The following is a 66,048-nucleotide window of genomic DNA, read 5'->3' on the forward strand; positions in this document are numbered from 1 at the left end:
AATTTATCCATATGATCGGTCTGTTTATCAGACAAACGTACAGTATATCACAATACTGTAATACAATACAGGATATTAAACGTCCATCTTATGTAAACCTGAGTGTCTGTGTATTTAAAGCTGCAGTATGTAATTCTAATATTATTATTATTATTATTATTATTATTTAGTACTCATACAAATAACTTGGAATATTGAACCGGAGAAAAAAAGGCAATGTGTCGTAATATCAGAGGGGAAACAGTGGGGCACACAATCTGAAGAGATGCATCAAGGCATATCATAATAATCATCCAGTTTTACAGCCTCTTTGTTGTAATTACTGTATATTACCACATGTTAGCATAATTACCTTGTGATGTATTTTATTTTATTTTATAGTTAAACTGTTGCCAAACACATTAATCTAACAAATTAGCCATTGATTGTGACCCATGGGAGCTACAGTATCTCTACAAGTGTGTGAATTCATATAAAAAAAGTTTCGCACTGCTCCTATTGTTGTGTTGTTTAAGAAATACGGACATGCAGCAGTTGTTGAAATGTTAAAAATGAAAATAATATTTTTTTGAAAACGTCAGATTAAAAGATACATTTTACTTGACATTTTAAAATGTTAAGAAAATTATTTTGTGAAAACCCTTAAAAGTTAATTAATAATAATCTTATTGATAAAATGTAACTTTTTATTGACTAAAACCAGACTAAAATACCCAGACTTTTAGTCGACCAAAAACGCGACTAAACAAAAAATAGGATAAGATCGACTAAATATGATAAAAACTAACAGGGACGTTTATACTGTTTATAGTTTCATTTGTTTTATTTTTACTTTACAGCAGTGATTCTGTTAGTATGCGCTCACATCTGTGTCATTAGCGATGTTCCTTGCTAATTTTTCCAATAAAACAGTCTTTTTGTTAATTTGTGTGTGTGTGTGTGTGTGTGTGTGTGTATGTGTGTGTGTAAAACTTAAATAGGAGAGGAGGGAGGGTTACTGTGTAAGATGAGGAGGGGGAGGGGAGGGACTGAATCCTCCTCCTCTCCTACTTTAGCTTCACACACTTCACAGAAACGGAAACACTTATCTGTCGCGATTTATTTGTACTTTTTAAGGTAAAGTGCAGGTTAATTTGTTTTATTATTATCTTATATTTAGTGTTAATTAGTTTTCTGTATTTATTTTTTTGGGCCGTGGAATGAATAATTTAAGTTTCCATTATTTCTTATGGGAATAAGAAATTCGCTTTGATTTACGAGTGTTTTGGAACACAAGCCTGCTTCCGGAACGAATTATGCTCGTAATCCGAGGTTCCAATGTATACATTTTTTAAAAATAAAATAATAATTGTACAAATAACATGAAAAAATATAGGACGAGATTAAAAATAAAGTGTTAATCCACAGCATCCACACAAGTGCATTACATGCCTGAAAAAAGAGAAATTAACCTTGTAGTTTAAAAGCTTGTTGTTGTTTGGATAAGCATCCTGTCAGTCATTTTATAGACACGCCCACGTAACACCACATGTCTAGTCAGAGTGCTAACTGCAATTTAATAAAAAAAAAAAGAAATGAAATAAAGAAAAGTTTTTTTTTGTTTTTTTTAAGTGAACCTGCAGAGGCTTGGTGGCCTTCCAGACGTGGCTATTTGGTGTGAACAGCGTTGTTATTACTAGTCAGCATGGGTGGAAAATTACTGACCTCAGGAGGATTCAATAGTGAAAATCCATCTTGTCTCTTTCTTAGCTTGATAAAGCTTGAGAAAACGACTCCAATCAGCACACACCATTGTGTAGCCGGGCGATTCTCACTGCATCTTACCACCACGTGTCCTGAAGGGCTTTTATACTGTGCGTGTGTGTGTGCGCACATGCCGTACTCAACTCTGATTGGTCAGAAGGCGCGGATTCATTTTATATTGTAGTTATTCTATTGTAGTCTACTCTGTGGTGTAAAACATCTGGAGACGTGACCCAGTCAAAAGAGGAAACCCAAATGGCTTTCACATGGTTGAACAAGGAAGAGACAGTTCACGACATCAGCAACTAAGGAAAGAAACAGTTACACTTTTCCAACTCAGGTGGTGCAAATTTGCAAAGCAACTTCCTGGAACAAGAGAGAAGCAGTTTCACAGCTTCACTCAAATGGTGTAGATCAACTTACACGTGACGGATCTAACCACAGGTTAAATGTATGCATAAAAAGGAGGAACCATGTGGGCGTGGCTACGCCCACAACCACCTCTGATTGGGACGAACGGCTGGGGGACAGACCTGCGCCGTGAGATTAAAAACCCAAAGTCGGAGCAGAACTCAAGAGACACAAATTCTACAACTGAGATTCGTTATGGGCATCTGAAGATAACCAGCAAGCTCAACCTTCTGCCCTTGTGGATGCTCCGCTGCCTCTGGGGGCATCATCCACTCTTAAAGAACTCTTAACAAGACTTTGTGCCAGAACTCCAAAGTCCTGCAACAAAGAAACACACGTTCCAGAGCGCCGCAATCGGTAACCAGGCAACCAACGCCTCACCGAAATATATCATTTCAACAACTAAGCGCCAGCCAATCAGCAATGCCTTGATTCCCTTCACTGGAGGCGAACCACCAGATGAGAACGAAACTTAACACAAGTAAACAAACAAAGCTGCATACCTTGCTGAAAATTGGTGCTCGATTCATAACTGAACCGTAAGATTAAACCCAAGACTCTGCTCTTGTGACTTTCATCGATCTAGTTAACAGTAGTAGAATAACTTAATTAACTTTCATCTTGCAAACTGTTTGTGTGTATGTGTGTGTGTTTAAGTAGCATAGTTTCATGTATCGTAGATTAGTCAAATAAATTCTTGTTTCTTTATAAAGAACTGTTGTCTTGGTCATTTATTTTAAAGTTTAAACATTTGCCCAGATCATAAGTTACCTTGCTCATAATTGCTAAATACTATATTTTGTGTTATCATTGGTGGCCACGTGATAAGCAGAACTGGTAAAATACACTAAATTGTGCTAAATGCTGGACACGTAGTCGATAAAGTGTACACGATAAATTTTACTTTAGTTAATCAAATTATCCTGAATCATTAAACATTCGATTCACACTAATTTGGTGCATTTGTTCTACATGCCCATGAATTAATCAATCAGTGGTTTCCAGGGGATTTTTTTTCCTTTCCCGTTGCATTATTATTATTTATTTTTTTTATTATAATTTTTTTTACTCAGTAATTAATATAATTAAAATGTAGAGAGGTACAATAACAATATAAACTTATATAAACTATTATATAAATATAAACTTTTACTTAAGTACAAATAAAATTACAGATTTAAAAAAATACTTAAAAAAGTAGAAGTACACAAAAAATTACTCAATTACAGTAACATGAATTAACGTAATTTGTTACTTTCCACCTTTGGTCACAATGTTATAATAAACAATACACGTGAACACGGATGTTGACTATATAAGCGACGCACATACACTGAGACTGAGACCATAGGAGACGATGACCCACAATCCCACAGCGCAAGAGAGAAAGAGAAGAACCACTGGAGTTGATATATTGTGACACTTGGCTGACAAAGTGCATGCGTACTACAGTATATCAAAGTGCCATATATTACGTTTATTAAGGCCTCACTCGTTTATCAAGTTTAAATGTTTTGCTCATCTTGCAAAACACTCAAAAGTTACTCACAATCCAAGGTTTTTCTGTTGTATTTTATTCTAACAGACCTAAGAAGCATCATCACCCTCACTGCACGTGAAAAAATTATTTCTCAACTGAGAAAATGCATGTGAGCGCCAGTCGGAACGCTCTGATGATACAAATCCAACTAATCTTTGTAGTAACAGGAGAGTCTATGTTGTTTTCATGTTCTGACTGAAATGAAAGCATTCGCGTAGTAATTACATGCAGTAATTACACTCACTCAGACAGCAGCCGGTAGCGTTAGCTCGCTAAGTCAAACGTTTTTAACAGTTGCGTGTAAAGCGTGAAACACGTCAACCCTAATGAAACATCTGAGAACGCGTGGGATGAAGTTAAAAGCAGTGTTTAACAGCTTGGAGACATTAGCTGGCAGTTTGTATGTGTGTCAACCCCAGTTACACTAGCAAAGATAAGAGAGGGGTCATGTTTTGCCAGATATGGAAAAAATGGTCCTATTTGTGCAAAAGATATCATATTTGTAGCGTCCCAAGTATATCAATTACTTTGCTGTTATTGGTGTTAAATTATTGTAGTTGGGTTTAGGTAGGATGTAGATCAGTTTTACATGCTACTAAAATATGTTTTATATGTACTTATATTTATAAGTATTGCATTTTGTATTTGTCTTTTTGTATAGTACTCATTTTTTTGTAAATATATAGTGTAAATCTGTTTCGTCTCAGGGTCTTATTTAGCTAGTTAGTTTTTCTTCATTTATGTCGTTAATTTGTGCTTTTTGCTTGGTCCAGGAGGAACGCTGTTTCATGTCACTGTGTAGTTCAATTCAATTCAATTCAATTCAATTTTATTTGTATATCGCTTTTATAATGTATAATATGAATGAATATTTAGTGTAGAGTGCAAGCAGAGGCTCTGGCAGGACTAACTATAACAGCATAACTAAAAGGGAGAGCCAGAAGAAAACACAGACATGAGGGCTCGCTGAGATGTAAAGCAACCAATCACCTCACCGTCAGCAAACCTGAGTGATCAATGAGAGTGGGGAAGACAGCATCCAAACATACCAGTTCACCAATACTCTACGTTCATGAGTCCCCCAGATCTGCTCCTTTACCCAAGACAAATCTATTTATTAAAATGCTTGATTAAATAAATAGGTTTTTAGCCTGGACTTTAACACTGAGACTGTGTCTGAGTCCCAAACACTATTTGGAAGACTATCCCATAACTTTGGGGCTTTGTAAGAAAAAGCTCCGCCCCCAGCTGTAGTTTTCATAATACGTGGTACTGACAAGCAGCCTGCATCCTTTGATTGAAGTAGGCGTGGCGGATTGTAAGACACTAGCAGTTCACTCAGATACTGCAGTGCGAGACCGTTTAATGCTTTATATGTCAAGAGTAGTATTTTAAAATCAATGCGAAATTTCACGGGAAGCCAATAAAGTGAAGATAAGATAGGTGTGATGTGCTCATATCTTCTGGTTCTAGTGAGGACTTTTGCTGCTGCATTCTGGACTAGCTGAAGCTTGTTTATGCACCTAGTTGAACAACCAGACAGTAAGGCGTTAACAATGGTCCAACCTAGAGGTGATAAAAGCATGAACTAGTTTATCTGCATCGTTTAGTGACAGTATATTTCTTATCTTGGCAATATTTCTGAGGTGAAAGAATGCTATCCTGGTAATATTATTTGCATGAGCTTTAAATGAAAGGCTGGAATCTATAATCACACCGAGGTCTTTTACTGTTGCACTTGATGAACCAGAAGTGCCATCTAAAGTTGCAGTGTGATCTAAAATCTTACTTCCAGCTAAATGCGGTCCTATGAGTAGAATTTCTGTCTTATCAGGATTAAGCAGAAGGAAGTTAATTAGCATCTAATCTTTTATATTCTGCACACATTGCTCAACTTTAGTAACCTGGTTTTTCTCATCTGGTTTTGCTGAGACATATAACTGTGTATCGTCAGCATAACAATGAAAACTAATACCATGCTTATGGATTATGTTGTCCAGAGGAAGCATGTAAAGGGAAAAAAGCAGTGGGCCTAAAACTGAACCTTGTGGAACACCAAACTCTACTAGGGAACATGCAGAATAATCACCATTTAAGTCTACATACTGATAACGATCGGTCAGATAGGATCTGAGCCAGGAAAGGGCTGTACCCTTAATTCCTACTACATTTTCTAATCTGTGAAGAAGAATACTATGACCAATGGTGTCAAAAGCTGCACTGAGGTCGAGTAATACAAGCATAGTTACACAACCCTGATCTGAGGCCAATAGGATGTCATTTACTACTTTAACGAGTTCAGTTTCTGTACTGTGGTGAGGCCTAAATCCTGACTGATACAGTTCATGTATGCCATTTCTATGTAGCTGCTCCGCTACCATCTTTTCAAGAATATAAGAGATGAAGGGGAGGTTTGATATTGGCCTGTATTGGACAGCTGACAGGGGTCGAGGTCAGGTTACCTAATAATCAGTTTAATAACTGCTTATTTAAAGGATTTAATCAAATACAGGAACTTGACAAGTTACCGGTCAAAAACAAGAAATTAACAAAGCCATGGTAACCAAACCACACATGAATAATTAATAAATAAAGATAAGATATTAGGGGGAGAGATAATATAAGAGGAAACTGTGAGCTGTCACTCAACAAGGCCGAACAAATCATAATACAGTAGATTTAATAATTAACTAATGAATATTGATAGAAATTTTTCAGGTATTTAAACTTATGCTGGAAAAAGGGAAATAGCTTTTCTACTGGGGCTTTTTCTTCACGAGCGCTTCAGTTTCTTCAGAGCTTTCTAGAGGGCTCTTTAGAGGGCTTTCTTCACTGGCTTTTCTTTGTGGGCTCTTTAAAGCTGCATCCGTTGCATCCTAACGTTGTAAAGGAGATGCCCGCATGATTGAGTCAGTCCAGCAACGTGAGGTTAGGAGGACGTTCAGTTGTCCTTGTTTACGCCGAGGTGACACATGATGGGACCTGAGAGTGGACCATCTCCAGCAGCCACAATGAATCTCTGAGCGCCGAGCAGAGACATGTCTTGTCTGAGAGAAGAAAGGGAGCAAAAGAAAGTTAATAAGTCAAGGAAAGATTAGGTGCAGTTTGCAGAAGGTTTCCAGCTTTCCCTTGTAAAAGGAGATCTTCCGAGCTGTCACGTTGGATTACAGCTTGGACAAGGAAGAGGAGATTGGTATCGATTTGTGATTTCCTCCACAGAACAGGTGAAGAAAGAAAAGTGTCAGTGGATCATTAAAGTGCTGGAGAGGAAAAGGACTCCGGGTTTGGAGTCTACAGAGGAGGAAGTGATGAAGTGATAGAGTTTTCTGTAAGCAGATGAGAGGCGTGAATACTAGGATAGTAAAGGTGAAGAATAGAACTGAACATCTGTATTCAGATTTTAATCCTGGGCTATAGGGTGGTGTCAAAAGTATTCACATTCATTACTTGAGTAGAGGTATAGATTCTAGGGTTTAAAAAGACTTCTTTAGATGTTGAAGTATCAACACAAGCTTTTTACTCAAGTAAAAGTGTAAAAGTACTGGTTTTAAAACTACTTAAAGTATAAAAGTAAAAGTAACGTGAGGGGGAAAAGCATTAAGGATAAAAGCTTAGGCTGTGCCACGGGCCTATATACTGCACTAACACCTCAAAAAAAAAACGAAAAATGTGTTGTTTTTTTGTGGTATTTTTTAACGGCCATAGTGATTTAAGATTCTGTATATGGCAATTAAAAAAGAATGCATTTTAGTACTATGCAAATACATTAAAGAACCATATATGTGTACTACTGAGCATTAACATGTTTTATAGAGAAGAAGATATGATAACTAGTTGCCTATAAGTATTTTAATGGTGCAAAAAGTCAAACTTCAGAGGCGTGTCATCAACCTTTATAGGAATATAAATGTACATCCAAGGTTAGCTGCAGGAATCTGTGAGGGCAACATACAAGAAAATTAGTGCACCCAGGGCAGGCTTAGTAACAATTACCCTTGTATGGTTGTCTACAATAAACATTAGTGCTGTCAGAATGAATAATTAATCCAAGTGATTCATCAAAAAGAAAAAATTATATACAGTATATAATCATTCCTGTTACCTTGCTGGTGCTGTTCCCTTCAAGATTTCGCTCGAATCTTGAGTCTCTATCACGGACATCTTTGTCTACTTATCACAACCTTATCAACCGAAAATGCTATTTTATTACGTCCTTGCTGGAGTGTGTGACGTGACATCATGTGCAGTTGCAATGGATTGCAGTGAACCAACCAATAGGGTGTCGGAATGGTATGTTTATACTTCTCATCCAACCACAATCAAATTCACTCCATCCGGATGGCGCGATTTATCCTCCTGAAATTAATCCTCCTGAGTAACGAGGTTATTTTTAAAATGTAAGGAGTAGAAAGTACAGATAATTGCGTAAAAATGTAAGGAGTAGAAGTAAAAAGTCGGCTGAAAAATAATTAATCCAGTAAAGTATAGATACCCAAAATTTCTACTTAAGTAAGGTAATGAAGTATTTGTACTTCGTTACTTGACACCTCTGTAGGCTAATTATCAATATTCTAATAATAATAAATATATAACGGTACCTCAGCTTACAATTTTAATCCATTTTCGAGGGAGAGTTTATAAGGTGTATCTTGTATTGTGAAACGCATTGTCCCATAGGAAACAATGCAAATGTAGATAATCTGTTCTAGTCACGCAAAAATATTACCAATATTAGCAATTTCAAGCACTATAAAAACATAAAACAATCAAAACATTTAGAAAAGAGATGTAAAAGAAGCAAAATATGAAATAGACAATAAAAAAACGCCTATTTGGCGTTTCCAAATTGCCCGTAGTGTGTAAATGAGTGTGTGAGTGTGTGTATGTGTGTAGATTGGAAACCTGTTCAGAATGTACCCTGTCTCGCGCCCTAAGACTCCTGGGATAGACTCCAGTTCCCGCGCAACCCTGAATACATGATAAAGTGGTATAGAAGATGAGTTGTGCTTCACTGTAAGTTACTTGCTTGTAATAAAAGGTTAAAGGTGTAGAAGCAGAGCTGGTTGGTTGCAGACAGTGTAGAAAACGGCACGTTTAGGTTATCAGCAAGCAGGAGAAAGAGAAAGAGAGAGAGAGAGAGAGAGAGAGAGAGATTTTACTGTTGCCTACATTAGGCTAAAACAAGACCCGTCCTTTTGATACTTAAGTAAATATGAAGGTGAGTACTTTTGTACTTTTCCTCAAGGACATCAGAAAAATGGAGGACTTTTACTTTTCCTTGAGCTATATTTATTCCTGGGAATCTCTACTTGTACAGGTCACACGTAAAGGACTTTTTGTACATCATTCACCACTTTACTTACAAATATTGTCTTTTTGATAAACTGTAAGTTCCTTCTGGACATGAAAAAGAAAAAAATGAAACTCAGTAAGCCAGATTAATGTCAGCAATACCGGACGTTAAGTTGCGGAGTGCACCTCGCCACGCCTGTCTGTGACATTGTGCCAGACATTGTACTCAACAAAAGTTAGGGTGAAACAGAACCATTTACTTGGATTGATTAACACCACTGGACAGTTAATAAAAAACTGTCATTTGCAAACTGAATTGTGCTTTAGCATCAACCTCGGTTAGAACCACAGTTGGCTATGAGGAGACACTGACTAGTCTCTCACTCTCTCTCTCTCTCTCTTTCATTCAGGGTTTAGTTATGTAGTGAAATGGAAGCTTTAAAAAATGACAACCACAGTACACTAAGGCTTTGTTCATTTGAGGGTTTAGTGCTCGAGCCATGCTGTGCAGCATCACAGTTTTGTAAAGCACAGTGTTACAATAAAAACAGTGTCGTGTCGTTACTAGGCAACAACAGCATTCATGCTTGCGAGTGTGTGCAGACATACAGAAGTGATTATGTTAGAAATGCCCGGGCTGTTGCTTAAACAGAAGTTTATCATGTACAGATTTACAGTTTTAATAAAATAAATACTGTATATATAAGAATATAAGAATTGTAAATGCATATTGATATATATATATATATATATATATATATATATATATATATATTCAATAAATATTGTTTATTTAAACCCCATTCTGTTCTGATTTGGTCTATTTATTCACTGAGAGATGAAACAAGCTATTTTACAGGAGAAGCGATTGTACTGGGACCTGTTAACAAGCTTTCGTATTCTCTCATTTACAGTGTTTAAGGCTGAGCTGCACAACGTTTGCACCGATGTCTTTACTTCTTCATCAGAAGTGAATCTCCGTCCTTGTAGGGCTGCTTTCAGGGGACCATAGTCAGATGGAATGAGATCAGGACTATAGGGAAGACGCTTTAATCGACAGTGAGGACGTGCATCGTCATGTGAGATCACGATGTCCTCGGAAAGCGGTCCTCTGTGTTTATTCTGAAGTTTTGTCTTCAGCTCTTTAATGAGCGTCTCACTGTAACGAGCACTGTTGATTGTCGAACCTTTTTCCTGATTATGATACTTCCAATACTTCTGGCCCTTGAGAATCCTAGAAAACTGTAAGCGTTGATGAATTTTCCAGCCGATGGTCGACTTTTGAGCTTTTTCTTGGTCTGTGATTGAGGATGTTTTACGTTCTATACTCTGCCCTTTACTCTCAGTGATGAATCCGTGTCTTGTCAGCGGTAATGATTCTCTTCAAAAAAACTTTCATATTCTTAAAAATATCGCACCATATTTTTTCTGCAGATATCCAAACACTCCTGTTTTACTCTCGCCTTGAAGTAAGTTGTTTCGGCATCGGGTACACCCTCAAACCACTGAAAGAAAAAACACGAATCACTGCACGTTGCTCTTCTTTCGGGTTAATCACAAGCGAGTCGTCTACTGTATGTTTGCTCGCACCGCAGGTACAAATGAACTGATGTAACATGTTGACACCTCCACAGAAGTGACTGGGGAGACAGGAACGGAAAGCGCTGATAAGACAGAAGTTTTAATATACGCAGAGTGTGGATAATTTTCGACTCACCCTTGTTGATGGCAATGTGTAAGAGTTTTTGATATAAAATAAGTTAATTGTACTCTCTTTCTCTTGGATCTGATATGAATGTGCACATTTTTCCCTTATTCTCTCTCTCTCTGTCTCTCTCTCTCTACATCTCCTGGAGGAACTTCTCAACAACGTCCACTTTTTGTTCTTCGGGATTTCACCAGGAAATGTTAAAATAGTTTGTGTTCTTTGTAGAAACAGCTGAAACAAACCTAGAGACATTTGTGACGGACAGCATCAGTGAGCTAATTGAAGCACAGCGGACAGACCAAGTGACTGGTTTATTCGTCTATGAAAGTGGTAAAGTGCTCGTCCTATCATGCCGAGATCGCGAGTTCTATTCCCAGGTGATGCTGTAACCTCTTACAGCCAGAGGTCTAGAGAGAGCTGATTGGCTGAGGGTGAGAGGTACTTAGTGCTCCCACATTAATACCGGCTCAACAGCCAATCAGGGCGTCTGTCAGCTCACGCAAGTGGAAGGAGTGTATAGCGCTGTCCTCCGAGTGTGTTACGCCGCTCACAACGATGCGTGAGCGAGCATTAGCTTTGAAGATGTGGTCGGCTAACATCATTTGGCCCGTGATAGTTTTTAGCCCTCCCAACTGAGTGGTATACCACTACTATAGTAGTAGCCTTAATATGGGAGTCCCCTATGTACTTTGCCCACTTGTGACCTAAGTCAAGTTCTTTGTCTTGTTTGGAAATTAAGATCTTGTGTTTCTCTCCATAAGGTTCATTTTGGCATGATGGAACCTGACCTTTCCTGGAAACTGTTTGACTTCACATGGACTGACCGGATGATCTGAGACGTGAAGCAGGGCAACAATGATGTCCACACTTGGGGAGGACAGGTCCAGGATATTTCTTACAGTGTGAGGAGAAAGTTAAGTAAAAGAGTAACAGATGCAGAGAGAACAACACAGCTGGAAGATGTTTGTGGTGGGATGTCCTGAGGGTACTGAGGAAGTTCAGAACTTCTTCAAAGAAGATCCCCCGGGGATAACGAGGGTGATATATAAGTCAAAAGAAGGTTGACCAGGGAGGAAGAGTCAGTGTGGAATTTAAAGGATGTGATGTAGGGGTGAGTGCAGAGGGCTATTTAAAATTTATAGCAGGAGTCTCCAGTGTGAAAGTCTAAAGGATAAATGGATACAAAAAGGACGTCATTCTTTAAAACGAGTTCAAGTCAAAGCTGGACTTTTTAACAGAAGAACAGAACACAATTTAAAGAATAAAACTCCCTTTATTTTCTCTATATAATCCCCTGCTACACTAATGCTCTGATCCCAGTGTTTCACTAGAGCTTGAACACCATCAGGGTAGAAAGTTTTCTCAGTACACCAGAGCCAGGATCAGACCGCCTGCTTAGATCAGATAAAGATGAGGTTTTGTCTTAAAATGTCTTTTATCTTAATTTCACTTTTACTCAACTTTTTTATTTCATTTATGATGGAGGTTTACCTTCAGACAGATAACTAAGTACTGTCTAAGTTCCATTCCATTCTGTTCAGACACTTTTGCGTGATGTTGCAAGAAAATCTGGCTGGATAGACATATAGACAGACAGAAACTTTTCTGAGACTGGTTTTAGGTTCTCCACTGTATAAAGCATAAAGATATTAAAGTTAATCCTATATCCTGTATGGTGTAAATCGCTGACTGTGTGTATTAAGAGAAACCAAACCTAATTGTGACAGCTGAAGAGACAGACAGACAAAGGAAGGAGAACACTCGGTTAGAAAAGGAGAAGACTCAGAGGAAGAAGCCGCCGCTGCTGCGCTCCCTTTTTGCTCTTTGTATCTTAAAGTCAAATGGATTTCTAATGTTTCTCCACATCTGCAACCTTTTAAACTCTTTTCTTTCTCCTCTCACTGATTTCCACCACATTTACACACAATTACCTCAGCTTCATGTTGCACGGCTTGATTTGCACATTACCTCATGCCAGGATAGCCAGACTGTGCCCCCTATATAATTTTACATTGAAAAACATTATTTTATATTTTTCCTTTCGCACATTGTATCCTTGCTGTAAGTTTTACTTTAAGTATGCATATATTTTTCAGTGTCATTTTATCTTTAGTGAATGTTTTATTGTTGCATGAAACTAATCAGTGATGAGGTGAAGCTGAGGCACACTTACCTCCCTGAAGTTAAAGTTGATCCCCTGACTGTTTTACAGTAACAGCATGCTATTAATAACTATCTCAAGTAATTAATTATTATGCCTGTAGTTAAAGGGAACAGCTGAAAGACAAATAATAATAATAATAATAATAATGTCATTACACAAAACTACTTGCACATTATAATACATTTAAATGTTGATGATGATAATAATGATTTGCTAGTTTACATATTTTTTAACTACATTTTGTTTCATTATTGCAGGGTCACACAGCAAACCACTGTACAATTTTGAATGCTGCTGATGATCATTATTTGCCAATTTTATTGAGATTTTGAGTTTTGGAGCTTTTGTTTAATTATTTTACTTTACAGTGTACAAATAATATGAAAACTAATTCATAATAATTATAATGTATTATTATTATTATTGTTGTACATTATTGTATATTATTATATGTCTTTTGTATATGTCAAAGAAGCTAATAATAATAATAATAATAATTATTATTATTATTATTATTACTGTTAGGTTGATTCATACTACTATAATAATAATAATATAAATATTGTTGTTTTTGTTTAAACATGCACTATTTTTATGGTTTAAAATTTTAACTTAAGTTAATATCTCGGCTGCTTTTCTACATGCATTTTATAGTACTATCATCATACAGTACATTGCTATCTATACTTTCTTTTGATTTTTTTTTTACAATACAAATACAAATTACATTATTATTATTATTGTTGTTGTTATTGTTATTGTTGCTGCCGCTGTTGTCTGCTTTTGTTGTAATTATAAAAAACATCAGAAACAACCACTATAATAATGATAACAACAATAATATTAATAATAATAATAATAATAATAATAATTTACTGGAACTACTTATTCTACTTTTTAATATTTTGAAACTAGTTTTTATTATTTATTATTTTATTCACACTGTAAAACAGCTGCAATTTGACTTTTTAAAATGTAATGTTGAACTGCTACTTCTACTAATTACATATATATATAAACACTAATATAGTTCATATTGTTAAATCTTGTGCAGTGACCGTAAATTATCTATTTATTGTAATACTTCTACTACCACAAATTATTATTATTATTAGGGGTTGTTTATTCAGGGAGTCTGCGATCTCGCGAGTCACGTGACGAAGGGGGCGGAGCCCGCGAGACCCATCTGCCAATCGGATCCCGCGGTCTCGCGGTCGCTCCGAGTCTCTTTAGGAAAACAGAATTAAGAGAATAAAGACGCCGCTGTTCCTCTGTAACACTATGCGCGTGTTTCTGCACCGCTCGCGGGATTTAGGCCGTAAACAGCGAGGAGAAGGAGGACAAGAGAAGCCGTGAAGCTCACACACACACACACCGCCGGGCTGCATAACGGTGCAGTGCCGAGCACACACAATGGCCTGGATCTGTAAGGTGAGCGGGGGGCGGGGGATGGGGGGGGGCACTTATTTATGCTCATTTGTATGTGTATATAACACACACAGAGACATTGCGGTTTATAAACATGCGTCCTGTAATGGAAGCGACTGATCCCCTGTATAACGGTGTGTGTGTGTGTGTGTGTGTGATGATATGGACACTGCGGCTCTCCTTACTGCCTCCATGCCCTTAGGGCTTTCATCATCATCATCATCATCACCTAGAACAGGGTTTAGTGGAAATAAACAAACATAAGACCTGCTTTTAATCCCGGCCTCCTCAAATCCTTATTATTATTATTATTATTATTAATATTATTATTAATATTATTATTATTATAAGGTAATAATAACAGTAACAGTAACAGTATCCCTCATATCCCAACCCACATTTACAGGATTATAAACACAATAATTTAACCACATACAGCTTGTGTGTGTATTAGTAATGGGAATCCACATTATAATGTCACCACATTATCACGATACTTCGGTGCCAATTCGATTAATACTGTGACTCTATAAGTATAAAAAAAATTTTTGTTGCAATTTTCATTTGTTAACGCTTAAAAAACAACTAAAAAGACCAACGGCCAAAACATGGTATCCGTGCTAAAAAGTGTCTCACTTAGAGTGAAAAACTTAATTTTTAGATCTAATCATATACTGTAACACTATTTCTCTTGATACTTAACGCTTCTTATCTCCCAATCCATGTTACTTAAATTTTTATTAATATGCAACACATTTATATTTTAATTAGATAAAAAACATATTTGCTTAATACATTTTCTTGCACTTTTATGTCTGTAGTGTATGTTAATAAAAAAAATAAAAAAAACATTTAACAGCGTTTAGATGAAACTTGGCCCGTTTTAAATTTAGCATGAAAAGACATAAAACTGAAAAGGTGTATTATTCTAAGAGGCTAAATTGTTAAGATTTTGCAACATGAATCTGACATGGTTACGGACACTACAGGTTTTTTGTTTTTTAAGCTTTCACAAAAAAACTATTTAAGCAACAATTTTTACAGGTTGTGTGCTGCAAATAAAAATTTACACAGTAAGATATGCAGTAAAATGCTTACACGAGTGCCTGTGACCTCAAAAAGAAAAAACAAGAAATAAAAACGAGAAATAGAAAAGGGGCAATAAATAAATAAATATCTTAACTATAAGAAAGTAAAACAAAATATACAAGTTTTCAAAATATATAGGAAATATAAACCCGTATATATACCCGTATTGTTTGTGCAAATGTGCAATGTGTGTGCAAATGTGCTATGTCCATAATTGTCCGGTCTACAGTGCGTTGGGGTGTGTGCACAGATGAATAATCTGAGTAGAAGCTTACACTGATTTTTCTCAATACTTATGAAATGTAAGCAACATTTTTTTAAAAACTTTAAGGAAGGCAAGCTTGATCACTTTTAAACTTCAGAAGTTGCTTCTTTGGCACAGACATTTTTTTTAGGGTATGTATAACATTAAATACAGTCTTAGATAAATTTATCACCAATACCGTATACAAATATGACACAGAAAATTAATACAATCAAAAGTATTTGCAAAGGTTATAAATATATAAAGAAAATAAATAAACAAATAAAGGGGGAAAGGACCAGTAAAGAAGTAAACACGCATTACTATACAGAGTAAAAAAAATCTAAGATTGTATTTATTAAAATATGTATTAAAGTATATAACAAAATACAATAAAATTAATAAATCAGCAGTCAGTATCATGATTTAATAAGTATCCTGATTCTATATAAAATTTTTCCCAGATTTTTTTTACAATTATATAACATTAGTTTTCTCACTTAAAAAACAAGCACAGCATTTAAACATGAGCAGCGCGTATCACTGTTATCATCATAATTATTATTTCTAAACAAACTTTTTCACTCCTACCACACGATGAAAATGTGTAACTAGTTCAGGTTGCGCCACCTGCAGGATTATAAAGAAACAGTGAAGTTTTACCTCTTCGAACACATTCAAAGGCTTAAGACTCAACTCGACAGTGAGCGTGCGGGTTGTATAGCTGCGTGTGTGGCTTCTAACGCACAGGATTTCCACTAATTAGCGCTCGTAGTCTTGTGAGACTGCTGTAAGTGTGTGTAATGTGTGTAAAACTAATTTGCTCACAGAGTTTGGAGAAAAAGGCAGATTGTAGGCTTTTAATGCACACCATTTTTGATAATGTAATCTATAAAAATGCATTTCTGTTGTGCAACTTAGAAGCTTCTGCACTCGGAACAAAAAGGAATTCAGTTCCTCAAGTTCATGTAGGGTACACCAAAGGTTTGAGGAACCTAGGGACTTTTACCAGAAGTTTTAAACCTTACAGCAGGTTTTACCGGAGGAATTCTGAAGGAACATTCAGAGAGCATGATCATTTTCTTCAAGGGTAGAAATAAATCTAAATCTATGGCAAAGCCATAGACAGTTCCATGCTTACTGGTCACACCGGTCACGCCTCAGTGCCTGCAGCAATAATACTACAACACAGTGCACCACGAATGCTGGTTTACAGAAACCCAGGATCTTTTTCTAAATCTCCTTTTTTTCAGGAGTCTAGCCACTTTTTCAGGAATTCAGAACTTTTGTTCCATCTGTACTGAAACAAACCTGGGGAAATGCCTAGATAAATACATTTTTAACAGTCTTAAATAAAATCCCTAGGAAGCAACTCACCTAAAAGCAAAACCTTCTCTATATTTTCACAAGTAATGGTTGCTGTTACTGGTTGCCATGGTTACCTCTACATCCATCACTTGTAAACATCCAGGGATTTAGTAATGTTAGTTTTGTCTTCACCAAAAAAACCTTTTCAAGCTCCCAGGAACTTTTCCAGGAATTTTGTAACTAGGCTCATGCACAGTAGTGATGGGAAGTTTGGATTATTTTAGTGACATAAATAAAATAAAATGTTACATTTCAATAAACAGACCCTCAACATGTCTACATACACATATTTTGGCTGTAGTTCCAGTAATAAAAATATTACAGTATAGCTAAAAAGACATATTATAATAAACAGAATGAGGAGCTCACCTCCCCTATCTTCTGGTCTGAACAGAAGGGGTGAAATATTTATGCAAGCAGCAATAATGAATACTGGATAAAACCCTTCCAGGAATTCAGAAACTCTTAGGCTCATTTCCATCAGAGCAATCTTTTTATCTCCAGAAATTCCGTAATTTTGCAGGTGTTTCTATTGGAGGAACCTTTTTGGGAATTCAGCCATCTTTTTTGAGCTTTGTAGGACATTTGCATTGGAACAAATCCTGCAGAAGTTCTCCCTGGGTTCCCTAATGGTGAATCAAAACAGAAACGTACTAAGGGTGCTTAGAGTTTAATTGCTGCTTGCCATTGTTACAGTCTAGAAGATTGAAAATAAAAATAGTTCTGCTACTGAGAACATCACTTATTCTGGTGTAAAGGAGCTCAGGAACGTTTCCAGAAACCTGTTAGCTTTATGCTATCCACTGGCTAATTCTGTTTGGGAACCCAGTTAGTTTTCTGGGACTACTAACCTTTTTAGGAACATGTATAGTTGAAATTGAAAGTTTACATACACTTTAGTTGAAGTCTTAAAACTTTCTTTTTTTAACCATTCCACATATTTCATGTTAACAAACTATAGCTTTGAAGAGTCGGTAAGTCTACTTTATGCATGATTTTTCCAACAATTGTCTACAGATAGATTGTTACACTTTCCTTTCACTATAATCAAAATTCCAGGTTGGGAGGTTAACATACACTAAGTTGACTGTGCCTTTAAACAGCTTGGAAGAATCCAGAAAATTAAGTCATGTCTTTAGAAAATCTTCTGACTGACATCATTTAATTGACCTTCAAACTCACTGCCCCTTTGTGTGACCTCATGGAGAAAAAATTCAACCAAGACCTCAGAAAAAATAGGAAAAATCCCCCCCCAAAAAGTCTGGTTTATCCTTGGGATCAGTTTCCAAATGTCTGAAGATACCACGTTCATCTGTACAAACAACAATATTACGCAAATATGAATACCACTGGACCACACAAACATTATACTGCATAGGAAGGAGACTGTCCAATTGTTTGATACAAAAAGTACAAATCAATCTCAGAACAAGAGCAACGGACCATGTGAAGACATTGGAGGAAACAGGTACAAAAATATCTACAGTAAACAAGACTAAAACTCAATCCTAAAACCTAAAAGGCTCTCAGGAAGGAAGAAGCCATTGCTCCATTGCTACGCTTTGCAGCTGCACATGGGGACAAAGATCTTGCTTTTTCGAGAAATATTTTTTGGTCTGATAAATTGAAATCAAAGTGTTTGGTCATAATGACCATTGTTGTGTCTGGAGGAAAAGGTGGGAGGCTTGTGAGCTGAAAAGCACCATCCTGACTGTGGCATGGAATGCTTTGCTCTTCGAGGGACTGGTGCCCTTTACCAAATAGATGGCAGCATGAGGAAGGAAGATTAGAGCTTGTTCACAAATAGGTCATCCAAATGGACAATGACACAAAGTTAACTTCCAAAATGGCTTAAGGACAATACAGGGAGTCCTGGACTTACGAACATTCAGATGATTTGCAGACACGAACGGACCGCGTAATAGACACTGCAGTGCACCAGATACCAATATTTAAAATTATATACAATATTTTTATTGTGTAAGTGAGTGTATAAAATGTACAAAGTCTTGTATATTGAGTGCGGAAAAAGTGATTTGGCCTCACTGGTTTCAGTGAATCAGTCCATGAGCACAATGATAGAAAATGGCCGTCCTGTAAAGCTGTCCTAATTGTGAATAATCCAAATTTCGGAAAATTATCAACAAAACAGTGTTAACATAGTTAAACAGTTTAATACAGTTAAACTTGGATTGCGGGTGTTTTGCAAGATGAGCCAAAAATTTTAATCAATTATAACTTGATAAGCGAGTGAGGTTTTGTACTACGAGCAGTAGGAATGCGCTTTGTCTGCCGAGCGACACATGATCACAACTGAGCCAATGGTTTTCTCTCTTGCGCTGCTGGAGTGTTGATAACCGTCTCTCACACTCGGTCTAAGTGTGCATGCCTCACTCGTATAGTCAACATCTGTACACGTGTACTATTTACTGAAGCATTGTAACCATGTGTGTGTGCATATAGCATTTAAAAAAATTACAAGACAATGCAATGTCATTGCAAGTACCGTTACAGAGGAACTACCGGAATAGACCTTTCTGTACTAATATAGACATTTTAGACAGCTAATCATGACAGCCTGGCTGTACAGTATATAAAATGTGTAAGGATTATAAATCTATGGCGATGGTGGTAAACTGGATCAGGTTGTACAGACTCTAGATGGAGCAGTGTCTACTACGAGTTCCTCGCACACGTGTCTTAAAGTGGAGGCTGGAAGCGTCCATCACACAATAGCTAACAATTTAGGTTTAAAGTATTTATCATTTTAAACAAACCTGTATTTTTAATGCTTTGAAGACAAATATAAACCAGTCAGTGTGAAAGAATCTGGTGCAGGAAGGAATTGATAAAAAAAGAATAAAAACCCAGACAGATATTAGATCATTTGGACAGGATGATGAAGAGCAGCGTATTTAAAACATGCCCATGCTCGCGTCCTTCCACATGGCCACGCAGGTGTCTCAGGCTTGGTTTACATAGATTAATGAGGATGAATATTTCTCTTCTCAGCAATAACAGTAACCTACAGAAGAGAGCCTGTGATTCCTGAGACTCTAGTAAAGAAGATCTCCAGCGAGCAGTAAAGAAAATGATTTTCTGATTACGGTGAATCAGATGCCGTCTAAGCCATCGTCCTGTCTGTAGTGAAGTGGCTTTTTAATCAGGATTAACTGATCCATGGGACGAGCTGCGCTGATGCAGATGCATTTATCAGTCTTAACCAAGCCGCTGATTACTGACCATTAAACAGCCACAGTTAGCCTGCTGCTCATTCTGGAGCGCACGAGGGTCAGCGTTTTGTAACTTCTAACACGATGCCGCCGCCACCATGCTTTACAGCCGGGAAGGGCTTTTAACTTCTCCCACACTGATTTCCATCGTGTCTTTGTGCAGGGTTAAGTTTCCAAAAAGACACTCTTCTGTGTATTTATATTATGATTACAATATTTATATGATATTCTTGACTGTTTTGTGTACATTTATAACCTTTAAGTCCAGTTCATAGCATTAAGAATTAATGCAAGATTTTGAACCAAAACATTTAAACATTAGGAAGAAGAAGAAGGCTTGTTCTGTAAAGGAAAATCCAAATAATCGACCTGCTCGCTCCAGAGTTATTATTAGCTCAGATAGACGGAGACGACATAAATGGTCTGTCCGAATAAATACACCGTTAGACGTGGAGCTCTTGTCAGCTTCCCTGGTTATTTCAGGACAGATTTATCGAGCAAACCGGCAATCAGCGCAGGACAAACGCACATTAGCTCCTGAACACTAAAATTTGTGTGCCTGGTCACGTTAACGAGCTCACTAATCAGTGTTCAGTGTTTATTGCTTTTTTTTTTTTTTTTACTCCAGCAAATACACTGACAAAAACAAAATCTTGTTTTTTAAAATAAACGTGTAAAACAATCTTTTTTTTTTAAATTGAATTAAAATTTTATTTGTCACATACACTATGAGCTATCATACACTATGATATGTAGGGAAATGTTTTAACAACTGTCCATGACTTTGGAAATTGGAAGAATTAAAAAGAAAAATAGAGTATTTTAAACAAAGAATATAATAAATAAGAATATAATAATAAAAAGAAAAATAGATTATGAAAAGTAAATATGCAAATTAGGAATATAAAATATGAAATAAGGAAAATATAGGAAACTTTTGGCTGTAACATTTATATTATGTACAAGTTAAAATAGAACTAAAATGTAATTTAAAATAAAGATGTCCAGTAATGAGCATAGCAGCATAACAGTGTGCAAATGAGCTGAGTGGTACAGTACAGTATATACAGTAAGTAGGAGCAGAGTGTTTAGTCCTGTGTGGTCGTATATAAATACAGTCCTTGTATAAAACTCCGGGTCACTTATACACTTCCAGCTCATTTATACTAACACTAATCCTAACCCTTCTTGCTCCAGGTTTTGAACCAATCACAGAGTAGATCAAATTCTTTTAACCAATCATAATGCAGAAAGTGGAATTGCTTAATCTTATTAAATCTTATTATTTTTAATATTATATTTAAATAACTTAATTATACATAAATGTGGTTTATGTGAGAAATAGTACATGAATTGAGAACATGGGCTCAGTACTAGTTTGTGCGCTTACAGAAATCAGTTATGATAGTTCTTCCTATTTCCCTATTTGAAATGAAAAACTGCACAAAAAACATACTAGAAAAAAACATACTAGAAAAAATATATACTAGAAAAGAAAAACATACTAGGGTTTAAGCTGAGCATTCAATTCTGTCTTAGAATAATAACTTAAATCATCCTAAAAGGTCAGGACGCAGCATCAAAAGTAATCCAAGCGCATAAAAATCACGGGTTATCAGAATGTTTTCACGGATTTCGACAGATGGCTGTGTTCAGAGCCAGTGCAAAAGAAACAGCAGAAAGCTCAGGCAGTGCCAAGCCAGGCGCACGTCCAGGTCACGACGAGACGCAACACCAGGAGGATACGGGAATAATAATACAGATCGTCAAAACCTTATGGATTTCTCTACTGAAAGAAATCAAATGACATGGGGTTAGTGAGGCTGTACGTCTTAAACAGGCACGTAACGCTGAACATTCACAATATCAACAATCAGTGCCAGAGGTGGACAGAATAGAAAACGATCGGATAAAGATGAAGTTTTGTCTTAAAACTGACTCCAGCGTGTTAAAATTCACTTATACCACTTCAGCGCTGCTATTTCAGCCAAAGTGAAAATATGAACTAATCCCAGTAAAAATATTCACTTTATCTTTTAGAATTAATATCTATTGGTGCAGGTGTTTGTTTACATAAAGAAGATTATTAAATCTGGCTGTTCATATAACTGTTCATAACATCACTTTTACTCAACATGTCGATTTGACTTATGGTGCAGGTTAAACTTCAGGCACCATAAGTCAACAGAAGCTACTTTGAGCGAGTACTTGAGAGGTCTTCTGCTTTCACTGGAGTAATATTTTACCTCGGGTAACTATTAATACTTCAGTACAGGATGTGTTCAGTACTCACAGCAGGACGGGTCACACAGTAAACATGACACCGTGTCATTAAGTCTGGAAAATGTGTATAATATAATTTGCCGCACTAATGTCGGAGCTCCTGTTAAAGAAAACTAACTGACAGAATGCGGAGTTCAAAAGTGTTACACAACAGTGTGCTTTAGTCCGGGTTTCATCTTCAGCTGAAACAAACACCTCTCATCGTCTCCTCCATGAGAGACAGATCAGAGGCAGGAGTGGCGCCATCTCCTGGCCATGTCTGGTACACACCGGTAACCTTTCCAGCTCACACACAGAGCGATTCATAATTCAGAGCTGTTTCCATCTATTCACCTGGTGGCCATTTTGTTTTAAATCCAGTTTCAGAAAGTTTATAGCTCAAAGTAACAACCGTGACCCTTTAAATTCAGGACCCTATTATGAAGAATGTCTAATGAATGTATTACAGTAAATATCCTCATAAACTCTTAAGAAAGGCCAGTGCGTAATTAAAATCACCCGAGCGCTGAGAACACGGAGCCATCGCTTATAGGGGATCTAATTCACTTTTTAATCATTTTTAGACATCCAGGTGGCTCTCTGGTCCACGTGTCATGAGAACATGAAAAAACATAAGAACAAAAACTCTTTTTCTCTTTAGTATTTGGCTGGTGCTTAAACAAAAAAAATCAAATTTTTTCCTGTTGTGACCTCATATACCGAGACATCCTCTCCTGGCTCGAGTCTCAGCCCCGCTGTTCTCTGAGTGTCATTTTTAAGAGCTACAGTAAGTTATACAAGGTTAGCATGTAGCCACTAACATATCCATTTTGTATATCGCAAAATGTTGTGGATGTAATTATGAATTTAAGCTCTATATTGTATACTGTATCTATAAATATTTGGCGGCTCGGTGGCTTAGTGTCTCCTTGTGAATCCAGTGTCGGGGTTTGATTCCTGATTTCAGGGTCAATGTTTTAACCCCGTGTTTTGGTCGTGTACTACAGTATATATACTGTACACAGACACATGGACACGAGGCGAGGACTTATGGGAAAAAGGGTCATTTTATTAAGGAAAATGGTCCCGGGAGGAAAAGCGTTGATGTCACAGAGGTTAAGTTCGTGTTTGCGTTTGGCTAAATCTCCAGTTTAAGTTTGCGCAGCTCTACAGCTTTGTCCTTTGGCTCAGTGTTAAATCTCGCATTTACAATACGCGCAATTCGATTGATTCGGATTCACAAAACACTTTCCCACTGGACATAAGATTTACATTAACAGGAACTGTTAATTATCACTAATAATCAAAACCAATTCTCAGATTTCATTCTGAAATCATTTTGGATAAAAGTTTGTCTTTTTCCCCCAGCTTGTGGCACGTTCGCCACATTTCCAGGTTCTTTAAGTCAATTTTTAAGCTCCACAGCAGATTTCGACCCTGGCAGCAGAATCGCCCTCATCAGTTCCAGTCCACCGCAAGAGCGCGGCCTCGATGGCCCGAGCTGAACATTAGTGCGCGATCGATGTGGTGCTGTAGGAGCAGAAATAGGGTTGTGTGTATTAACCCTATAACACGTGAACCTTTATGGGACGAGTTCATTAAAAAGGAGTGTATTTACGATACAGCTCAGGATCTGTATACTCAGAGTCGACAAAATGGTGGACTAAACAGAAAACAGAGATTTTCCAAAAATTAAACCAGTATAAAAAAAAATCTAATAAATAATCACCAAATGAGTTAGCTGATACGACGAGTTTAGCACTGGCATCCTAAGCTGCTAGCGGTTTGTTTTTTACCTCTATATGAGAGCTAAGAGCATCCTTTTAGTCGTCTTATTACGTTTCCTTCGACGTCTTTACCGTCCATTACTCAGCTCAGATAGTGTTGAGGTAAGCACTGACATTATTACTTCTAGAGCTTTTACATCATTCCTTGCGGAAACGATGAGGCCCTGCAATAGAGAGAAGGTTATCAGGAGGAGGAGGTGCAGCGCACGGTAAACTCCAAACCCCCCAAATCCCCCCCCAACCACCCAGATTCGAGTGAGTATCCCAAATAGGATTTTTAACGGCTCGTTCGAGTGGGACAGCACCGTGCTTTTTTAAAAATTATTATTATTATTATTAGCAATGCTAATGTCATTTTCACGCCGGAGAGCTCTCGGGTAACGCTTCCTAGACGCACGTTATCTCCCCGCCGTGCCGGCAGCTCCTCTGTGAACTCTGGGAATTGTTACGTGGATTGAATGCGGTGCCGAAATGGATTTGTTTATGGGAAGTGACTAGCGGAAAGACTTCGTCGAACTTAAAAACAGAAATATAGAATTTTTTTTAACTGAAAGTGCCGTTATATCAAGATTTCATCTGTGGGCTACACGGGTACGTCTTTGCTCCATGATGCGCTGTAAGAATTATTGCTATTGCTATGCTATAAATAAGGATTCGATTTATACTTGATTTTTATAACGTTTATACACGATCTGGACCGAAAAAAGGAAATGTGGTACTAGGATAACTTCAAACCGTACTGTCTTAAAACGTTCAGCAGTTTGATGATTATAATTGCGTAAGGGAAAGTCGTAAGCACTTCGGGGGAGGGGCATTGGGGGGAGGAGTTAGTGCTTGTAGCGATTTCCAGAGAACTTTGTGCGCACAAAAATCCCATCCAGGAAATCATTCAAAGGTAACATTCTCCATCGTTTCTCACAATAGCGTTTAAGGCTTACCTGGCCATAATGGCAGTGCAGTAGACGTTCCACCGTGGCATTATCGTTCCCCCTCCAACCGTATGCCCCCCCCCATATTCTCAGTAGTCCCTCTCTCGCTGAAAAGGCGGTAATGGGTGAAATTGTGCAGAACGTTGAGCCTCTGCAGCGATTATCCTGACTGATAGCAGGATGATATGTCGCCTGTCTGTGAAAGCTCATTGACTCGCTCTCGCCCAGATTTGACACGCCGTTTTTGCCGTGATCTGTAGCTTCGGTTTGAAATTGAAGCTGGAGAATTTTTGTCTTTTTTTTTTTCTTTCCTCCCCCATCCTCCCGCCTCTGCGTGCCATGAAAACAGATGAGAGTGACAGCTCCCGTTGGATGGATGTTTTTCTCAATCTCTCACCTTTGTCCTCTGTATCGAACGCTAACGGCACTGACAGCATTTACAAGACATCAACTATGAAGTCATCTGTAAATCTGATCCACGTGTATGATTTCCAGGTTTCCATGGATGACCAATAAAATTAGATTCATTTATCAGTTCTGCTATTATGTCCAAACACACTTTTACCCTCCCTACCTCCCTCTGTCTTTTTTTTTAATTGACCTATATACACACAAACACACACACACACACACACTCCAATGTCGTCTTTCTTACCTTCCCCTCAGAAGCGACTCCAGACTACGCAATGATGTAACCCGGTGCAAAATATTTGCTTGTGAGCCCTAAATGGCCGCACATTTGCGTGTCAGCTCGGCGTTTCATGTGTCCCTGACAGGCAGGACATTTGATGTCTGAGATCTGAGACACGCAGATGGATTCTGCTGACAGCCTCAGAGAAGTTCAGAGTCGATCCCAAAGCCTTTTAAACTTCTGAAAGTTCTGCTGAAGCGTTCCGATGAATGTTGTGAAGTGAAGGTGGTTAAAGGAAGCACTGGAGCGATCAGAGACAGCGTCAAGGACACTGTGTTAGGATTTAAAGTGCTGTACAAAAGTCTTGACACCCCCAATAATGCTGAGCGGTTGGAACAGTGAGAGGGGAAATGAGGTTGCTGCTGAGGGTCATTACGTAAACAACCACTTTTTCAATTGCACAGTACCGTTCAATACTGACTGCATTAGCTTCTCTTCTTGGTTGAGCGGTTTTTGGATCTCGGGAGCTAAAGTTACCCAGAATGCACTGTGCTCTGATGTGAGAAGGTAAATAACCAATACAACAGGTTTTATTTTTAATGCTAATCATAGTATTAAGCCCTGAAGTGGTTTAATCTTCTCACACCTCTGCAGTTTGAGCTTCTGTCTCCCGATGGTTCTTAATCACTGTTGAAAGAAAAATACCACATTTTGGCAAGATAGAAAATCACTAGAAACTCGCCTGACAGAGAGACTCGCTGTTCAGAGTAGTGATGTTTCCTTCATGAATGATTTATTTTTTTTGAACAAGTCTTTAACGTGACTCAGATGAATAAGTCGTCTCGGAGAGTGATTCGTTCACTTTCTACTGGGCGCGCATGCGCAATTCATCGCCAAACCTCCGGAAGTTATAAACAGGAAACAGGATCGAGTAGTTAACTTTGAGTGTTATGGTCCGAGTCGTTCATTTTTTTGTCACGTGACTCCCATAGACGTTATGCAGTGCAATAGATTAAAAAGAATGAACGATTCGGACCAGAAGATACGAGAGGTGAGCTACTCATTCTGTTTTTTATAACATGTCCTTAGCTGCAGTGTAATATTTTTATTACTGGAACTAGACCCAAAATCTGTGTATGTAGACGTATTAGGGGGTCTGTTAGGGGGTACTGAAAATGTAACATTTTATTTTATTTCTGATCAAAAGAACGAAATTAACTAAACTCGTTCATTTTGATGAATGAGTTCTAAAGGACTGAGTGACCAAAATGATTCAAGGGGCCATCACTAGTTTAGAGACGCATTGTTTTATTTAAAAAAAAAAAAAATTATGAGGTGCACTAACTAAAAAATTGTAATGCATGAAAATCGAATGGAATCGATTCAGCAGCGTGATTATGATTGTCGGCTGTAGAGATAACCCTAACCCCGATCTTATTCTCTGCTGCAGAGGAAGTGGGTGGTAGCGAGCAGCCTGGTGTTGGCCATTTCTCTGTTCGTGGTGTTGGAGAATTACTTGGAGAAGCCGTACTTCCGGCTACAGCCCATACTCGGACAGTGTTTCCGCCTGCGGTGGATGTTGTGGCAGCACAAAGTGCCACAGCCTCATCTGGGCTACATAAGCATTCCCAAGAAAGAGGTGAGAAACTTTAAAAATGTTTTATTTAAATCTTTTACATCAGATGAATAACCTGTTATTAAAAAAAAAAAAAAAAAAAAGCTAACTGAAATATCCGATCATATAAACGGCACGCGTTAGGACTAGCTTTATAAGAAATACAGCTGCAGTGAGCAGGGAATATTGATTGATATCCCGGACAATATTCAAAAGGAATTGCAAATTATATTTGCAATTGCGTTTCCCATATGTGGACGCACAAAGTGTGCCATAATTCAAATGCATTTGCAAACTTTGCATTACCGTTTGCTGTTTCACCTTCACGAACGCACACTGACTGCCAAATTTCAAATAAAAAAGAAAAGTCCATTTGTATTTCCCATGTCTTACAAGTCACGAGCCTGTCATATTTAAATAGCAAAATCAATGACCAAAATAAATTGCTTTTTCACTTTCTCTGCATCGTGCGTCAAGCCGCCAATATTCAAACGCAATCGCTAATCCATTTGCAATTGCATTTCCAATGCGTTACACGGAAACCTGTCAATCAGCGTCAGGGGCGGGTCTATACTGTGGGGCGGGATTGTGTGGGGAGTGACGTCACTCGCAGTCGCCGACCAAGAGGGGGGAATTTGAGCAATGGAGGTGAGCAATCTCATTTGTTTATCAAGAAATAAACACACAAAAATGACAAATCGCATATTTTCTTACTCTGAAGTGGACAGAGAAGCTTTTACAAATAAATATATTTTAGATCTTCTCCTGTTACAGCCAGCTGGAGCTAAATCTGTCAGAAACGCTGCTTACCGGCGCTTTATAGCAGAGTGACTAAGTGACTAAGGGACCGTCCAAAAAGTGCATGACCAAGACCCAACCGTCTGTTTACAGAAGAATAGACAAGATTACAGAGAAATACCTCACAGGACATCAAACATATTACACTGTTAGGCTGCAGTATGGATTATTTGTTTATTTATTTGTTTGTTTAATTGATTAATAATTATTTCAATGTACATTTTAAAATAAATGTTTACACAGACAATTCTTGTGGCAATAAAACAGATTATTTGTTAAATGAGAGTTAGGGTGTTTTTTTATTATTAAATTAAAATAAATGCACTTTGGTACAGTCTATTATGAGTTGCAAAAAATGACAATTAAATCAACAAAATTCAATAACATTTTTGCTATAGAAATTTAGCATTTAGAAAATGTAAAACCAACTGTACTATAATGCATTCTATCCTCACTAATAACTACAACCCTTCCCTTTGCAATGATCAGTTTGATATTAATTCAGTTAATTAATTCAGTTGTTCATTAATTAAAATTGATAAAAAAAATCAAAAATGAAATCAAACTGAAACTGATAGAGTGAATTATAGTACAACTGGTTTTACACGTGTAATCCACATAAAGAAAAAGCTATAATTTTTTTCTTAATGTTATGCGCATAAATGCCTCCCTGCCACGGATTGTTCCCCCCCCTACATAACCTCTGTCAAATATTATATTATAACATAAATTAATAGGTTTATGATTTACGAATTGCACCAAACGAATTTGATTATAAAATAAGCAGTATAAAAAAGACATGTTGTATAGTAAAAAAATATATAAATCATATATATTTTTCATATATATGTATATTTTAATATTGCTTATTTATAATAAAAAATCGCTTTGTGTAATTTTTCATCATAAACAATATTTATTTAGTGTAAACATTTTTGTATTACATGACAAACCCCAGCAAAATAAATGTTCCACAAAATAAACATTATATGAGAATTTGTATTACGTGTCTTCATTTGTTACGTGCCCAGGGTTAATTATAATAGTAATAATATATTTGATAAAAATAATATGATATATTTGATAATAATAATAATAATATGAATATAAATATTTGATTGTGATGTCCTAATATATTTGATAGAGATTTTGTGTGGGGTGCAATCCGTGACAGGGGGCATTTTAGCGCATAACACAACTTTACTGCGGTTCACTCCCCACACAATCCCGCCCCACAGTATAGACCCGCCCCTGACGCTGATTGACAGGTTTCTGTGTAACGTGTTGGAAATGCAATTGCAAATGTGTTAGCGATTGCGTTTGAATTTTGGCCGGCTTGATGCGCGACGCAGAGAAAGTGAAAAAGCAAATGTGGTCATTGATTTTGCTGTTTAAATATGGCAGGTTCATGACTTGTAATACATGGGAAATACAAATGCAAATGGACTTTTCTTTTTTATTTGAAATTTGGCAGTCAGTGTGCGTTCACGAAGGCGAAACAGCAAACGGTAATGCAAAGTTAGCAATTGCATTTGAAATATGGCACACTTTGTGCGTCCACATATGGGAAACGCAATTGCAAATGCAATTTGCAATTCTTTTTGAATATTGTCCGGGATATCACTCCCTAAGAGGGGGTTTCCTAAATGTTTGTAAAAAAGGAAAGGCTGTGCTGTTAATTCGGCGTTTTGTCTGTACGTCGTTCAGAACTCAGCTAATTCGCTGATAATGATATCTTTACGTTTCATACACACTGGAAGACCAGAAACTAGTCTCTGTGTCAAAAAATTTGTCTGTGTATCTGTATATCTGTCCAGACGGCTTTTGTTAAGAATCACGCAAAACTGACGGGACAGAATATAATGAAACCTCCTGCTCTTCTGTATTTTTCAGTTTTGTGCCACATTACAAACCGAAACAAAGTTTTAACAGCGTACTGCGCATGTCTCAGACTGTGGGCGCGTCTCAAATCGACCGCTGGACAGAATTTAGTGCGACTCTTGCAGAAGAGACTTTATAATATAATAATAGCACTGATTGTATTAAAGCCGACCAGCTTATTTTAAGCTTTAACCTTTTAACTATTTCTCTATTAACTCTTTAACCGTCATCGACGCGTACTATATGGACTCCTAATGTACAGTTCATTAATGACACACCCACTCAGATTTTCCCCCTCGAGGACACATGCCAGGGGAACAGGTTTGAGGGGGGCGGAAATGAATGGGTGGACGTGTCAGGTGAGGAGTGTAGACAGGTTTCTTTCTCTAACTTTTATGTACTTTGGGAAAAAAATACAGCCTAATATTAGTATATACAGTAAAGCAAAACAGTAGTTTTGTTGTAGACGGGATCTGCTGGTGATATCACGGCGGCTTTTCTCCTGTGGGTTTCTCTCCCAGGTCGGCTTCTGGTCATATTCATAGCGACACGGTCTGGTCGTTTCCCCAATTCTTTATTTTTTCCCCTCCCCTGGGCGCTCTATCTGTGAAATTACTCACGCAAAAACATTGACAATAACAGCTCGCCTCTGCATGCAGTGCTGCGAAGGTCACCAGGGGATCATCAGAGACGGATTTGTGGTTCAGAGTGGCATCGGGTGGTTACGGTAATGCCTTTTAACTGCGCTCCAGGGACTTTGCATCCTTTTTGTTCCCTCCAGGACCCAATAAAGCAATTAAAACATTTTTTTTAACCTTTTATGATGTGTTTGTTTCAAAAACTATTTCTTGAATTATCATCTTCTGAATACTGTGTCCTTGTCCGAACCTGGTCTTGCAGGACTGAGAATAACTCCACTGGAGCACGTCCAAGATGTCTGCTGAGCGGATAGACATTACCAGAAGGGTATCAGTAATACTACGGAAATGGCAGCTGTTAAATACGTTGGTGTAAAAAAACACTAGAAGAAGCTTATCTTACTAAACTTAACACTACGTCTGTACACGAGCGGTCCGGTTACCGGTTAGATACACGTTTGGGACGCAGCCGAACTCTCTCTGTCTCTCTCTTTCTCTCTTTCTCTATTTCTTTCAGCCCTGGAAAAGCATGTGATCTAGTTTAGATGAACTGCTGTTTAAACTTACAGTAGATCCAAAAATGGGAATATACCCAGCTTGTCCTGTTCACACGTCTCTCTGTCTTCATGTCCAGGAAAGTTGTGGTGTGCAGGTGTCGGTCCCGGAGTGCCACAGGTCAGCACACATCAGTTAAATCGTTTCCAGTCGAGCGATTCAGACTTGTGGTGTAATAAAGTCCAAAACGGCGGTGCAAGGACAAATAAATATGATCAAAGGTGATCGGGCATCCTCTTGCGCTTTACTGCTTTTTATCAAAAACGAGATGACAGAAGCGACACATGGGTGACATTTTGTTGTCCCTTTAAAATTCGACATCCTCACGATCACCTCTGATGTTTTTTTCTTTTTTCTTTTAAACTTCACGCCCCATGACGATGATGTTTGGACATCAGACGGCTTTGAAGTCTCCACCGCGCCAATGGCGTTTATGGAAATAGGAGTCTCAAAGGCGCAGGTGTACAGTGAGAATATAATCAGGGTTACAAAGACAGAGCTCCTGGTTTTCATTTTTTTTGGTTGTTTTTTAGATGTCTGTGGTTGTTGTTTTCGAAGAACGCACCAACGTACTGTACACACACACGACATAAACGTGATACACGTTACATCACTTCCAGTTAGCGTGCCTTGATTTCTCGAGAATGAAAAGAATAGTTTAGTCTTTGGACGCTAACACGAGTGTGCAGACGTGGTGTGTGTCTCAGAAGTGCCATCGGTCGTAAAGTCCAGCCACAGTACAGCTCCAGCTCGGCCTCGACTCGGCCTTCAGCTCACAGAATAACACTGGAGGTTTTTTCTTTTTTTCTTTTTGCGTGCCACTTTTCAGGAGTGTTTGAGCAGCCCACGCGCATCGATCCAAGCCTCGAGCCGAGTGGCTTTGATCGGCTGAGATTGCTGCCAGAGCCGAAGCTGACGGGACTTATTAGCGATTCCCTCCCAGCTTTTCCATTACAGGACGGCTGCGGGGGGTCCTTTTTACCACCAGAACACAGTGGGTCGATATTAAGGTTAGGATCAAATTGGCTCATATTATCAGATGACATCATGAGCGTGTCTGGTGCGAAAGCACTCGTTTTTTGTGTCGACTTGTATCTTTCAGTGAAGAACAATGAAATCCTGTTCGAGACATGAGCTGAGAGCAGTTCGATACATGAGCTCTAGAGGTGCAGAGCAGTCAGAGCAGCTTATAAGTAGCTACAGAGGTAGCTCGACATACGAAATTTAATTCCTCCCAAAGCGAAATTTCGTATAGTGAAACGCATTTTCCCAATGCAAAGAATGTAAATGCAGATAATCTGTTCCAGTCACCCAAAAATATTACCAATAATACCAATTTCCAACACTATATACAGTATTGTATAATAGTATACACCTTGGATTGCGAGTAACGTGGTTTGCGAGTGTTCCGCAAGACGAGCAGAGATTTTTTTCATAAATTTTAACAAGTCTTGGTTACCGAGTATCATGTATCACACATGTGCTTCTTGTTTTAACGCCGAGCGTCACTTGATCACAACTGAGCCAACGTTTTTTCTCTCTCGCGCTGCGGAATTGTGGATAAATCGTCTCCCCTGCTGGGTCTTAGTGCACGTCTCTTACTGGTATAATCAACATTTGTGCACGTGTGAACTGTTTACTATAACACTGTGACCACGTGTGTGTGCGTATTTTATTTTGTGTTTGTAAGCGTGTTTGTACTTCCTCTTAAAATGATTCCTCCTAAAAAACAAACTGAGTTTTCTTCTTGCTCCTGTCCTGGCTAACGTTCTTGGGACCCATGGGGCAATGTCGTCACTAAATCTTGCACAAAATGCAAAAAAAAAAGCCACAAAAAAATACATTAACTTTTGCTTGGCAAAGTTATGTTTGCGCGATGTATGCGTGATTTAGCTGGCGTTCGGCTCAGACGCTAATATGCCAAAAAAACTTTGTATATTGAGGATAAGTCTTTAGAGAAATTAATTTCTCAAGACAAGAACGTGTGCTGACGTACCAGATAGATAACACTTTAGCGCTAGTTAGTTTCATGCTAGAATTGGATTTTTGCAATGTAGGCTACATTTTTTTGGGCCTCATTGTGGCTGAAAATGTCTCTTTACATCCCCTGCTGGACAATGTTTACAAAAAAAACAAAAAAAGTCTCTTTACTGCAGTGGACTTTTCTCCTCTTGATGAATGATTACAGTGATTACGATCACGATTACGGTACTGAACTATAAAACCTGCTCGCGCCTCGTGTTCGTTCCTAATGCGTTCGTCATTAACATTGTGGTTTATTACAGCATAGAAAATGAAAGATTGTGTACATCTGTGTGTCAAGTTCGACCTTCATGAAAGCCTCGTCAATCAGGACCAGACACGGACAAACACGTCGTTTCCACTTAATGACTTAATGGCTTTAAGCACCAGGATGAATCAAAAGACGCACTGCAGCATCAGAAGCCGGCCTTAAGCGATAATTCTCCCGGAACCGCCCAGTTTATGGCCTCAGATTCCTGTGGAGCCCCGGCGCTGTCACACACCATCGGTCTCAGGGTGGCATCTCAGGGTGTAGTGCGACGCCTTTCTGCTCAACACAGATGCACAGAGCGGTCGTTTGCTCTCATATCCAGCCTGGCCCTGTGTGTCTACCCTGACGTCGTATATCAACACCACGAGGCACGTTTCTTCTGGAGAACTTCCTCTAACTCACTGGATGTTTTTATGTTCTTCACACAATCCTAGGTTATCTCCAGGATCTCACAGTATTTTTCATAGATTTTGTGGAGTTTAGTTTCATTCTAGTTCATAATAAATAGATTTAGGAATGATTTAGGAATTTATTTTCTTAGACTAGATCCACACTTATTATTTATTTGTTTATTATTTGATATTTATAACATTTAAAATCAGTCTGCTACGCTACTCAGCTAATGCGTACACAGTTGCTATGCTACTCCAGAACACTAATTTATTAGTTATAAGCGAAAGAGGTCAGCGGTCTGTCTGTGGACTGTTTGCTGGCGAAATGTGTAAAATGAAAGCAACTCGTTACTTTTTTCCTGTTGTGTTCATGACTGAAATTTCACTTTTATTACCTAATTAGAATAAACGTGATTTAGTCCTCGCACCATCTCTACTTAAAACCTCAAACTTTAAATGTGAGCTCAGGACAGTTCCACTCCCAGCCAGTAGAGGTCAGAGTGACCAGAGTTTTGGTTTTATTAGTGTTATTATTTAACGGTTATAAGTTCTTCGTTTCTATAAGAAACTCTTGCCAACTTTCTGTAACTGCTGAGTTATTCTGTTGTTTTGTTCTCTGTATTTCCTTATGGTCGTTTCCCTGAAAAATATTTTCCAAAAGAAAATAAATCCAAAAGAAAAATACATTAAACAACTACTTCTGCAAGAGCGGTGACATCTTACGTATCGCTTCATAGATTGGCAATTATTTATCTTAGAGATTCTTTTAAATTGCATTAGTGAAAAAAAAACATTACTGCAGATCGCCCTGGGGTTTTCTTTTTGTTGTTGTTGTTGTCAGTATTATGAACTGGCACACATCCAGTGAGCGGCGTTCCTTTGAGTGTAACCACTCTGTACAACCGTGCTAAGCTAAACAGCATCTCCTGATGAAAGTTTGCTGTCTGATTTCTTTTGACTGTGATTACGGTCAGGGAATAATTACCATAAGTATATGCAACATCACAACTTTTATTTCTTTCCAGAGTGGCATTCATTTCTCTTCAAGATCTTATTCATATTGATGATGAGAGACTCGGACTGCTGCTAAAGTCTTCTCCAGCAAATTCCCCAAAATCACTGATGTTGTTAAGGTCTGGACTTGTAGTGGCCGATCCATGTGTGAAAATGATGTCTCGTGCTCCCTGGAGCATGAATCCTGGCACCATCAACTCGGAATACGTCTTTGCCATCAGGGAAGGAAAAGCGTTCCGTTGATGTCATTCAGTTCACTGATGTCAAAAATCCTGCTGATTCAGTACATTCAGGTGGTCAGCTGACTTCATTTTATCGCCCCATAACGTTGCTGAGTCTAGACCTGAGTAACTGATCAACCCCAGATCATAACACTGTCTCCAGAGGCTTGTACAGTGGACACTATGCATGATGGGAGCATCGCTCCCATCATGCATAGAGGCTTGTACAGTGGACACTATGCATGATGGGAGCATCGCTCCTTTCCATCCATGTCCTTTCCTTCTTACCCTGACACGCCCAATAGAGACTCTTCTCTCTTTGCTGGCCGGATCGGCCCCTCCCAGCTCTCTCCGTGGGCGCCGCCCCAGACAAAGTCCTATCTGTTGTCTGATGGCTGGCTGTCTAACTAGTGAGTGAGGAGCGATATTGATTTGGGCGCACATCCATCACTGGTGCACGCCGTGACAATATATATATATATATATATATATTTTTTTATATATAATAATTATATGTATAATCATATTAAATGTAAGTATATAAATATAGATTAAGCATATATAAGTATATGTACGCATTATCTAAGCATATATAACTATAAGTATATACAGTATATAGTTTATAGTATATATTTTTAAAAAACCAAGATACAGAGCAAATGTAAAAATTTTAATTTTGGGGGGTTAAAAACACAAAATGGAAAAATATTTAAGGCTGTTTTGTACTTAATAATGATAATAATAATAATAATAATAATAATAATGTTGAGAAGAATTTATACACCGAAATATTTCTTTAAGTTCTATCCCTCACTGTTAAGATCATACCGCGCTCCTTGTGCTCTAACCTCCCGGAGGGGTCATTTCACATTCCGCCCCTCTCCTGCCATCCGATTTAATCATTCTTGCATCTTAATATATTCCTTTTATAATACCCAGCACTGCATCAGGGCTTTCCAATCAGTCAGGGAAATGTTTTAGTGTCGGGTCAGATGTGAGTGTATGGAGTCTCGGGGATGATGTAGATGATGTAGCTTTTGGCAGAGCCGTGGGGGGGGGGATGGAGGGGGAGTGGGGTGCGATCGATGATGTGCAGCGAGCTGTGAAGATTGGACTCGGCCCGGGAGACGCCGTGTGTTAATGCAGGCACCGGAGAGCGCTCGCAGACTGTCTGCCTCCACACTGAGCGTCTTCGAGAACACATCAGCGTTATGTGAGAGAGCATACGTTTTGTGGACGTTTACATGGAATCCGAGTTACTGTATGTGTATGAATATGTCATTTTATTTCACACGCCTTTAGCTCATTTTTACTATTTATTGATCATCCACTTTATTGGAGTTTTTCTTCTACTTGTTCATGATGAACGATCTGATGGGAGCTGAAATACACCATTAAATCAGCCAGCCAGATATACGATATAACGAGTGTTTATACCGAGCTGCTATACCGTGAGCATGAAAAGAACTGATATTTCACATGTGACGTGTAACAGAGGATGGAACAAAATGCCATGTTATTATCACAGTCTGTAGTCTGTAAAACGTGGCGTCCTGACAGCGTGGCGTGGTGCGGCCCCGTCACTGTCTGTCTTCGGCTCTTTTACCTACATACAGCCGAGCACCGAGCGAGAACAAGTCCTGATTTACAGGAAGCGACTTGTCCAATAGCGATCAGCCCTCGTCCCCTATACGTCTGCCTAAACGGACAGAGGGGAGTGACGGGTACGATTCACGGGCTCGGGTGATGGCTGGCGCCGACTCAGCTGGCACAGACCGGTCTTTCGTTGGCACCGGCGGTTCTCTTCCGCCCTCACACCCCAGACGATTAGCCTCACGGTCTGCCAGGACGAGTGCACTTCCAGACTTCCCCTGGGGTGAACCTGACTGTATTTAATCACCGCTCACTCACTGAGAGTCTGGCACTCACGTAATGTACACTTTCTAGGCCACTGGAGTCAGGATGCTGAAGGTTGCTCTGTCTTTATCTGTCGTTCTTTCTCTCTGTCTGTAGCCTCTGAGGCTGAGCTGTGACGTGTGCAGCGTGGTGTCGAGCTCGGGGCAGGTGCTGGGTCGCGGCGCGGGCGCTGAGATCGATCGAGCCTCTTGCGTCTGGCGGATGAACAACGCCCCAACGCGGAGGTACGAGAAGGACGTGGGCAACCGCACGGACCTCCGGGTGGTCTCGCACACCAGTGTGCCGCTCCTGCTGCACAAACCGCAGCACTTCTTCGGCCCGGCGTCCAACGGCACCGTGTACGTGGTGTGGGGGCCGCGGCGCAACATGAGCCCGGACGGGAACGGCCTCATCTACAACATGCTGCGGCGCGCGGCCGACGACTTCCCCAACGCTCGCATCTACGTCACCACCGACGAGCGCATGGACTACTGCGACAGCGTGTTCAAGAAGGAGACGGGCCGCGACAGGTGAGAGAGACCGGGACAGAGACATGAAGAGGAGGGAGAAAGGGGGAAAAAAGGAAAGAGGGAGAGAAGCGGGGAAGACTGAGAAAGAGAGAGATATAGAAGAGAGACAGATAGAGGGAGACAGAGAGACAGAGCAAAAGAGGGAGGAGGGGAGAGAGACAAAATGGGAGACAGACAGAGATGGAGAGGAGCAGAAAGAGAGAGAGATGGAAAGAGAGACAAAGGGATGAGAACAAAACAGACAGCGATAGAGATTGAAAAACAGGATAGATAAAGGGACAGAGAGAGAGAGAGAGAGACAAAGAGAAGGGAAGAAAGAAAAAGCAGCAGAGAGTGAGACACAGAGTTGGAAACGTAGATAGACAAAGGGTAAAGGACAGAGAGAGAAAGAGAGGGAAACACAAATGGAGATGGTGAGACAGAGAGGGCGGCAAAAAGAGACGGACAAGGATGAGAGCAAAAGACAAAAGGGAAAAAAGGAAAGCAAAATAGAGAGACAGAGAGAAAGTGAAAGGAACAGAATCAGAGATAATGAGAGACGGAGAGAGAAATACAGAGATGAGTTTGATGATGAAGTCTCGCCTATTGTTAGAGCCAACAATGATGTGTGTGTGTGTGTGTGTGTGTGTGTGTGTGTGTGTGTGTTCAGCAATGACGTGTTCATAGACCTAGACAGAGTGTGCTCGGACACAGCATGACTTCAGATTTCAGCACCTACTGACTGAAAAGTGCAAAAGTTTGTGCACCATTTATTATGTTAATATTACACACACACACAGACACACACACACAAAAAAAGTATTTGAGAGAATAAAGTTGTGTACTATAAGAGATTACAACTGGAACAAAGAAGTGTTGTCGGTTTCTGAAAGCGATATTAATATTCTCTGTTATTTTTTTTTGAGTTACACGAGGAGACGTTTCCTGGAAATTCCCTGAAACTTTATCCTGAAATCTTCGATCTGTAACGTGACTGGACGTTAGCGATTACATGGAAGCAACCAGCAAAGAAATCTGAACAAGTAACAGAAAATTAGGACTAGTGAGACTAGACAAAAGTAATGGCGCCTTCAAAAAAGGTGGACAGGTTGCTTAGTGAGAGGCTCCGCAGTGGCCGAGCTGCGTTACTGGAAAGTTTCATGGCTCGGACTGATCGGCAGCTGATACACTAGGAAATCTGGCAGGGACTTTAAGTCCTGTTTGGCTTAGGTAAATATTTACACTCTATTTTACTGAAAGATTGATGAGCGAGGCCAGCGTCGTGTCAGCTGGAAAATTTGTCCTGCTGCCATTACAGCAATCGAAGCGCGAGAGAAGATTTCTTTTTGTCTAATGCCATCTTCTGCTGCAAATGGAAACAAACAGACAGCAGCATGTAGCAGAGTCATACATTTAGCAGCATGTAGCAGAGTCATACATTTTCCCGCAGTATGTGTGTGTGTGTGTGTGCACGAGCCGACATGGCCGTGAGCAGATGTGTGTATAATATTGACAATACATCAGTTGTAATAGAGAAGCCTGGCGCGTCTGGGAACAGTTGGTGGTAAAGCATCGCTTTGGATCACGTATTAGGAGGGGAAAAAAGACTTAAAGCCGTCATCTGTGACGGGGACGCAGGGAGAGGAGACATCAGCAGGGAAAATGACTTTGGTTTGGGGTGGAACAATGGCCGACTGGGTGAAGAGTAAATCACTTCAAGGTGCGGGTTTGTTCTGCGAGCTGCGTCCCGCTTAAAGCAAACACGCGTCATGGGAAAGATCAAAGGAAGCTCGTCCTGAATTTTGACAGGGTTGTGGCAGTAGGACTTCGGTAAGCATTTAAAGCTGAAGACATTATGGGCTTCGTACAGTAGCTACTGTAGGTTCACGTCACACGTGATGCGTTATCGATCCTAAGGTTTAAACGGATACAGGGCCAACGCAAACGCTCTTGACCTTGACCAGGACGTGACCTGTAACAAACATACAAGTTTAGATGATAGTCTAAAAATCTAAAAAACATCTGGAACATGCCTTCAATAATCAATAGGCTGTTGCATCACTGCTGTATCTTATGGATGGATGAACCCAAACCCCCATGGACGCGCTTTCCAAATCTGTGGGTAAAGAGGGGACTAAATGTTCAACGAAGGACATAATGGTCATGATGTAATGGTCATGTGTTTATGTGATTCTGACTTTTAGGGTTTACATTGCATTTATTTCCTAGATTTTTTTTTTACTCCACTTTTTAGCTGATCGAAGTTTTGAGCAACTTGTCAAAGCTAAGACAGACTACTGAGAATATGGCAGAATATCCATTTCCATCTGGCGAGCTGCGTGCGATCCATCAGCGTGGATCTGCGGGGGCAAAGTGTGAGAGACAGCCCATTAGTCTTGGTGTCAGACGTCCATATTCTCATCTGGAGTGGCGGTGTTATTGATATGTGTGATGACGGGCCTAACAAAGCGGGTGATGAACGCATTTCCTCGAGCTCAGCTGGGAGGTTCGGGGCGCCGCTTTGTTCTGGAGCGTGATTACATTTTACGGCAAACCAAGGAAGGCCTGCTCTGACGGAGTGCTGATGGAAAGCTCAGGTAGAAGCAAAGTTTAAAATTTGCGATCTCCTGCAGATATTCTGGGGAGAAAAGCTACAAGGCCCATCAGAAATGCACGATGGGTTTTACGGTTAATGAAACAACGTGTGCTTGTGATTCTTTAGGATGTATTTGACCCTTTGAAAGCAACTCAGACTGATCTTAAGCTTTTGGATCCCTACAGCTAACTGAACACTTTTTACTTTTATGGTTTGATTAGTACGCCAATTAGACTTTCAGGTAGTGACACTAACCAGAAGTTAAATTTAGGTTCAGCCTTTATTTGTCACATATACTTTAAAGGGACGTTCTTTATTTTTCACGTACCGCAGCTTTGTTGGAGGTCCGAGTGCAGGGTCAGCAGCCATTATTAATGCTCTGAGCTCATGTATGTTAGACGTACTACTGAAAGAAATCTGAAAGGTCTGACCTTGAGAAATGTCAATAAACACACCATGTGCGCCTGCTAATTTTACCACATCATGCAAAATTCATCAAGCCCTCCATCCACTAACGTTGTAGAATGAGTAACAAGCTACGACCCTTTTAGCTGCTTTAGAAAACAATCGTTTTAAAGATTTCACCATAAAACAAACTTTTCATTATCATCATGCGAACTCTTCAGGATTTTTTCATTTTATTATTATTATTATTATTCACCCTCGCCTCCCTCACACTCCCTTCCTTCTTCTTACTCATATCTTGGCACTATTTCAGTATTCCAGACGTATACGGAGTGTCTCGGGTCTTGTCATCCAGAATGAATCCTTGCACCGGAGCAGAAATTTGTTAGCAGAAATGCAGCATATATAGCTGTTCGCTGTCTCCTGCAAGCCTGTGTGTGTGTGTGTGTGTGTGGGCAGTATGGGTAACAGTGTGTAGATAACAGCAGACAGCACTTTTAAATCACACTGTCACATTACCATGCAGCTACACGAGGACATTTGACCCGCCGGACCTCACCATGCAGTAACTCACTCCAGATGTTGTAAGCGTTGTCCCGGAGCTTGGATTCAGTTAAACCTTTTTTTTTTTTTCCTTTTTTTTTTTTAATTGCTTAATTGCTGTTACACTAGAACTATGAATTATGTCTGGAGATCATATGGGAACGTCTTATTACGTTTAGCGCTCATCTGTACAGCTATTTTAGACTGTAATTTAGATGTAAAACGATTTGTTACATAATCAGGAGCAGGCAGCCTGGCAGCTTTATAATCCTCAGATGATATAAAACATCTGATGCGGTCTGCTTTAATAGAGTTACATAAATCATAATAAACCTTGTGGAGAAGGCACGGGTTAATAGGGTTAATTTCGTAGGTACAGTCGAGTTGTGCTTGCAATAAGGGTTTAAGGCTGATTTCAGACGTCTGATTTGTCTCGTGCCCGGGAACGATTGCGCCCCCTCCCCTCCCCACAGCTGGCCAACGTTATTATTACTAATAGCATTATTGTTATACATTATTATTGTTGTTGTTTCGTACATTTCCGTATTTATTGGGACTTTAATATTAACATGATTTATCTAGAGATTTTAACGCCTTACCATTTTTTTTTTTTTACGCAAATGAATCATATGACAGAGTTTGACCCTAATGGCTTCCCAGCGTGGTTGCCCAGATGTTTGGGATAATGGCAGGTTTCAAGTTACGTAGATGGAGGTTTGGATTAAACATGTAATTAAAATTAGATGGAGGTTTAGATTAAACTTAAGTTGTGTACTTGCACTGCTCTTAAGGGGAACAGTTTTTACAAGAATACATTAAACATAAAATGTGGGTGTGGTGGCTCAGGCGGCTAAGGCTCTAGGTTGTAGTGATGAGTCGTTTATGAACGATTTGTTCTTTTTGAACAAGTCTTTAACGTAACTCAGAAAAACCAGTATCTCAGAAAGTGATTTGTTTATTTTCTGCTGGACAGACCTCTGTAGGTTATGTACAGGAAACAGAAATGAGTAGTTACCTTTGGGTCTTCTAGTCCAAGTCATTCGTTCTTTTGTCACGTGACTCCTATAGACGTTATGCCGTGCAATAGATTAAAAAAAGCGAACGATTCGGACCAGAAGATATGAGAGGTGAGCTACTCATTCTGTTTATTATAATATGTCCTTAGCTGCATTGTAATATTTTACATTACTGGAACTAGAGCCAAAATCTGTGTATGTAGACGTGTTGCGTGTCTGTTTTTTTGAAAATGCAACATTTTATTTTATTTCTGATCAAAAGAACGAAATGAACTAAATGACTCAAAAAAGACTAGTTCATTTTGATGAACGAGATTCAAAGAACCGAGTCACTAAAATGATCCAAACTTCCCATCACTACTAGGTTGTTCATTTTTGGCATTTGAAGATCCGTGTGCAATCCCTATCGTTGGTGTGTTGCCACACCCCAAACTACCCAGCCTCTGTATGCAGTCCTGGTCCCTTTTGAGAGATTTTAATTTAACATTTGTTAAATGTCATTGTTTGAGATGTTCTAAACCTGTATCATCTGTTTCCTTTAACCAGTTTGTCACGCATTTCTTTATTACGAGCATTTTAAAATTGATTAATCGTGATTAATTACAGACCATGACTGTGATAAACTAGATTAAAGTAGGGAGACAACCCTTACTCTGTGCCCAATATTACTAATGTTAAGGGAAATATGTCCAGTTTAGTGGATGAGATCGACACATCCTGAGATTTTGAAGAAGACGCAGTCCATTTTCTTGTTCAAAATGTATTTGATTACAACCGTGACAAACTACAACATCCTGAGCTCGAGACAACTTGTTCAAGTACTGCTCCTTGAGTTTTCACAGCTCCCAGCACATTGAAATTGAATCAATCAGCTATTTAACAACATTATCCAAATTGTAATGGGTGTAATAGAGCAGGGAGAACACCAAAATATGCAGGACAGGGGGTCCTCCCGGACCATGGGTGGGAACCTATTAGTTCGAATACCTCTGCAGAAGCTGCCTGCTGAGGATGGTTCCACATGGATAGCCTAAATTTTGATGGTGGATTTCCCTAAAGACTGCTGTGAATAGTCTCACTTGGATAGCACTTAATGGAAACAGTCTATACCCAAGGCTCATTCATTATTCAGTGGACAACTTCGTTTGCATACAACAGACTCCAAGCGAAAAACTTTAATTAAATCCGAAGCGTCTCCAATAATCATATTGAGTATCTTTTGAACGTGCTCAGTACTGTTTGACTGTAAAGTATACAATTGTGGATGAGAAATGATTTATGAGCGTCACCTCGAAAAGAATGCAGTCCTTTTGATTCTTCTGACTCTTAAAATTTCTTTCTTCTGTCATCTTAATGACAATAATTTTTTCCCTTCAACTGTCACCTCTGGCTTGATCCTTAAGGATCTAAATTCTTGCCTATTGTTAAAAGCGGTATATAAAAAAAATAATTGAATAAGGTTAGAGGAGTTATGCGTTATGATTATGATTGGTGTGGAGGTTGGGAACGGAGCAGGGATGGGGCTGAGGTAGGGGTTAGGATTAGGAAGAGTTGGGATGGATACAGAATTTTGGGTTTAGAGGTTATGGTTAGAGGTTGGGGTTGGGGTTTGGGCTTACGGGTGAAGTTGGACTTGTTTATGGGTAAATTTAGGGGTTAGGGTAGGAATTATATTTAGGATTAAGGTTTAAGGGTTTTTGATAGCGTTGGAGTGCGGGGTTATGTTTGAAGTTTGCGTGAGTGGTTAGCATTAGGGTTGGAATTAGAGTGAGAGTTAGGATTAAGTTTGACGCGAGTGGTGAGGATGGGCGTTAGAGTGAGGGGTTAGTGTTCGATTAAGGGGTTAGGGTTGAAGAAGTGAAGTGAAGGTTAGTAGTAGGCTTGGAGTGAGGTGTTAGGTTTATAGTTGTGGAGGTAATCTTTGGGATCAAGTCAGATTTAGCTTTGAACTTCAGCGAGGATTATGTTCCTCTCATACCTCTCCTCAGTAGAACACTAAATGAATTGTTGTACCAACCAAACCTTTAAATAGGTCTGTAAAAGTCATCTCAATCTTCATTTATGAGGACATTTAGTATGTTAGACTTAAAATGCACAGACAAACGCTGACTGCTTTCATTGTACAGCATGGACATTAGCGCAAAGAGCGTGCTGTCCAGGACTCGTCTTCCTCTCAGCCTAATTGAATCAGGCCAATTTCCCACTGTGCTGAAGAGTACACCTGCATGTCATAGAATATAACATGACAAATGTAATTAGGGCATAATTAGATCAACTGACTATTTGTCTGGAATTAATCTGGCTAAATACACACACAGAGCATAATCAGAGACCAGCTGAAAAGAAGACACAACAAACAGACCACAGAGAGGCTACGGGTTCACAGACCCACTCAGTCTTAATGGAGTCTCTCTCTTTCTCATCCTCTCATCCGTTTAAAGTGGGGTTTAGCAATTACAGTGACGGTCAGACATCACATAAACAAAGCTGCCAGTTTTTTTAGGTTGTCCCAGTAACTACACTCATTGACATTTTTATCAGTTATGTCAGCCATATAAGCTACGTTATTGGGATACAATCACTGACTATATGCACAATTTGGAACTGAACTGCAGTTCTGACACTGAAGAAGGATAGAGGATGATGAACGCAGAGAAACATATTTATTAAGATTCCAAAGAACAAAGACTCATTTCCTTTAGGGTTTGAGTTAATGGAAAGTTAGGATTGGTTTGGGTTTAAGGTTGGTCAGGTTTAGAGTCTGAGGCCATGTCTACTCGTCGCCGGGTATTTTTTAAAAACAGAGATTTTTATCTGGACATCACTTTGGCCTTTCGTCCACATGCATACGCAGTTTTGGTCGTTAAAAACTCCGGAGCCTTTGGAAAATTCTGTCCAAAGTGACTCTTTAGTGGTGTTGTGTGTACAGGGAAAACGGAGATTCTGGCTTGTTGTAACGTCACCTTGTGTTCCGATGATGTCATTCTCTGTGTGCTAGTCTACTTTATTTGATGTCAGCTTTGTTTATGAGGATATTTGTGCAATAGTGGACTTATGTAGACTTACTAGTTTACTGTACGTAACATTACCCACTGGACTTTTTACATGCATGTATATGCACGTGCAATTATTCTCATATTACGTTAATGAACAGAGGTTTCTGAATGTACTTCGGACCTCACTGCGGCTACATACAAAACTCAGACGACACACAGACTCCGCAGCCAGCGAGTGTGGTTTTGGAAGAGACCCTTCGGACTTCTACAAAGCACAACCGGTGATGATGTTTCTGGCTTCTGATTGACCCCCTGTCGATTAGGGAAGCTCTTACCAGCACTTATCAGGGCGTTTTGCGTTTTCATGCGGACGAAGATATTTTTAAAATGTAGGCCGTGTGGACAGAATTATTTTTTAAAATGAAGTAGAAAAATCTCTGTTTTAAAAAATACCCGGTGAATATGGCCTGTGAGGATTTAGAATTGGTATTAGGGTTAATGTCAAGGATGGGTTTAAAATTGTTGTGGGTTGACGGTTGGTGTGGGTTCAGGGTTGGCTGTAAGGTTAGTTTGGCATTAAAAAATGCTGCTCTGGGAAGAACCCAGAAATATTGCCTGTTTAGAGTTAGTTAAAGTTGTTGTAAAGTCCCTCCATGAGTCCTAGCACCCGAATTAGGGTTAGAATTTAAAATTTGGTTGGGTTTAGTGTCTGTGAGAATTTAGAGTTGGAATTGCATTTATGGTTAAATTTGGTGTTGGACCAGAGTTGGGGCTGTAGTTAGACTTGGACATGACATTTAGAGTTTACTTAGGATTGAAGATGGTTTGGGGTTACTTAGTCTTAGGGTTGGAAAGGGTTTAGTGTTGTGCCTTGAAACTTGAGTTTTTAGGGTTAGACTTAGAAAGGGTATCTACTGTAGGGCTAGGTTTAGGGTTGGGTCTGTGGTTAGTTTGTCAGTTAGGGGTTTGGTTTAGGGATTAAGAGGGTTTAGGGCTAGGCTTAGGTTTAGCATCTGATAGGGTTTAGAGTTGGGCTTGGGTTAGTGTCAATGGATATAGGGTTAGGGTTATTGTTAGGGTTATGTTTAAAATTGTTGTGGGTTTAAGGTTGGAGTTGGATTTAGGGTTATACTTAGGATGAAGATGGTTTACGTTTGTACTTAGAGGTTGGTTGGGGTTAGATTTGAAGGGTTTAGTGTTGTGCTTAGAGTTGGAGAGAGTTTCATAAAGGAGATTAGATGAAAATCTTCTTAAACTATGAAATGAACCTCAACTAAAAATCCGTGAGTGTAAATGAAAACCTTCCCAAGACTCGTTCCTGTTGATTCTGTTGGCATCAGATGAGCAAATTTTCCTTTTTAAGGAGGTATAAATTTGCCTCTTAAACACTGCAAAGTTCATCTTCTCAGCGGTTCTTCCTTTCTGTTGATGGATGCTATACAGGGGGGGAGCAAATACTTTGTGCGGCGCAACAGATGTGCTGTAGACAGTAATTCTACACCTTACTTATTCATAAAGGCTAAGTAAGAGTGGATAAGTGCTGTAAGTACAGGGTGGGCGAATATGCCTTTTATGTGTGTCGTTCATTTTGTTAATTGAGGCCTTAAAGTTTATTACCCCAGGCTTGCTCGCTGCTTTCTCTTCCTCGTTTTCCTGCCTGAGTTTATAACCCCGTCCTTGCCACTGATTATGTGGGTGATGTGACTAATACGTTTTCCCGTCACAGATTTAATGCCTAGATTTTATGAAAGTGATTTGTGTCGGTGTCAAATTGTTGCGGCGGCTTGTACGCGTTGCGCGGTTTTATACCACAACCCTGCCGAGATCCTGAATCTGATTGGCCAAAAGTTTTGGCCATAATACACATTATAGTAATATTTCCAACCACACTCACTTCAGGTTAATTAACATGACGCGCCTATTCCTATCCTCTGCATACCTGTCTTAGCGCTAATCCAGCATTATTAAATCCAGCATATAAACTCATTGTTAAATCTCCAGTTTGCTCGTTTTTAGCCTATTTTTAGGAACAATTACAGTAAGCCATCCGATAAAGGGCTCAGACGCGGCCCTTCATTAACCTCGGGATATTCAAGCTGTTTTGTATTCTCCCTCCAGCGCGGCGTGATGATGGAAGACCTGTAGTTGAGCAGGGTGAAAAACTGAAAAGACGGAAAAGCCTGCTTGTAATGCATTTCAAAAGGCTCCATCATTTATATGCGATTTTTTTTTCCTTCTTCTTCCTTTTTTTTCGGTTACTCAGCGCGCTTTGAAGGAGGCATTACTAAAAAGGTCATGTGTGGAGAATTACAAATGCCGAATGATTCTCACCTTCTTCAAGTTAACATTTTTTTCCCAACGGTATCTCGCTGGAATATTCACCCCGGACTTTGGAATATTAAACATTACCCGTGGGCATCATGTTCAGTTTTTGTTCAGTTTGAATGTTAAAATAATAACGGCACAGCCGAGAGTCTTTGAAATATTAGTCTGGTCTCATGCATCCAAGCCATACAAAATCATAAAAACATATTCATATGAGTTTAAAAAAATATGAAATTTATCCAGTTTTATATTATTTATCTATAACTATACCACAGCAGGTGTAGATTTTCTCCAGTATAATTTAAACATAAATAGATAAAAGTTTACTCCTGTCAGTCTTTACTGATAGGTCACCTAACTAGAGTTGTCATTTTTCAAATCATTAGGTCATATTTTTAAATATGTATAAACTCACATGAAAACAGTTATGGGCGGAGCTATGGTTAATTAGCATGAACTTGAACCAAATCCGTTCATGATATCTGGTTGCTCTCCATTGTTAACTTTAGGATTTGGTTCCCATGGCAACAAAAACACAGGCTTAAATTAGTCTTGGCCTGACCTGATTGTGTCACCAGTTCCGTGTTATAGTTCCTCTGCCTGTTTATACTGTTTAACGTTGCGGCTGAGAATTATCGCAAAGCGTTCATGTGCATCTTTCATCATCAAGTTCTGAGCTGCGTTTTTGTCTTCCCGTTGTTTCCATTGTTATGAGAATACTTCCTGCTATGCTAATACGCTAAGACTGTTTTCTGGGTTGCGTTGAGAAGTTTCTCATAGCTCTGCCTGATTTGATCACAAAAACCCCATTGCGTTCATTTTGACAAAATTTGCGATTGAGATTCAAACTGCGTTATTTAAATGTTACAATTAAACATAAAATATTGCATTTAAACATTTTTATTTATGCCAACAGCAAGTAACGACAATCATTATTTATAAATTATGTAAAAAAAACAACGTACATTATTGACAAACTGCATAAATTCCAAACTTCCATGTATGTTACCTGTAATAAATAGCAGCCTTCTAACTTATTTATTAATAATTAATGATAATGTATAATAAAAATTATAAAAAATATTTAAATAATTGCACTGGACTTATATTGTAATTTTTATTTATGTAATAGATTATGCAGACGTTTTACAAAATTTAAAAAGAGATGAAAAATGATTTGATTCCTATGAGTACACATTCTTGCACAAAGGTAAACTGATTATATATTTGGCTCTTAATATTAACCCATTAACACATTTAATTAACTTTAACACATAAATATTTTTGAAGCAAATCAATCATATGATCAAATTTGACCCTATTGGCTTCCCATAATCGCAGCACGGTTTTCTGGCTGCGTGTGATAAAGACGGGTTTAACACTCATAAATAAGATGACCAAGGGGGGAAAAGGCTTCTAGATGGAAGTTTAGATAAAATCAAAGTTGTGTGCTCAAGCTACCTTCAAGAGGAACGATTTTAATAAGAATACATTAAAGGTGCTCTGGGGATCCAGGTTCGACACCCCATACTACCCAGCCACTGCATCCAGCGCCGGGCCCATTCCAGAGATTTTAATTTAATGTTTGTTAAATGTTTGTGTTTGACATATTATAACTCCGCAATAATCTGTTAACTCTAACCAGTTTGTCCTGCATTTATTTATTCCAACACTGCGTGTTTTATAATACACGTAAATCTGATCATTTTAAACTTGTGATTAATCACAAACTATAAGTAGCATTGCTGAACTCGTCCAAAATATATTAAACATTTGATATTGAGATTAATCTGCTACTCATGATTTGTAAATCCTTTAATAATGTTAATTGGTGATTTTTGAGGCTGGTAACTATGGAGGACTGACTAAACATGACATAATTATAAATAAATAAATTTGTGAATAAATAAGTGAATATAGAAATCAATAAATACATAAATAAAATGAACTCTACTACAATATACTGGAAAATTGCTAAATGTATTCCTACTTTTGTTTATTAACATACTTTAAGATTTTTTTATTTCTGAATTTCCACATTTCTTCATTTATTTACTTTTGTGTTGTCACATTTCTTTATTTATCTATTTTAGATTTTCCACGTTTTTACATATATCTATTTCTGCATTTCCACATTTCTACATGTATTTATTTGTCGCTGTATGCAGATGAGGTAGGCGGTCCCAGCCTTGGTCGAAACCGTGATTGGGCCGCAGGGCAACTCAGACAGAAGCAATCGATCTAATCAGCGGGATGCTTTTTAGTTCCGAAACTAACTATGCAAATGGCTGCCAACAAGAGACCGTTAGCACACGTTCTGCGCCCGTGGACGGCCCACGTTCCCTTCCTCTTTCTGTGTGAGGATATGAAGTTGGCGGACAATTTATTGGAAGACCGTCAAACACAGTTTGGTTAAGGTCAACATCCATCTCAGCATCAAGCTGAACTAAATCGTCCATTAATCTTTCGACGCGATATAAAAGGTAGTCATTTGCTGCGAGGTTCTTAATTTCACCAGCTAATGATCTTAACTCATTAGCGGCAGCTTGTAAAAAATACACCATAGTTACCAGACAGCAGTCATTACAAGCCGAGGCATTACTAGTTGAGTCGAAACAATCTCACTTCATTTAACCAATCACGGCTTCGACCAGGGCTGGGACCGCCTACCTCATTAGCATACAGCGACAAATAAATACATGTAAAAATGTGGAAATGTAGAAATAAATATATGGAAAATGTGGAAAATCTAAAATAGATCAATAAAGAAATGCGACAACACAAAAGTAAATAAATGAAGAAATGTGGAAATTCAGAAATAAATAATTATTGAAATATGTTAATAAACAAAAGTAGGAATACATTTAGCCATTTTCCAGGGTATATTGTATTTATGCATTTATTTATTTATATATTTACTTAGGTAAGTTTTGGTCTTGCTTTCCTGGGAAGGTCTTCATGAGAGAAAGTTTCATCATGGTGCTTGATGGGTTTTGTGAATGCACTCGACACAATACTGTTCTTACAAGAACTGATCCAGAAAGGCCGACCTTCATGTCTTAAAATAAGAATGGACTGTTGTTGTTGTTGTTGTTACATAATTACCTAATTCCATACATGTTATTTCATAGTTTTGAAATCCTCAGTATTGTTGTAGAATGTAGAAAATAAATCTCTAAACAAAAACAATATATATATATATATATATATATATATATATAAAACTGTCAGTCCTATAGTTCTAATATAAAAAGTATAAAAAATGCTAGCAGACAGATGTAGAGAAAGAAAGAGACGGGGAAAGGAGAATGCACAGTCTTTTTTTTTTTTAACGTTAAAATCCTTTTTTTTTTGTTTGAAAGATTCCAGTCGATATTTATTGCATCTGTTTCATATTCGTATCGATCGACATGGCACAAAAGCTGACATTCGAGAACTGGATCTAAAAAGCAGTAAAAATTTTAAAAATAGCTCGAATCAGGTTTATGAACAAATATTTATGTTTATAAAACAATAACAGATTTTTCCGATAACAGCATGACACAGAGGGTGAGACATTTCCATAGCCTGAAGTATAACAAAAAAAAAAAAACGTAATGTTCATGTATTTTAAATAGGGGAGACGAAGATAACGAAACAGCGAGGAGAGCCCTTGGTGAATTAGTGCGTAATCAGAGAAGTTTTATGCGTAATCAGAAATGTAAGCGCCCCACTTTTTCATATCCACCTTTTCAGTGAAATACAAATGAACCTAATTAGGAAAATGGCCTGATAGAATACATCAGGACAGGTCATGAGGACATAATTATCCTTTTCTGTCTCTCTCTCTCTCTCTCTGTTAAAAGAGCACTTTAGCATTTAAAATCTGGCCTTTTTTTACAATGCGGAGAAGGCCGCGGTTCAGTGATCCCAAAAGCGGTAAGCGTTAGGTGTTAAAGCAATCACGCTGAACACAAAGTCGTATAATATCTGAGTGTTTGTACCAGACCGATCCGCACAGATCTAGCCGCGGGCATTACGGTGTAGAAGTCGCTGACGGGGGTAATAATAATAAAGAATGTCTGGAACTCGATTTCCCGCCTGCTAAAATCCATAAGATGGCGATTTTGAAGAGATAAAGATAATATTGTAAGGCTGAGAGAACATGAAGGAAGAAGAGAGGCTTTCGCTCTACACGCGAGAATGAGTCTCTGAGGGAAGGAATGAACGCAGGAATAAAAAGATGAGAAGAGATGAGGTGGAAGATATCATTTTATCCGCCTTTACTTTTTGACCCGTCGTTCGCTCGCGGTCCGATCGCTTGTGCTTTTACTCGAGTCCTTTTATCGCCGCCTGGAGGATTCGGAGACGTTATGATAAACAATGGACGTCTGATTGTATGCATTACAAATCGACGCCATTGTCTTAGCCTTGATTTTGTTTAAGTAGCAGCACCAGAACACCAGACCTAATGCGTGTGATAGATAGATAGAAGTGATAGTGTTCTCCTTATCATGACCGAGGCTCATTTCTAGTCAAATGCACATCAGTAGTGAGACATCCATCCATCCATCCATCGACAGGATTCATCTAGGAACCTCTGTAGTCCAACAAGGGAGGCCAAATGGTGACTTGTATTTATTCCCATCTCATGACCACGTTTTATGACACACTACGGGCAATTTGTGAATGCCAGTTGCATGTCTTTGGAGTGTGGGACGAAACCGAAACGAGTACCTGGAGGAAACTCACCATGGACGTGCGAGGCCACAGTGCACTACACTACACCACCATGTCGCCATGATAGTAAAACACTTCTTCAGAAAATCCAGTTACAACCTTTCATTTTTCGGTCCCCTTTTCTAAAATCAATGCTTTTAAACCTTTCCACCCATTAAAAAGGCTTTGTGTTCCCTCGGGCCTGGCTTTCATGCTGAACAATGCCCGCTTCGACAAAGCCTAGATAGCAGTTTAGCCAGCTGGATTGAGGGACAGAAGCGACGAGAGCGGAAAACTTCAAAGCCGTTTCACGCTTAACAATTGCAAAATGGATCGAGGCGCTGGTTCAAAACGCTTTACAGATTTCCAAAAGCTGGGAAACCACTACTCCGTCTAAATGATTGGCAGCTCAGGCCCTGGACGCAGTTCATATTAACCACGGTTGAGAGGAATACGAAAGCGCAGGCCGAACCGACGTGATCTACAGTGTGTCGGGATGCTTTTTGGGCTACGGAGCACGCCGGGGAAAAGCACACCGCGGATCTCAAAACCCTGGCGCATTATTTACTTTGAGAATGGCTGTGGCTGTCAGAGCTCATTTCTCAAGCGCTGTTTATTTCCAAGCTGGGAAGCTGAGAGGGTGTTCTGCCGGTGCCTGTCTCCATCATTCTCACTCGCCGAGAAGCATCAAATGCAGCCGTGTAGCCGTGGAAGGGTACAAAAGTCTGAGTGCGCTGCGTACAAAATAAACAAAACAATCTGTTATCTAACACTATGACGAATCACTATGTGACTCAATACATATCCCGCGCCATATGTCTGTTTTTTCCCCCTCATTAGAATAATATTCCTATATTTGTGAGAATAATACATAAGTGAATCTAAATCTAAACCGTAGCTCCGTGCCTCAGCATGCGTGTTTTGAATCTTTCATGGGGGTGTTTTTTATTTCTTATTTTTTTGTGTCGTCAGGATCCGGTCAGGGTCGTACCTGAGCACCGGATGGTTCACCCTCATCTTAGCCATGGACATGTGCAAGGAGATCCACATCTACGGGATGATCAACCAAACCTACTGCAAGTGAGTTCGATGTTTTTTCTCATGCTGTGCGTTTCGAATAGGAATATGATTATGTATAAATACGCATCCCTGATCTGGTACTACAGTACAGTATATGATCCTGCTGTACCTAGTGATTATTCACCATCTCTAAAAATACTCAGATAATAAAGCAACACTGAATAAAAAGCTGCTCAGAGCAGGGTTTATTTCCTAGACTTTTTTGCCCAGAGCGCATTCCCCTGGTGATCATGCTGTAGTCTTAGTAAGTTTTTTTCCCGCCATAAGCTCTGTCTATAATACCATATCTTCTGACCTGGTTATGACCCACCATATAAAATCCATCAACGTTTACCACCATTTAAACAAGCTGTCACACTTCACCCGACCCTGCTAGTCAGCAGCGCGGCTTCATAATTCCCAGTCCGGGCGTCTCAAACTCCCAGTCCGGCCATCTCGTCACACTTTTGCCAACCGCTCAAGATCATGCGCTTGGTAATATTTCTAATTAGTCATGCATTATGCATTTTCCACCTGCTCCATAAAAAAAACAACCAGCCAATTTCGTTTTTTACAGCCATTTTCATCTCAGGCCGCCGGTTAAAGCTGCAAAGTTAAGGAACAGCAGTCCGCCTCGGAGCTGTTTCCATTTTCATTTCCAGTGACCGGGGACATCTGTTTTAAAAATGATCTCCTCAGCTGTCGTAGCAATTGACCCGAAATGGTTTTTACCGTAATTGAAATGCAACAGGTGCTCCGGGGTAGTGCAGAAGAGTGAGATTGAAATCATTTAGAACTTTGCAGGAGCTGAAACGCATGCCAAGAAGAGTGGAACCATCAGTGTATACTATAACTCCAATGGAGAGTTCAATACTGAATCTTTGTAACAGCAAACAGACTGTGAGCTCCAAATAGGCCCACCCGTCTGTTATCAGTGTATACCGCTTATCCTGGAGCCTATGCTGGGAAATGTGGGCCACAAGACAGGGTACCAACCTGGGATAATGCGATGGGGTCGTTTCCCAGCTCATGGGATGGGGTGCCAACCTATTGCTGGGCACAAACAAACATAAATATACACTATGGGCAATTTGGAAACACCAGTCTGTCTACACGTTTCGTCCTCAGTCTCTGGACCAGCAGAGAAAACCAGAGTACTTTGGAGGGAAATTCATCAAGCACAGGGTGAACATGTAGTCTCTTTGAGGCAACATTGCTAACCACAGTGCTGTCACCTTAACTTAGATCTGCTCAATCAGCCAAGGTTCATTGGGTTTTGTCATTGAAGATGTGAGGCTAATGGAGATCTGTCTCTTTCAAACTTAAAGCTTTAGTTATTGTCATTAAATTACATCACTAAGCGCTAACAATTTTTTTTACCGAGACAGGTTTATCTTTCTTGATGACCACATTACAGTCGAAGTGTTTGTTAAGGGTTCTTAAGATATTTTAGAATTCTTATATATGGGGCAGGCCTCACATCTTACAGTTTGATCCTTAGCTTGGGGTACTATTTGTCTAAAGTTTCATAGGTTCCCTTGTTGATATGGTTTTCTACAGTTTCCTCCCAGACACATAGTGGCAGCTATAAACTGCCCTTTGGTAGGAATGAGTACCTGATGAACAAGTGCCTCGGGGATAGACTTCAATCTGGGTTCTATTTCAAAACCTAATCTACTTCTACATCTTTTTACTTTTTTATATCTAAGAGTAAAGTCTTACTTTTTTGGTTCCTATAAAGGTGATAAAAATGATCTAAACCACTTTCCCGTTTCCATTCTTGCTCTCAGATCTGAAGGCTACAGGAAGGTGCCGTATCACTACTATGAAGCCGGAAGTCGTGACGAGTGTGCCGAGTACGTCCTGCACGAGAGCGCCCCCTACGGAGGCCACCGCTTCATAACAGAGAAGATGGTTTTCGCCAAGTGGGCCAAGTCACATCGAATCAAGTTTTCTCACCCAGAATGGCAACCGTCATGACCAACACAGAATGACGGCGTCTCTTGAGCACCGATGTCTTTCTGGTCCAAACACTCTCCTGTCTTAATGCAGAAACAAACAGCCACGAACAGGCCAGAACAATTGTCTCAACACGTTCCTGATTACACACTGATTCTACAGCGTGATTCTAGACGGGAGGACAGATTTGTTGGGATGTTTATGGTGCTGGGACACCCACATGTTTTTTTGAAGGACAACAGGACAATGCCATAGCTGAAGTAACAGATCTCATCACGACATAAACTGCATGAAGGTTTTCTGAAAATCCCCAGACAAAGAAAGGAAATGAGATAGCCGGAGACAAAGAGCCATATTTGCTTAGTTCCATACCTTTTTCCCCACTATTCTCACTACTGGGTCTACCCCCAACCACCACTTATCCCCAGCTATTGTACTCCACTTTGGTACATCACACAAGCATGTTCAGCATTAATCTGGATAATCAACAACAGCTCCTCAGGGACCGTGCCGCAATCCCCAGGTTAAGAACCCCAGATTTATAAGAATTTCCTCGTCTAAGCTCAAAAACACAAGGCAGAGGATTATTGTAATTAAACGATTAGTATACATTTATCAATCCTGGGAGTTTTAGAGTAGATCTAGAGTCACAAATACAAATTAAGCCCTTATTTGTTGTACTGGTAACGAACAAGCGCACAGATTTACTCTTCTGTACTCTCTGACCACTCTTAGTCCAAAGGTTTCTAAAGGGTTGCTTAATACAGTGGAACCTTGGACTACGAGCATAATTCGTTCCAGATTATGTAAATCAAACACTAGTAAATTAAATCGAATTTTCCCATAAGAAATAATTAAAACTCTTTATTCGTTTAACAGCCCCCAAGAATAAATACCTAAAAATAATTAACACAAAATATAAAGTAAAAATAAAACAAGTTAATCTGCACTTTACCTTTGAAAAGAATCACGACATAGCAGTTTCTGTGTTTCTGTGTGTGTCTGTGAAGGCGAAAGTAGGAGGGGTGTGTGTGCGTGTGTGTGTGTGTGGCACAGTGTCCAATGACGTGCGCACGTACAGACAGAATACAGACACAAAATAAAATCTGTTTTACACACACGTGGTCACAGTGTTATTGTAAACAGTACACGCGTGCACGGATGTTGATTATACCAGTAAGAGACACTAAGCCCCAGCAGGGGAGATAATTACCCACAATTCCGCAGCGCAAGAGAGAGAAAACCCGGCGTCAAAACAAGAACGCATGCGTGATACATGATACTCTATATTCGTAAACCAAGACTTGTTCGTTTTTCAAGTCAAAATGTATTAAAAATCTTCGCTTGTCTTGCGGAACGCTTGCAAACCACATTAATCAATCCAAGGTTGACTGTAGTGCTTTGGATAGAACCCATTAAAACAGATTCCTCCAGAGATTAAAACCGCAGCAGCATCTAAGATTTACTTTTAGGTTTGTTTTAAGTGGAAACATTGGTTTCTTCAAAAACAGTTTCCTCAGGTTGTTCCTTAAAGCAGGACGCGTTCGCACGTTCTTCTTAGCTGACCTGCTGTATTAGTCACGCTTGCTGTAATTTAGCGGTAAATACAGCCCGGAGGATACCTCCGCATTTGACTAACCCTTAGTGCTGCAGACGCATGTTGTCAGAGGAAAACATTTGTTTCATTGGACGAGGAAGTTAATTGTACTGTATGTTGCTTCAATATGAAATTTCAAAGAAAAATCTTAGCTTTTGATGTATGTATCTAAGTCACAGTCATGTTCACCTGCACTATGAGCCCTGATGATCAAACTGAGCAGGAGTCCTTGTTTTCGCCTGCCATGGCAGGTGTTAGCATAACATTTGCATAAATAAATTATTAACACGTTAACGTCTGTGCTGTGAAAGCTGACGCTGGCGATAGAGCGAATTAAAAACATCTAGCGAGTAAGTTTTATTTTGTTGTCGACTAGCCACATTGATGAACGGGATAGATACTAAAAGGTACATAAGGTTTTTTTCTTCTTTTTTTTACTCTGTTATTATTGGCACCCTAAATAACTTTAAAAAATTATTTATCTTTTGTTTTGTCTGTCTGTTTTATAATTTTTTATTGTATTATTTTCACCTCTGTTGCTCTCCTTTTCAGCGTAACATTTTTAAAGATTATACACGTGCGCATCCTCCTCCACCTCGATACTTAAATTTATTTAAAGTGTATAATGTTCTACAGGGGTGCCAATAATTTCCTTCAGATGCTTTTTGAAAGAACGTAATCTCAGCTGCGATTTAACGAAGTGCCGCGGTGTCACGCTAAACCCGCCGCGCTCCACACATACTGTAGCTTTTACTTCTTTTTTTTTAATTACTTACATTTAGCGTTTTCTCCTTTTGAAAAAAATCAGCGTGTGATTGTTAAGTCAGGCAGGTGTCCCTGCGCCGGATTTATACTGCCAGCATTTCTCTCTCCTCACAATATCGCCATGACTCAACACTCCACCAGAGCAAATGGTACAGCTGATGACAGAACGCTCGCGCGAGGGCGGAAAGGCGCTAATTGAAGTACAGGATTCGGGACGGCGCGACTCTCTAACAGCAAAGCCAAAAGCACTAAAAAAGGATTTAGGATTTATTGGATGTAGATTCATTCGTCTGAGATAAAACTCAAGGCAGGGAATTTGATTTCTTCACATTTGATGATCGTTATCGTAATGAAATCTCTAACAGCTAAAAGAAAACGCTGGCTTTTTTTTATTTTTTCATGTCATTTATTACGTTTTTCTCCTCACTGCTAATCCGTTTCTCACAAAGTTGCAAATGAGAACCGTTAATGAGCCGAAACTCCTAAAATCGGAATCGAGGCAGCATTTTTATTAGCTAAACCCACGATACAAGTAGGTCTGTAATTCTGTAGGACTGCTGAAAGCTGTGCACAATGTTTTGGCCCCCCTTTCCAACCTGTCTGTCACTGAAAGGAGAAAGGAACACTGCAGGAACAGATATTATTTGCTTGGTGGGTGATTCTCAGTACACAGCAGTGACTCACATTCTCATTGTGCGCGTGTGTGTATGAGTGTGTGCGTGGTGCTGGTACGAGCGTGTGAGCTACATCAGTGCTGATGGATGTCGAATTTCTCGACGCCTCGACAAATCACGGCCAAAAAACTGACACTCGTTAATATTTGATGAGAGATTTATTTAGGTTTATTAAGTGAAAGAATTCAGTTCAATACCAGCGTACTGTATGTTGGGATACGGATTTGATCCCAACAAGTTCTTAAGGTGAAATTTTGTATTGTGAAATGCGTTTTCCAATAGGAAATAATGTAAATGCAGATAATCCGTTCCAGCCACCCAAAAATATTACCATTATTAGCAGTTTTTAACACTGTAATATTTTTTTTGGCATATAAAAACAAATCATTTAGAAAAGACATTTAAATGAAGTAAAATATAAAATAAGTAGACATTATACCTCTTTATGATTCCTCTTGGCACCGGATGCTTTAAAAACCAAACTGAAAGCGGCTTCCTTTTCTTCTTGCTACCGTCCTTGCTAACATTCTTGGGACACATGGTGCTACGTCTTCACTAAATCTTGCACAAAATGCAAAAAATAAAATAAATATATATATATATATATATATATATATATATATAAACTCGCTTCAATTGGCTTTCCACTGATGCAAATAAGTTTTGAACAGCTCCCGAACGTACACGCAAGATTTCCTTCAGTTCGGTTCGGTCGGCTCATGTTTTTTGCAAAATTTATGAGGTGGGACATTCAAATACCCACTGTATCTACTCCTTGTCATATTCCCACTCCATTCATCACATGATCCTCTACCCAATCCCTTCCACTTTCATTGGAATCCTGACCCCGCCCACAGCTGTGACTTTTAATTCCAGTTACGGCGTACACGTCTAGAGCGGAAGGTAACTAACACACATTGTTTGAGGAACAGATGAGCTGTAGCAAGGTGACCACTAAGGTAGGACTGAGATATAAACCGCGGTGAACAATAAAATTGCGTTTTAATACAAAAATATTTGGGATAATAAAAAGCAGTGCTGTTTCACTCTCTGGCACGGTTCTGTGCTGGTCCTCAGTTTGTATTTTTCAGGTTTGTGAGTTCTCCAAGTGTGTGTGTGTTTATACAATTCCATGCATCTGTGTTATTACCTCAATTGCTTTTACGTACGTCTGAAGTGTGGGTTTGTCCCAAACACCAGAATGACAAACAGAGATATAGGTTAGAATGGGGGTTAATCCACCCCTAATGCTAATGATTAAATGAATTTTTTTTTTTTTGTGATTCTTCTGATTTTTGCTACAAATCAGAACAGTTTCAAAATTACTGTAGCTCAGACCAGCTTTGACATACAGTATGCTGTGCCGAAGCTACAGAGCACTAAAGTAGACCTAGGGAATGCGGTGTAACGTAAAGGCATTTACGGATGAGGACGGCTCCTTACAAATAGCTCTGAGAGTTTGTATGAGATTCCAATGCTAGCTAATCTTTCTACGCCATAGGTGTCACATGAGGCTGTTGTAACCTCTGGTACGTGCTACCGTACATGTGGGTGAGTACCATTTACAACCGAAGGCCACTAATAAGCATGAATAGACCCACAGGACCTTCGGTGGACCTACGGCAGGTTTACTCGTTTGTTTGTGCTGTGAAGCTAGGAATCGCTGCAGGTCACCACAGCGACCGCAATCAGCAAGCATCGCTACGACACTACACATTGTAGAAAAAATAATGAAAGATGCAAATGTTCAAACGTATGTTTCGCTACAGCTCATAATGATGTTTATTCTATATTTACTTTACATTTAAATAAATTTTAGGTTTGTGGGAATTAGTTACATATTATGATTTTTATTATTGAATTTTAAACACAAATTTTAAAAACAAATCCCAGACACATTCCTCCTTTAAGGAAAATTATGAAACCACATGGAACACATTTTGAAATACGATATTTTCTAAATTTTAGTTCATGTCGATTTGTTTAAAAAATGCAGCCAGAACAGGTTAAATATAAAATATGAGATTTCATTATTACATTAGAATCATTAAATAAGATGAAACATTTGGAAAGCATTCGGAATCGCTGGACAATGGCTACATAAGTTCACAGATTGTCACATGACCGCACCGGGATGTTTATTAGATGTTACTTGAGTTAAAGTCAAGGATAAACCTGAATGAGGAACTTAGCAGAACATTTCTAATTTCATTTTTTAATGTACTGTATTACTAAGGATTCCGTTGTTGGATTTATTTTTTAATGTACTGTTTTACTAAGGATCATGTTGGATATATGATTTTCCCGACTGTATTTTAAATAAGGATAACTTTTACACACCCTGACTCCACACCTATGGATGAACTTCAGTGTCTTTGTCTCACATTCAGGAATTAAAGACTAGAGTAAAGTCTAGAAAACACACGTTTGTCACACCAGTATTAAGGACCTTTTTTTTTCTCCGTTCTGTTAAAATAATGTGTCTAGACATTCATTTTGTAGCAACACTTGGGTTATAAATTAAAAAAATTTAATTACAAAAAATTTTGGAAAAGCAGTATTATTATCGTTTCGGCTTCTCCGGTGTTGCTGTGAATTTGCTGTTTGTGGTGAATTTCTTTTTTAAATGTTTTTTCTGTCACTTGTGTTTTTTGAAAGTATTTTGTGTTTTGTGTGCAACCTTTTATTTTTATTTTTCAAAGAAATGCAAACAAAACCTGTCCTTGTGTTATTTTATTTAGTGTGTATCAGTCAATAATAATAAACTGAGCGACTGGTGGTTTTGGAAATTGTTCTGTTTTCATGTGAATATTATCCAAAGCAAAAATCCATCTTTAAATGTTTGCGCACCCTCAGAACTGTACAAAAGATGTAATTCATAGTTCACAGGACTTTTTTCCATTATCAAATCCAAATAAATAAATAAATAAATAAATAAATATCATCAACAATACCACTACTACTAATAATAATAAACATTAAAATCATGTATTTTTTCATTACTCTTTCTTTGAATTTTTAATTAAATGTATTTAATCTATTTTTTGGTCTCAGAAAGAAAATCCATTTAATCATGTTTAACATTTAATTATTTTGTAGTTTAATTTATTTATATATTTCTGGAATTTCCAATTAATTTAAATCTTTTGAGTTTATTGTACTAATAATAAAATATTAAAAACCTACATTTCAATTTTCTTTATTTGAAGTTTCTTGTTTTTAAATACTAAAAATGGGCTTTGACAAATTCCCATTCCTGCCCTTTGGGGTGTACTAATTTACACACTTAATTTAAACAGTGGAACCTCGGATTATGAGCATAATTAGTTCCAAAAGTGGGCTTGTATTCCAAAACACTCATAAGAATTATAAGAAATAATGGAAACTTAAATTATTCGTTCTTCAGCCCCAAAAAAATAAATACATAAAAATAATGAATACAAAATATTAAATAATTAACCAAAAAGTCAAAAATAAATCCCAGCAGATAAGCGTTTCTCTTTGTGCACGCCGGCGCTGTATATGTGTGTGCGTGTGTGCGTGTGTATGAGGCTAGAGTAAGTGGAGACTCTTGCTTTCAGCCCCTTTTGTCTCTCCCTCCTCATCTTACACGTTAAAACTTTCTCCTCTCGTTTAAACACACTCACTCCTCTAAATTATTAAAGCTTTTTATGTTGCTTGCGACAGCATAACAGCCCGTTAATTCATGCTGGTGTAATGATAAGATGGACAAACTGCTCGATGCCCGCATTCTTTTTATTTTCTGCATTGTCAGGTTATAGTACAAACTTTCTTGTGGATCCTGCACTTAAATCCAACAAAAAAAACTACTAAAGAACAAAACTCAGGCTCTATATCCTAACTTACATCTCGCATTCGCGTTCACACACACCGGACTGCATTACCCACAATGCATCTCCCGCACTGGACTACACTTCCATAAACAGCGGTCATAAATCAACGTCTCTCTCCCACTACACTGTTTTATCTGAAATTAGCAATAAACATCGCTAAAGACACTCGTGTGAGCGCAAACTAACAGAATCACTGCTGTAAAGTAAAACAAATAAACAAATGAACCCGCACCTTACCTCTGAAAAGATTTGCGACAGAGTTTCTTCGGAGAGCAGAGTGTCTCTTGCCTTCATTTTTGTGCGTGTGTGTCTGTTTTTGTAAATGGGGGTTTACACACACACACACCACACACACCACACACAAACACACAGCCGGCACAGTGTCTAATTACACTCGTGCACACACACACACACACCGTGATGAGGAAAAAATGAATTTTTTGACCTCTGTATTAAGAATTTCTTTTGCCTTACTCGCGTTTTATAAGAAACAGTACACGCGCTTCCAAACACAAAATAAAATATGTTTTACACACACACACACACACACACACACACACACATGTGGTCACAGTGTTATAGTAAACAGTACAAGCATGCACGGATGTTGATTATACCAGTGAGAGATGAGCACTAAGACCCAGCAGGGGTGCTCGCGTCAAAACAAGAAGCGCATGCGTGATACATGATACTCAGTGCTCATAAACCAAGACAATGCTCGTTTTCCAGGTTAAATTTTATTAAAAATCTTTGCTCGTCTTGCGGAACATTGCAAACCGCGTTACTCGTAATCCGAGGTTCCATTGTATAAAGCTTTTTCTAGACACACCTATAGTAGATAAAAAAACAGAGATTTGTTTGTACTGTGGTATGAACTGTGAATCCCATTATGCATTGCTTGCTCTATTACCTGCAGTCAATATCGTTTAAATGTACTGTTACAGTAACCACATGGGCCGTAGCTTCAGCGAGAGATGCCAGCGCGCTCTGCTGAACAGATGGCACTGCCGTATGCCCCGCGCCACCACAACGTCTTTATAACCAAACTCAGTTCTGTTACGGCAACATTTCCACGGCAGCTCGAAATGACCTACAGTTCCACCGCTAGCCATAAGAATATTATGGGATGTCAGTTTTGGCTTTCCGGTTTACTTCCAGGCCCCAGGATGCCTGGCCACAACCAAGCGTGGTGTTATTGTCAGGATCTGATCTTATGATATTATAACTTTTGAGATTATAGTCGCTACAAACTCCTCACAAAAGCCTTTCAGCTCCACCTCCGACTGTTACATTGAAGACTTTTTGGAAAGAAGTCACTGTGTTTATTCAGCTGTTACTATAGAAACAATGCACTCTGAATCAATGTGTTTTTTTAAGGTTTTTCTAATTATTATTCCATCATTATTTATTATTTTAAGTTGTTTTATTTCAAATCTGAAAGTGAGATGAAACGCTTATTAGTTTCTATAATTCATAAAGTAAATTAATTCTGTTCGGAAACTAATCTCTGTTCAAACTTTTCTATTTAATTTTTATTTTTCACATCTGTGTACCACAATTCTGACTAAGTGTTTTAAAAGGGGTAGGAGGGGGTCCAAGCACAAACAAAGCCTTTTATCTAAAGCCCAATAAACTTAACAAGCTAACATTTGTTTAGTTTAATATTTACACTGCTGCATAATGGTTCAATGACAAAATAATAATTACAATAATAATAATAATAAAAATAAAAACTTAAAGTTTTTTACCCTGAAAATGTAACTGGTTGTGAAGTGTGCTACTTTGGTTCGGCCCTGGAGCTACACGGCTAATGTAGCTAAAAGGTAATGGACATTTATTGCCTCCAGTTTAGAGCTGTCTAAGCGATCTCTCACACACACTGAAAGGATAATGGAAAAGCAGACAGACGGCCATTTTAACAGCACAAACCTTGTCGCTGAGTGCACGCCGGCCATTTTTATAGATGTGGCAGCACTAAAAAAAAGCAGTGCCTAGGGCTAAAGCTTCCATTTCAACCCTTAATGAAGAAAATATGGATCTCAGGAAGAGAAACTTTCAGGGGAGAACGTGACCTACGGATTCCTCCTTGCACAACCTCAATCACCTCGCGTTCCTGTTCCGAGTCGAAACACATTCTGATTTTTAATAAGTGACAGAGGCTTAATCGAATTCGTTTTTTAAATTAGTTATTAATAGGAGAAAAAGAAGGACTAATTAAGGATCAGGATTGTTTTATTTTTTTTTTTGCGAACAAAAGTTATGACAGAAAATGCTTGGAATTCCTACTTAGAAATTCCGGAAGTCCAGCGCATGACATCATGTCAACATGGCCGTCTGCAAGGAAAAAATTATTTAGTTAAACTGCTAACGCTAGCTGTTTAATTTGGAGAAAGTAAATTCATGATAACACGTACAGTAGGCCGTGCAAGATATGGTTAACAAACAAACGCTTTTATGGAGGCTTGAATATTACTTACATAAGGACGTAAATATTATGTACATAATTATATAAATGTTCTGACCTAAATTAAACCTTTTTTTCTAGCTAGCTAACAGGCTAGTTTGAGCGCCTGATAATTGCTAATGTTACATAGGAAGTATGAAATGCAATTTCCTCCCCAAGAATCCGATCATTTCGATTTTCTTGTTCTGTCAGAGCTTGAAATTGTAACTTCTGTTTATTCAGTTGGTTTGTGATAAAATTGCATAGTAATAGACATTAGCATATCGTGCATCTTGATCGCTTATCAGGCCTGCACCCGAACAAGCCTTTCAGTATCGTGTGAGAGAACAAACACTATTCCTCTGTTAACGAGGAGAATTTAACGAGCAGATGAGATAAGAGTCGCAGTCGACTCTCGTTCAGCAAAGCAAATCCGTCCGCCAGGTGTCCGCTCCACGCCGGCGACTCGGAGTCGCTTCTGTTTATTCTCCTTTTTCATTCTGTTTTTTAAAAGAAAGAACTTTTTTCTCATTTTGGGTCTCAAGGAGGAGAAAAATATGTTGAGTGTGAGTGTGCAGAAAGCGATCGGGCGTGAGGAGCCGGGAGTCCCCTGTGGCACAGACGCGCATGAAACTCAATTCCAGCTCCATCATGCCTCAGGAAGCAATTTAATTAACGCATTGCTCTGAGCGCAGGACAATCATCGGCTCTAAGCAAAACCTAGAAAAAAAAAAGAAGAAAAAACGACATCGGCTGGACACTGCTGTTGAGGCTCGGTGTGATGACCTGAGGTTAAGGAGAGGGGACTAAAAGTTTCTGAGTAATAAGTTTACCTGAGTATGAGTGAACAAGAGTTTTTGTTTTTCATGCTTGTGAATAAAGGAAAGCTTTTCCAGTGTAATAATATTATAATTTTTTATTTAATCCTTTTTCAACAGATATCAGCTACGGTATATACAGTACTAATTATTCGGCTAATGTTTGTTACATAACTTGTATAACATTTGACATTAATCAGCTCGGAATTTTTTCCATGAACCTTAACAGAAAGTGAGAACATGTATTACAATTCCAAAGAACATGTGGGATAGTGGAAGGGGCGGAGCTTCAGAGTCCACGTACGGAATATTGTTCGTAAATATCGTTCGCCCGTGCCTCCATAAATAGACTGTTTTTTTATTATATTTTGAGCAACAAATATACTAGTTTACTTTGAGGTTAGATCGTGCACAAAATGCGTAAAGGTTGGCAGTCTGGTGATCCAATCTAATCTAATATATCGTATCTAAATTTAGTCGTACAACTGTAACATGTAGTAACAATAATAATAATAATAATTGTAGCTTTCCAGGAATCTTTATTCTGATTAAGAAATCTTTTTCTGGCATTATAAGTGTCGCGGAAAAGGAATTTCCCTATAGATTACCAACAAACCCCCGGGGTGAGGGTGCCACAAGGTTTGTGTCTATAAAACACA

The 66,048-nt window shown here is 38.9% G+C and overlaps 1 protein-coding gene across 1 annotated transcript; it reads left to right on the top strand.

Moving 5' to 3' along the window:
- Nucleotides 1-14,093: 14,093 nt before the first annotated feature.
- st6galnac3 (ST6 (alpha-N-acetyl-neuraminyl-2,3-beta-galactosyl-1,3)-N-acetylgalactosaminide alpha-2,6-sialyltransferase 3) lies at nucleotides 14,094-56,506 on the top strand. Its single transcript, XM_053505891.1, has 5 exons — nucleotides 14,094-14,289; nucleotides 27,280-27,468; nucleotides 37,250-37,662; nucleotides 53,193-53,300; nucleotides 55,070-56,506. The coding sequence occupies exons 1-5, from the start codon at nucleotides 14,272-14,274 to the stop codon at nucleotides 55,257-55,259; spliced, it is 918 nt and encodes a 305-aa protein (XP_053361866.1). The 5' UTR covers nucleotides 14,094-14,271; the 3' UTR covers nucleotides 55,260-56,506.
- The last annotated feature ends 9,542 nt before the right edge of the window (nucleotides 56,507-66,048 follow it).

The sequence above is a fragment of the Clarias gariepinus genome, chromosome 1 (genome assembly GCF_024256425.1).
Source record: "Clarias gariepinus isolate MV-2021 ecotype Netherlands chromosome 1, CGAR_prim_01v2, whole genome shotgun sequence".
NCBI lineage: Eukaryota > Metazoa > Chordata > Actinopteri > Siluriformes > Clariidae > Clarias > Clarias gariepinus.

What these genes read in the sequence shown, in the direction of transcription:
- st6galnac3 (XM_053505891.1), top strand. An exon ending in TAAGCATTCCCAAGAAAGAG is followed by an intron (nt 27,469 to 37,249) that starts GTGAGAAACTTT and finishes CTCTGTCTGTAG; the next exon opens with CCTCTGAGGCTGAGCTGTGA. An exon ending in AAGGAGACGGGCCGCGACAG is followed by an intron (nt 37,663 to 53,192) that starts GTGAGAGAGACC and finishes TTGTGTCGTCAG; the next exon opens with GATCCGGTCAGGGTCGTACC.